At 36.6% G+C, this 72,089-nt stretch overlaps 1 pseudogene; it reads left to right on the forward strand.

Annotated features, from left to right (window-relative positions):
• Positions 1 to 24,960: 24,960 nt before the first annotated feature.
• LOC109678966 (elongation factor 1-alpha 1 pseudogene) lies at positions 24,961 to 55,622 on the forward strand (annotated as a pseudogene).
• The last annotated feature ends 16,467 nt before the right edge of the window (positions 55,623 to 72,089 follow it).

A 72,089-nucleotide genomic window follows, 5' to 3' on the forward strand; every position in this document is an offset into this window, starting at 1 on the left:
AGAAAATTTGCCTCCAACAGATCCTGCTCCTTTGGCTGACTATCTACCTTATCTTAACCTCCTCTAGGAACTTCTCAGACAGCAGGCAGACCAGATCCTGCCCCACTCCTCAGAGGGCCCTATAACAATTTCTGTTAAACCAGGGGATCTTGTTCTCCTCAAGGATCTTTGACTCTCTCCATTGGGACCTCAGTGGACCGGCCCTCATCTGGTCATCTTCACAATGCCCACCACTGTCAAGTTCAATGGGATCCCCTAGTGGCAGCACCTTTCAAGGATAAAACATTACCCACCAACTTCAGACTTTTCCATTACAGCAAAGGATGAGTACTCTTGCATACTGCTGGGCCCCACGTGGCTATGCCTCTCCTACAAACTCTCTCCCTCTTCCACTCCTGCATAAGCTCTTAGTCCTCATTTGGCTCTCAATCTGCTTTCCCTTTGCAGCCCAGAAATCCTCCTCCTGTGACCCATGCATGTGCATTGCATGGGCAGGACGTATTGTTACTAAGACTTTACTGTTCCACACTCACTATTCTTGTGCAGGCTCTGTTATTGGGTTATGCACTCACAATCACACCATCTATTGAGTGTGCTCTCATGATCAACCCCAGCCTCACCCACTGGCCAACTTTTAATCTCAAAACAGCATGGGACAATCTTACTGCAGATATAAACTGGCATGCCCCCTGAGCAAATCATCCAGCACTATGGTCCTGCCATCTGGGCAGAGGGTGGGTCTTGGGGCTACCGTACCCCTATATATATGCTCAACTGCATCATCAGGCAGCAGGCTGTTGTTGAAATTATTACTAATGAGACTGCAAGAGTCCTCAATTTGCTGGCAAAACAAGGTACTAAGATGCACAATCTTGTCTACCAAAAACTCTTGGCTTTAGACTATTTGCTAGCCTCTGAAGGAAGAGTTTGTGGAAAATTTAACCTGAGCAACTGCTGCCTGCAGATTGATGATGAAGGAAAAGCCATAGAGGAGATCACTGAGGGAATGACAAAGCTTGCCTATGTCCCTGTCCAGACTTGGAAAAGCTGGGATCTTAAGTGCTTGTTTGGAGAATGGTTTTCTGCCATAGATGGATTTAAAACACTGGTGGGGGCAGACAGCCTAATTCTGGGAGCATGCACAATATTTCCTTGCTTCCTTCCCTTGGTTATACGATCTATTAGGTCCATTATAGAGGCTACTATAGAAAGAAAAACAGCTGCACATGTAATGATGCTATGGAAATACAAACCCTTAAACAGGGAAAATGCTCTTTAACCCTAGATGCCTCCAGGATTATTCAGGAAACTCAGCAGACAGACTTAGCACTAGATGCTACCACGTTGTTGGTGTGTAAACAGGCTACTGATTTTTATAAATTGATTTTGTATCCTGCTACTTTGCTGAAGCTTTGTATGATATCTAGGAGTTTTTTGGTGGAGTTTTTCAGGTCTTTTAGGTACAAGATCATGTCGTATGTAAATAAGGATAGTTTGACTTCTTACTTTCCAGTTTATATTCCTTTCATTTCTTCTTCCTGTCTTATTTCATTGGCTAAGAATCCAAAATCTATGTTGAATAATAGTAGAGAGACTGGATTCCCATTGTCTCTTTCCTGACTTTAGAGGAAATAGATTGATTCAGTTTTTCCCCATTTAGTATGCTATTGACAATAGAATGATGTTTGTTTTTAGCTAATCCATTTCATTAAAAATGAGAATTTCTTTTCTCTTCTTCAAAATAATTAACTCTACATAGAAACTTTTTTCTTTCGCAGATCATATATTCTGCTAGTAACTAACAGTGAAAGTATAACATCTACTACAAATGTTTTATAATGAAAACTAATTTGTATTTATACTATTCTTATAGAGGTGTTATTTCCTTTATGAAATATCACCAAATATGACTTTATGCATGTATTATTTACTTAAGAATCAATTAAACACAAACCAGAAAGAAGCAGTAAGTTAAAAACTCTTTATGGAAAAATTTTATTTTGGAACCTTTTCAAGTCTCAAACACATGGTTAGGAATTCCAGACTCTAAGCTTTTAACCAGATGTAAAGTTAAAATAAAATAACTAAGAAAACAGCCCTAATAGACACAAAAACAAAATGAACCATACAAAGGCAGAGATGATCAAAATACTGATCTTACAAAAAAAAATCCAACTCATCCTCTAAGAATAATGAAATAGCTTTTGCTTTCACTATTTTGATTACATTATCTTTTATATTATATACTTATATTACGAAAAATAGAGCATTTGATTCACTATATTTCACAAGATCATACTTGTTTTTAAGGATATAGATACCTTCATATGTATGTATTTACATATAATTGATTTTGTCCTGATTACACTTTTCTCTCAGTTTTTGGATTTCATACTATCCAGAAATGACTCATATCTTTACTTTCTGTAATTTAACATATGAGAGTATCATATTTGTTTAATCGTGTGTATAGATGCAATTGTAAAAATCACTGTTTAAAAGAGTGAGCCTCTTAAATTATATTTAATTTTCAACTTATTTTTCTTCTTTTCTTTGTTTCATATGTTAATGAAAGCAGGTGTCCAGATAACAAAAGAAAAACCTTTTACCAGTTTATATAAATATGTGGAACTGATAAAAATAATAGCATGAAAAATGACATGCCAGTTGTATACACAGTCTCAATGGAGATTAAAATATCTGATATTGGAGGATGTTATTATTAACAGGAGTAGAGGAAGCTGCAAATGTGACACACACAGGTAATCCTAGCACTCACACTTGGGAGGCTGAGACAGGAGGACTGAGAGTTTCAGGCCAGCCTGGGCTACAGCAAGACTGTCTAGCTCAAAAAAACAAAAAGAAAAAGAAAAAAATGGGGTTGGGGAAGAGAAGGGAAAAGAAAAGGAAGAGGAGGGTTGAGCAACTTAAATGACAAAGAGATGGAGTTGGGAGGAGGTAGGAAGCAGGAAAAGGGTTTAGAATGACTCCTGGCTTCAGGTTATATGACTGATTAGTCACCTGTACCATGTACAAGATCACAGGTACAGGAGGGAATATAAAGTACAGAGAAGACATGGCTGCTGTTACACAAAAAACTGAGTAATTTCATGTCTCTTTGTGAGCACTCTATAATTTAAGAAAAAGGAATTATACTAGTGGTTTTCTAGAACTTACTCCCTACTATGTATGTGTACACACTCACATTCACACTTCACGAAATAATAGTGACAACAAAAACCTCAAAGAAACAAATAAGTAAAAACATAGTAACAAATTTCTAATGTGCTTTTAGAAAGACTAAATTTACTTCTGTCTCCAAGAAGGTATTTTCTATTTCAGAGAAGGTTGAGACTACCAAGAAGAAGGTGAAAATTAAAGTGCTAGTTTTAAAATTTATTTCCTCCCCTCAACCCCTAACATCCAACATCATTAAATTCCATGTTAAATTTATTAGCATTTATGGCTTCCATAAAATGTAGTCAGCATAAACATTTTATCTGACATATGCTAAGATTTAAAATGGCTTCTGAAATATATATGCCTACAATGTTCAAAACATGCCCATTTTTTCACAAGGAAAAACTTTCCCAGTAGAGCAAATGTTTTTATTTCTCTGCCTCCAGAGTCACTTAAAGTTAATTTAGAAAAAACAGAATTCTTCCTAATTAGCATTTTGATGGCTTCAGACTAAGCAATCCATAGCAACTTTGACATCGATAACTATAGGAATTCCTAATTAATGTAGAGACAGCTAAGACATTTGTTGCATCATCATAGTCTAGGATGAATTCATGAGTTACAGGGCTAGACTCCTGCTTTACTGGATTTTCAAAGTGCTACACCAGGATTTGGGGAAACTGCCATGAGCAGGAGATGTGATATCTGAACCAGGAGAAAGAAAGAAAATAATCCTTTCTGTTCTCATTCCAAGTTTCTCCTTTTTCTCTGGTTATTTTCATATATCTAGGATTTAGTATCTGAAACAAATAGGAGCTCAATAAAGACTGAATAGCAAGTGATTGGATTGAATTGATTTATTTGAAGACATGAAAAAACTGTAGTTCCATTTGACTATAGAACATGTGGAATTTTTGCTGCACACAGTTTGTACACTAAGGGCCAGTTAAATTCAGTGACACAGTGAGTGAGAGTAACCTGGTTTCGAATCTGAGCTCCAGACACTTGTGACAATTAGCAGACACCGAGCCTCACTTTTCTCATGAACATGAGATGAGGAAGAGGAAAGTTACTTTTCCATTGGCAGCATCCAGGTGTGAGTTCTTCTAGATCCTTGCTTGTAAAATCAATTCTTTTTGCTAAATCCTTGAAGAAATTAGAGGACTGATTAAAACATGGTTTAAAATTGTTAAAACATAATGACCATACTAGATGCTGCACAAACTGTCATTTTGAAAATGCAAAAGTTACTTTTGAATATCACCTTAGGGCTGATTGTCACTGAGCAGTTGTTCCTGACATCAGAAACCAAAACTTGGAAAACTACAGGAAAATTACTTGTCTTGACCGACTTATAATGTACACAAATTTATAAAATGAATGAGGTTAGGTAGATACAATGAATTCAAAATAAGATTGAGTTTTGAAAATGTATCAACAGATAGGATTGCTAAATAGGGCTAATCGTCAGAGAATATAAGAGATAAGGAAAAGGGCTGTACTGCTACTCTGCTGTGGAAAAGACAGGATTACACTTCCAGCCCATGATGGGAGGTGGACAAGGGTACTCGGGTATTTGAGAGGGATGATCTGAGCAAGGATTATGCAATACTTTCAGAAGAGGCCCATTATAGCTGAGCCCTATAGGCATCAAGATCAAACTTTAATCTAATTTGAAATTTACCTGGTCTCTACTGTAATTCTATTCTGTTTTCTTCTGGGCTTTAGGAAAATATCATTAAATGTTTTATACATTTCCATCAACAGATGATAATTATAAATTCTTATGGGATATAGTATGATATTTTGATACACTTATACATTGTGTATTGATCAACTTAAGATACTGTTTCATCCATCATCTCAAATATTTACTATTTCTTTGTGATGAAAACTCAAAATTAATCCTTCATAGGTAGAGTCAAAGAATTTTTGACAAAGGTGCCAAGGACATATATACGGACAAGGTCACTGTCTCCAGTAAAAGGTGCTGTGAAAGCAGTGTCTACGTGTAGAAGAATGAGACAAGACACTTAACTCTCACATATACAGTAATCAACTCAAAATGCCACATTGAAGAAAAACAAACCCACAAACCTGGCATTGAAAGGAAATTGTGATGACTGATGTCAAGTTGTGGCACATAGTACAGATCAAATCTTGTATATCTTATAGATTATGTTTTCATGCAAATTTTCCAAATTTCCCAAATTAGAATTGCCTATGATTTTCTCCTGGAATCCTTCTTAAAGTTTAGTTAGACATTTCTTTGTCAGGGACTATGACTGACAAATAATACTAAAACCATAGACAACTATTTCTTTATAATTCATATAATTACATAAATTATAACACTGTTTAAGAAAAGGCCTGTGTTTTAGTAGAGTTAATGGGATACATTCACAAATTTGAGTGTTTAGTTAAATACTGTCTGTTTAACCTGAGGCCTGCACCACATATTTAGAAATCCATCTTTTGCTCAGAAACTTCCAAAATTACATTTCTTTGTTGTTTGGGTGCTAAGGATGAACCCAGGGATATGTGCATGCTAGGCAAGCTCTCTACCACTGAGCTCTCTCTCCAGCCACTTCCCAAAGTTTTATCTCTACCCAAAAGTTATTCAAGTACTTTCAAAACATTTGAGTGGGGAAAGAAGGACCCAAAGTAACTTAGCCCATGTGGATTTAATCATGAGACTTATTGCTTCATTGACCAATGTGAAACCTTTTGTTAGTTACAAAAAATATTCTACATATATAAACACTAACAGTGACATTCTCTTTAGAGACAGAACCTCAGTAACATCCTAAGAAATACTGATACATGCCAAAATACCTGGGCCTCTACCTGATAGTCAATTGATAGTACAGAATTCTACCTTCCCTTCCTTGTGTTCATTGCATAAGTCTTATGTTGTCTGTTTTTAATTTTACTTCTGGAAAGCTGTCCTTAATGCAGTCATTATAAAACATAGTTACAAGTGAATTTTCATTTCCCAAAAGGCTGTGTTTGTCTCTATATACTTTTATTTGGCATTCTAGTAAAATTGAAATTGATATTGTCAACCACCCCCCTTCCTGTTGAGTTCCATGAAACAGTCTCTCTTGGTCATTTTATTTTCACTGGCTACCTTCCTTCTTCCTCCTTACTTTCCTGCCTAACCATATGAAGTTTCTCTGGGGAACATTCTGGCTTCTCTGTTTCTCTGACTTCAGCCCTTAAATGATGACATCATCCATACACATTGCAAACACAAACTTCTTAATGTCTTCCACAATTTTATGTCTACCATGAACCACTTAATCTGAGCTCTAGACTCATAAATCCAACCTCTTCCTCTGCATCTCGAATTGATTATCAAAGATATCTCCCATTTATAATGTCCAAATGGAGCCTTTGCTTCTCATTGCTAAACCCACATCTCAGTGGCTGTTACCTCTGCAACTGGATTCAGCAGGAACCAAGTATCTCCAGCCAGAGGTAGGGGAGTGTTCCTGGACTTTTTGCACTGTCTTACTCTGTACTTCACAGTCTTTCTGCAAAATCCATTATTATCACTATGTATATTAAATATCCTTTCTTTACTGCATTTTTACTGCCAGCTAGAAGAAGGGTGACACTTTCATGCTGAGATTAACACAAGAGGCTCCTCCTCACTCAGCTCACAGTGGGTCTTGGGGCCATTTTAAAACATGCTCTACACAGCAGTAACAGTGAGTGCCTCCATCTCAGATTTGCATGGCTAGGGGGAGCCCCCAGCTATGCTAAAGGCTTAAGATTACATGTGTTCTAGGATTTGCTTTAATCACTCAGAAGAGCAAGCTGCATGCCCAGACCATGTAAATGCTCCCCAGGTAATACTGAAGAGCGCAGGGAAGGAGATCTCATTAGATTCGTGCCTCCACACTTTCCCAGAGAGAGCAGACCTCAGACCTGGATGCTTCAGCAAGCCACATGTCAAATTTCACCACTAGCTTAGGACAGCAAGCAACACTACTGGTGTTGGAAAGCCATATTAAGCTGTAGCTGACAACATAAGGAGAATAAGTTTCAGTTGTTAAGTTGTTTTTTCCTTTGCTCCTGTCCCACCCACTGATGGGTACTTCAGCCAGGATGAGCAGAGAGTCATTTAAAGCAAACTCCCCGAGGAGCAGATACTTCGGGAGCAAGGGGAAAGGAGGCGAGGAGGGTGTTGACCTCACACATTTCAGGAGCAGCATGAAGAAGGGTGAGCTAGGACAACCATGTCAGCAAGTTAATGTCAATTTGAATAATGCAATAAAATAAAAAATGGTTCCCTTCAAAAAAAAAAGATTACATGTGTTCTTCATACCACATTGTCAAAGGGAAACAAAACAAAGGGAAACAACCTTCACTTGCATCTCTACCTTCATTGTCTCCAACCTTAAAACACAGACAGGTCCTTCAGATAGGCTCACACTTATTTGCTTCCAACCCATGGTTCCAGGAACCATTCTGTCTCTTCACAAATAGACTTAAATCTCAATGTCTGTTAGCTCTCAGTGTATAGAAGTTACTAGAATATGGTGTAAAAAATATTTTTAAAAGTGGGATGGGAAAGAAGAAAGGAAATACATTTTTTGAAAAAATATATCCACTTTGTCTCAGAGATACCAATAGAACAATTACTTATAATAACCACTTATCCTAAATAAATGACCAATGCTGAACATGGAATATTATTTAGGATGGTCATCTTATTAGTGTTTATATGTTAAAAAAGAAAACAAATATAGAAAACCTAAATCACCAATAAATAAATATCTCTAAGACAATTGTAATGTTTATCAGGGCATGATATCTAATACCTTATTGTCATCTGCTTAATTGGCTATTATAGCTTATGTTTCAACAAAATAGTCATTGGTTTATAATACAGTTGTGTTGCATATTAAAATTAATATACATCTAGTTTGTTAGATCTATTTTTTAATCTATGAAGTATACTCATTGGAGAAAAACTGATCATTCATTTAGAATCAGAGTTTCTAGGAAAACTCATAAGTAGAAGACTTCTTGACCATAGGCGTATAATACAATCTCATATAAGATGCTATTTTTTTCACTGTCTTGAACATAGAGGCCCCATGAGGCATATGCATGAAGGTTATCTCTAAGAGAGCATTGGAGGAATACTTAAGCCTCTCTTCCTACTTCCAGACTGACAAACTTGTGTCAGTATTTGGTAATACCTGAAAGAACAACTTAAGGGAGAGAAAATCTATTTTGGCTCACAGTTTCAGAGACTTTAGTTCAAAGTCCTTTGCTGCTTGTTTTGTGGCCATTGTGAAGAACATCATGGAAGTAGGAAAATGTGGAGAAGGAGGCTGTTCACCCCATGGCAGACAAAAAGAAGAGCATGAGGAAAGGAGACTAAGAACCAAGTACAACCTTCAAAGGCACTCCCCCAGTGCCCTACTTCCCCCAGCTAGATATAATCCACCTGCTAAAGTTTCTACCACCTCCCAAAATAATGTCATCAGTTGGAGACCAAGCATTCAACAGAAGAGCCTCTGGGGGATATTAAATATTTAAACTGTACCAACAATGTTGGTAAATATATGGATAAATGACCACTCTCATCATAGCTGATATAAATATAAATTACTATGACATTTTTGGAAAATAGTCTGAAAGTGCATGCATGTTAAAGCTTGACATTATTACCTGTGTATTGTTAATTCCACATTGGAAACATTCCATGGGAAAAGCAAATGTGGGTTCAGTGGCATTTGTGTTTGTGTTCATTGCAGCAATTTCAGTCATGTTGAAAACATTAGAAGTGTTATCATAAACAATAGCAGGTTCATAAACTATGTGGCAGAAACTGGGTAGGTAATAACCACTCTTGATTTCTCTCTCCCTAATCACTTACTTCTCTTCCCCAGCTTGCCTAGAAGATAAGGGCTGCCATCTAACTAAGTTGTAGCCAAATGAAGGGCTGATGTAGTGATGCACAGACTCGCCTCATAACATCTGCTGTCTTTCATCCTTGCCCATGACTTAGTCTGACAGCTGCATGGAAAAGATCCAGCAGAGAATGCTGTGTTCAAGAATGGAAAAGCCACAAAGTGGAGGATATAGATGTATAAATCAAATCCTGAACACATCATTCACAGGGATTAAATTTTCTGTGACAGCAAACAAGCTTTTATTTCTTTAAGGTACTAAAATTTAGGGTTTGTAGCAGTTGGTGTTATTTTTCCACAAATACACTTAGGAAAGACAAGGATATGGTTAATGTACATGTGTTGACATAGAAATATACTCACACTACTCTAGTATAAAGTGGCAATATCAAGTCTAAAAATATGCTCAATGCGACCCCATTAAAAGATATGTAGGTATGCACATGTATGTATAGACGCGCATTCATGTTTATGAGCAAATATACATGCAAATGTAAACAAATTATTTAACAGTGTTTCAAAAGATAGTTCTCACAAGTGGTAATTACTTTTAACTTGTCACTGTCCAAATGGAACTGCATAAGCAAATATTTAAGTAAACTTAAATCATATTTTTAAAAAGTAACTTTTAATGAGTGATTCACACATCCTAATATTTCTACACACTGATATTCTTAGTTTCCATATCCAGAAACACCATTGTCCTTTGCTTATGTCATTTGTGGTTTAGTGACTGACCTCTAAACTCCTGGGCTTTTATCCTTTTTTCTTTTTTTCTTACTATTGATGCATTGGGAATACACTGAGACATTTACATAAGTTCTTACAATATGTCATAGTTCAGTTCACCCCCTCCATCATTCTCCTTTATCCTCCTTTCCCCATTCCTCGAACAATTTCAACAGGTCTTATTTTTTCATTTTAATACATGAATACGCATTATTTCTACCATATTCACCTTCCTACACACTTTCCTTATATCCAACCCCTGCCCACTAGTACCAATCTCCAAACAGGACCTGTTTTATCTTCCTCCTCTCTGTTTTTGAAAAAAAAAAAAACATTATTTAACAACTCTGGACAACATTGTTTTTATGCTTATTTCATTTTATTTAGGGTATTTTCAGAATAACATTCAAGGAAACAATGACAATTTAAATGCACTTGCATATATTCTAGAGAAAAGAGATTTCTGGGTTCCAAAAAAAATGTGTGCTATTATAAATGATCAATAACTGGTACAAAAGATCCTAATCTTTTCAGCATGATCAGATCCAAAATATCAGAAGAAGCTCAACTTAAGGGCTGTCCCTGTGACCACACTGCTATTATCTCCTTTTGAATATTGACCAAAATACATTCAGATTTGTGAAGTAGGTACATAAAGTTTTGAATATTTTAACTCATGCTTTGGTCAATGAAATAATTTATGGATCAGTCTCTCACAACACAAAGGAATTAAGTCTTTGAAAGACTGGATTGTTTACAGATAGGTCCCAGGAATTACTCACTAACTATTGTCAAGTGAATGAATGAGTTCAAAATGATGACCTAGCTTGACAAAATAAACTTGTCATCTCTCCTGTTAATATATAAATAAATTACATATTTGTGAGAAACTTTGGAATTATGCATTCACTTTTATCTATCATATTTGTTCATTTACTCATTAATTCATTCATTTTGCAAATATTTTAAGTTTCTGAATGTGCCAAGCACAGATCTGGCCTCTGGGACTAGAGTAGTCAGTCACTAAGAGAGATGATATTTAAAAAGTGACATCACAACTGCAAGGCTCTATCTGGCATGGTATAATCAGTTATACTTTTATAAAACCTTGTTTGATGGCACCAGATTACAGAACAAAAATAATTTTCAAAATTGTGTAATCAAAACACAAAGAAATTTATAGACTAGACTTCCACCTCTGTTAGTCATGAAGCATTCTTGCTGCTTTGTATCTGAACAGTGATAAGCAGTTGAAAGAATACCCAACGGATTGCATTTTGTGGGATCCGTGTATAAAGTTTATCTGAATTTTTCATTTAATGTTTTAAAAATGAAAGAAAATTTCTCCTTTGCCTTCTGAAGGTTCACTGGAATAAATTGAAAACAGACAGATTAGGATAAAAGACACAAATGTATACATAAAGGAAGGGAAGTATTTGGTGTTTTTACCCACTGGCCCAGTGTGATTCAGGAGAAAATAGACCTCTTTTCCCTACAGAGAGAGGGAAATGGAAGATGTAAACAATTTTTAGGGGAATTTAATGGGCTTGAGAAACAAAAGTTGGTCTCACAGAACAGGCAATGGATTGTAAATTATTCTTTTTGGAATAGTGAATGGGACCAAAATGGAAGACAATGGTGTGTGGCAGAATAAGTTTCTTTGATTTACATAATCAGTATATCATAGCAAAATATTCTGAGTCAACAATTCCTGTGTGAAATTCCTTCAATGTGAAATAAAATATCTTCTGTCTTCTTTAAACTCAATTATTATTGTACTAAAAATGGAGAAAGTTTGTAAGTATGTGCATGTGAATTATTTCATTAATACTCTTGCTGGCAAGATTAAAAAAAAGGAAAGGAATTTTAATCATGGTAAACTGACAGAGTATTAAGTTTTAATATCACTTGTACTTCCAAAGGAAATTCATTGTAATTTATTTTTAATTAATATGCTATTGTGAGCAAGTATTGCCCCAAAGAATAAAGTGCATCCTTTCTCTCTTAAAGTTAATTAAATAATTCCAGCATTTCAAAAACTCCAATTTCCACATGGATTCTAAGAACCAGACACAGTTTTATAGTTTTTTACCTATAGAGTTATAAATGTCATTTTCCTAGCTTATTGTTTTAGTGCTTACCTTACTCAGTCTTTGCTTATTTAAATTCAATTTGAAATCACACACCAGACAAACTTCGGTTTCAATGTAGAATAAAGCAGGTAGCAAATATGACCTTTGAGATAAAAATGTGCCAGTGCATTTGGAAACACATGGATATACAGCACGTGTTAACTCACAAGTATTTTGTGTCAAGACTGTCATTTGCACTGTGCAAAATGAACACTTTTTGTAATGGAAACATGAGACCTGTTGAAACTATTCCAGGAATGGAGGGAGGGATAAAGGAGAATGACGGAGGGGATGAATTCAACTATGATATATTTGACGTACTGTAAGTACTTTTGTAAATGCCACAATGTACCCCCATCCAACACAATAAAACATAAAAACAAATTGATTTGAAAGATCATCTTTACCCTCTCACACACCAATTTGATGGTTAAAATATTATCCAAATAAATTTACACAGAACATAGTTATAAGCATATTTAGGACAATAAAATATCCATGGAAAGGTGAATTACACAAGTCTCCTCAGAGATGATATCTACTCTTATTTTGTCTCTTCCTTCAACTGCTGTCACATTGTGAATTTCAGGGTTGTAGGGTTGCAAGTTCTCTAAAATGACTTGCTCTGTATGTCTTTCAGTGACTCCCACATTACCATAGGTTAAATATTCTTAGTGGACCTCTTGGAAGACTGTTTGTTTGCTTCCATCAAATTCCTTAACTCCTCATTTACTGGTACATTCTCTGACCCCATGAAGACGCAAACAGAACACACACATTCTTCTTCAGGGATCATAAAATGTTGATTGATTACAAAACACTGATTCCTGGACTCTACCCCAGAGATGTGAGGCTGGAGGTCAGGATGGACTGGCTTTTCTCCCAGGGGCGACCGTTTGAGAATCATTCTTCCAAACAAAGGTCTAGTGGCTGCCATAGCAGAGGCATTTTTGTGTTGTAACAGCAATCGATAATAAGAATGTTCTACATATTAAAATTTGCATATTTCTCTTTAGTTTTATGTTTTCTGCTAGAACCTTCCCCCAAATAAGCAACAGAAGTTATAACCTCTACCAAAGTTCCACCCTCTACAGAAACTGTTGCATTTACAAAACTTAGTGGCTTTCCTTCTACGTGTTTTTTTTTAAAGAAGTGTCCTTGAAATAAAATTTATTTATTTAGAAATATTGACAATTTTTTCATGTGCTACATATGTGCAACAGAATTTTCTATTCTTTTGAGCAGTTTAAAAGCTAGTGTATTTGGGGTGGGTTTTTGCATATAAAAATAAGGTTATATAAATGATTTAATAGTGATGTTGGTCATTATGCCATTAGAATATAAATTGAGGAGGACAGGGCAAGATTTCACAAGGACTTTGAAGGCACAATTAAGCAGGTATAGGCAGCAAAACAGTGAAAAGCTACTCATAGGAGATGCATGATAATAATTTTAGCAATATCTGTTGTGCACTTATCAGAAGCTCTTCTGTGTGTTTTTTCTCATTTAGTCCTTAAGACAGCCTCTCCTAGAAGTATGATTATGACCATGATGGTTCAAATAAAGAACTCGGGTGGAGGGAGTGAGTCCCAGGGCACACAGCTGGCAAACTGAGCTAAGCAGGGAACAAGCCAGAATCACTGCAGAGGTCACAGCCCCCCTCCTACTACTGTGGGACCGTACCAATGGCTTCCATGAACCGGAAACGGCTGACAGGACATGCTGACATGCTGCATTTATTCTCATTGCATCCCCTTCAGCAAATCTGAAGCCAGATGTGTCCATTAATAGTCATTTGAGTTAATTGCCAGTTAAAAAAAGACCTGAAGGCTGAAAGCTGGAGTTGTAGTCTGAAAAAGAGATATATTTGGTGTAACCACTTTGTAAGTGACAAAGCCATTACAGTACAAGAGGTTCACTTGCATGGTAGGTATAGACTTAAAAAGGAAGGGGGCACCACATGAAAGAGGTAAGAAAATGAAGTCTCAGCAGAGAAGTTAGTTAAAATAATGATGATAGTAATAAACAGAACCCAAACAGAAATGAAGATAAATAAGTGAAACTGAGTAGAACTGCACAACAGAAGGGTTTGAAAGATGAAAGGACTATGGAAAAGGATTTTGTTCTTATGTGTGAAGCTCTAGGTGAGATCTTGAGTGTGACTGCAGAGACAGAGCTGTGATGATGGTACTGAAGTTGAAAACAGGTCCCTATGGTTACAGGAAATAAGTTACCTGAGGGAGCATCAAGAATTCCAAGTCTATGCCATGATGCAATTTAGAGTTCCCTGATTTCTCTTTGCTTGTCTTTTGCCAGGTGTCTGTGTCATTGGAACAGTGCAACAAAGAGGCTGATGATAGTGACATGGGAGCAGTTAAAGTTATTAATTATGGAATCTGTCACTTACTGGAAGAAACTGAAGTTAGGACAGGAAAAAGTACAATCGATTGAGGAGGGCAAAAACCCATCTGGCCCATTGTATGAGCAATTTCCTTCGACTTTCCTTACACTGCAAAATCTATAGAAAGTGTCTGGGGAAGCAAAGAATGGGAAAAGAAAAATCTATTTAATTTCCTAAAGTGGAAAGACTCCTCATTAAAAAGTAACAAAATGAAGGTTTTTATAAATTCAAACAGAAAATGATTCAGAATGAACTTTTTCTAACACTATTAGAATGATGTATTCTTTCAAAAGATAAATCGCCTATGGTTACTAGAGAATTATTTTGACTTCAGGCATTTGAGAACTCCTCGGTGAACATTGTCTTTCAAAGTTTGAGCATTTTCAAAGAAGTTGTCTGATTTCATTAGCAAAACCCAACGTATGCTCCAAAAGCCAATGATTTTTATCCTTCTCTATTACTGATTCTATTTGCTTGGTAAAAATGATGTAAAATTAATAGCTCATAACTTTCCCAAATGCAATGCTTGAAATTTATCAACTCTTCATTTCTAGTCCCTGGTGACTCAGCCTTAGTAAGGCTGATATGGCTTCATAAGTTTTAATGGACTGTGGCACTTATCTTTACAGTCCTGACATTAATTGCAATGGCAATTTTGCATAAATCTAACAAAAATATGAGTTTCTGAAACATGTTCAGTATTTTAATTAGTACCGTATAATGTAAATCGCTTATTTTACAGCAGGAAACTTACATTAAAAAGCATCTAATTGAAGAGCTCCTTTGGCCACACTCTGTTTCTCTCAAAAAACCATCAAGAGATGAAAAAGCCATTTGGAAGATTGTACTCAAAAAATTCAACCCTTTTGAACATATTTTATCATATAATGCTCATTTTTAAGCTTTCAGACAAGAATACACAAATCCAAACATCCACTTCCACACACATGCACAAAATCTGATTCTTTTAACCTGAAGGTCATTCTTTAAAGTGACAAAAGTTGAGAAAAGCTCATATAAATATTTATGTTTTGAATTTTTCTATGCAGCAAATTTGATATGCTCTATTGATTTGGATAATTTTCACAGTGATATTTTATACTTTTTTTAATTTTAATGTTACTGGGGGGCACTCAAAGAAAACAAAAGTGTAACTGGGAAAGCATGAGGCAGGTAAATTATCAATATGTGAGATAAAATTGTCTCTGTAAAATTTAGAATGGATGTTCTCTTTGTTATAGGCAATCAGTGCTTTCAGAGGATATTGGTCCTTGCGTTCCAAATGGAAGAATCCAAGCAGAGCATGTGGATGGAGGTAAGATAGCTTTATTGAGGGAAGGGGAGTCACCCATTCTGCGGGTGAGGAAAGGGAAGAAGAGGGGCCAGGATCTCTTGGTAGGTTGTTTTTATACCACCTCGAACTTGAAAGTGGAGAGACAATACGTCACATGGCTCCTCTCACCTGTGGGCTAGGGGGAGGAGCCCCTGAGCCAAGAGGGGGAACAGTTCCAGATTATCCTAACCTAGGCTGCCTCATCTTCATGTATGGAAAATAGGTGTTTCCTAAGTGTATGTCTTGGGTTAGATTCTCTGAGAATATCCCGCATGGAAGTGCTGAGAAATGGATTAGCTAGCTGGTGATCCCAGGCAGGAAATGTCCTCTGTAGAAGAGAGCCTTGGTGAGCCAACTGCCACTTTGAACCACCTGCAGCTCAGTTGCACTTGGGACTCTGGGAAACAGGTACAGTGGTTTTAGTGTGCCCCCTCCAAAATCTAGGCATTACAGCTTAATGAGAGGTGTCACCTTTAAGAGGTAATTAGCCATGAGGATTCTTCCCTGGTCAATGGGATTAAGACCCTGGTAAGAGGCTTCTTGCAGCTATGACTCTCACTCTTTCACTTGCTGCCTTGTGAAGACACCTACACAGAGCCATCTAGGAGGAACTGGCACTTACCAGATACTGGCACCTTGATCTTGGCATTTTCAGCCTCACAAGCTTATGAGAATTATAAATTTCTTTTCTCTAAAATTACAATGTCTCAGAAACTGTTAAAATAGGACAAATAGATTAGACCACATGTCTTAGGGAGATTTTTGTGAGTGAGGAGGAAATGAATTTCTAATCACCAGACATCTATCTTTCTTTAGTTGAGGGTCTTTTCCACAACCATATGTGGCACTTACAGTGCCTGAGTGCAGAACTAGCCCATTCCCCTTACCCAGAAAGAAGAGTCTTTTGTCATAGCTTTAAACATGTGCAGAGGGACCTGACCCTTGCACCTATAGCATCTGCCACCTCGCCCTTTGTACTTCTCAGATCTGTTTGTGACCCGTGCTAAGTCCACTCTCCCATCTATAAGTCTTCTAGTACAAGCCCCATTGTAATTCTAGGTTATGTCTTTTTGGACTTCTAGCATTCTAATACTTAATTGATACTTGGAAGCTCAATTCATAGTCCCTCAATTCTCACTGACTAGGCTCCACACCACAGCATTTCCCAGTGCTTTCTGAAGTGAGCATCTCAGGGCATTTGGGGAAAATAATTATCTGAATTATTCCATGGTATTCCATGATGGTTCTGCTCCCACATGCCTCCCTCTTTGGGCATTCTTCACTCCTTCCCCAGAGCTCCACTATAGCACGTACAGCACCTGCTGCTCCTTATTTACTGTCTTCTCCCCAAGCTGTAAGGCAGCACCTTGGCAGGGTGGTATAAGTACGGCCCAATTTCCTTGTTGAAAAGTTACATCATGTATTGTGTGAGAGTGTTCCATGTTACCAATTTCCCATTTCAAGTTTTGTATTTTGTCTCTACTCTTGCACCAGTGTAATCCAAATATGTTCCCAGAAACTCAGTTCCTGCTGGTAATGTCAGTTAGAATTTGTAGTGATTTTGGAAAATACTTATTTTCTCCTGAGTCATGTTGAGACTTAACCTTGATTATTAATCCAGATGAAATGAAGGGAAGATGGTATCCACTGAGGAGAGCTTCTATTTTCGATGAAAGCTTGCTTGGTCTACAAGTTACTTGAGTGGAGTTACTTACCACTAAACAGAGAAGAGAACACAACAGATAATGAAACTCAGTGGGCATAAAATGCCAAGGACATTCACAGTGATGTCTCCACCTCAGTGTCACATGGTAAACCTTCTCTATATATGATATTTAAAATAAGTGAAAGTTACAAAATATATGAAGGTGACTTCTTCCTTCAGTGTCTCCCTATGAAAATGGGAGAGGGTTTAAGTTTGTAGAGAGACACAATTAGTAACAACTACTTATTTAACCATTTCTATAATATCCAGGAACAACATTTTGGGTATGCTAAAACTTTTCAGAAATCAAAATCACAAAAGATCACATGATTGTACATCCTCTTCCACAAGACTCAGCTTCCTATAAATGCCTAACGCTGATTTCTTAAAATAAGAAAGATACCTAATATTGAAATTTTGAGACTATCTGGTTCTCAAGTTGAGTTTCTCAAACACAAATTAAGTAAGGATTCCCAAGATAAAATCTGATGTAAATTCCTCCACTATTAATGTTTCTGTCAAAATTTTAACTTATCCTAAGGGAGAAATATTTTTAATAAACTGCAAATTCAAGGATGATATGATATATTTTATTGCAAACAAATATAAGCTTAAAAACAGGGATCCTGACTTACAAAAATTACATATGCCATAAAAGCTACATCTCACATGCTTAAGGGTATCATTTAAATGTTTTTATAAAAGCATCATCTCTCACTTTTCTTGGCTAGAATTACATACTTGTTAGCATCAATCTGATAAGCTATTTGTTACTGCTTATACAAGATTTGGCCTGCCTGTGGATCTCAGTGGGAACAATCCTGCTGCTGCTGACAGGTGAAAGAGTGAAAATTCACACATTCATCATTCTTTGTGCTTTTCCTGACACCTGCAAGATGCCTGACAATTTCAATACTTGAAAACAATTACAGTGAGAAACTATGTGGGGAAATCCTAGGAGACTCAGAGTCTTGATATGATTCATTGCAAGAGATCACAGAGCAGTAGGGCAACTGGGGAGAAATTGGTATAAGTAAGGCTGTTACAGGCAGGACCAGCTCCAATCACAGTGTAAGCAATATACACAAGGCTATTAAGTTGGAGATGAAAAACATTCTCATACCTAAAAATTTAGGGTACCAACCAACAAATATAAAGAAAGATAAACGCCTATTGAAATAATTGGACTATCATTGCTCTATTCAGACACCAAACCAGCTTTCTTTTTTAGATGGACCAGTTTGCAACACTACAACAAAATTAAGTCTTCATATGCATAAGTATTAAACCCCCCTGAGCTCTGATTTTATCTACAGCAATGTGGGGTACATTAATAATTTAATGATTTATCAGAGTAGAAGACTGCAAATCCTAAAATTTCCAAACAAAAGAGCTTGCTTTTATATCCTTGACTTTCATGATACAAATGACTTTAAATGGTACCAGTGACTTTAATTTTCAATGCAGCTCCATATCACACAAAATATACACACACCTAAGTATTTATGGATTTTTAGATTATGCTTTTAGTTTTGAGTATCTATCAACATCTTTTAATGAAAATGTCTAAAACCCAACAAAAATGGATTAGCCTTTTGTGTGTGAAAATTTTTGGAATATCTGTGATTCAAGGGTCAAAGACATTATTTATGCAATGTCATGAAATAATCCATTAATAATTCAAAAGACTGAACACTATGTTTCATTTGTTTTTTTCCTACACAATCTCAACTACACTCAGTTCAAGAAGTGTTTGTTCTCTAGATATGAATGTGTATGCTCTAATCAAAGAAATAAAAAGTGCTCACATTGATTTAGAAGAACTAAACCAAACCACCAGAATTGTTCCTATTCTCAGTCTATAGAATATAAGTGCACAAAGACCTAGTTCATCTTGTTCTCTACTGGTGAAGCAGTGAGCAAGTAGGTAGCTCACCACAAAAAAGGAATTTCTTTTTAAACCACTCCTATTCCTCTACCCCATACTAGGAAATAGTCTACAATTATTCTATATTCTTAGATAACAAGAATGAAGAGAATTTTAGTTACAAAAATAACTTAAGCCAGAAAACAATCCAGAGGATGAAAAAACCCAAATCAAAATTAAGTTTAAACTGTGTGCTTAGGTGATTTGTAATTGTGTTTCTCTCCTATGGATTCTTCCTGGTAACCCCATCCCCTACCAAATGTCCTGTTAGCATCTGCTACTTTTCTATGCACTCTTCCATTGCAATAACTACATAGTGGTAAAGGTTCCTTTCAACTTTATCTTCATAGTCAGGACAGTGTGCCTCAACCTGTATTTAAATATTTTTTCCTAATTAAATATATGACATTCTTCTAAAAAATCAGGAAAATGTAGAAAACAAAGTAAAATTCATTTGAATTTTACCTTTGTGATAACCTAAAAAACTGACATGATCTCAAACAGTTTTTGATGGGCCAGTATATCTGTTGATAATTTACACATCTGACATTCTTTAAAAATAAACCTTATGAATACTGCTCGGTAAATAGTTCTTATTTGCCAATATGTTATGTGAAAATGTAAAAAATGATCCATTCCTGGATATTTGAGTGTTTGTGAGGCAGGCTAGCAGTAAGGATTTTGGTACTCTGGCACCATGAGGTTTTTCTCAGTGAGCCCAAGGACATCCTTTGCAGTTGTAAATTTCTTTTCAATTGTAAACCCTTGCAGTGGTAAGTTTTGCCAAAGAAAAGAAGCCTTGGGGGAATTCTGGCCTTGATTACTTCTCAGGTAAAAGTCCTCTGCTTAAAGTATGAAAATTGATCACACCTCATACGTGTTGTTTAAACACCTAAGAGTTAGCAGAAGTGCATGTTCATTGTGTCCTAGGTTGTATGACAAGACTTCGTCAATCAAATCTGTCAATCACTGTACCCCGTCCTGCAAAGCCACCCAGATTTTCCCGCCATTTGCCCTTTCAATTATAAAGGCCCTTAAAAACAAAACCTGGCTTCTATCTTACCTGGCCAGGGCCCATCCCTGCTTTCTCTTGTGTGCTTTCCCTTCACCTTCAGTAAACCTTACAATCATATTTACACGTTTTTGTGTCTTGCCTCAATTCTTCTCTCATGGGATGCAAGAGCCTAGGAGTCTTCTGACCAGAGTCTTCATGCAAGAGGTGCTCACACTATTTTGCTGAAAAGCACTGATTCCTTCTTGGGCCCATGAATTAACTAAAAACAGGAGAAACTTGACATCCCTGCTTCCATTTTGTATCTGCCTTTGTTCTAAGCCATTGTTTTTGCAGTCACTTTGCAATCACCTTGGATTCCAAGAAAGACAGATAACATCTTCATGACAAGGGACAAAAAATGCACCTAATGGTAGACCTTCCTTTGGATAGACCACCTGCCTGATTCTAGATAACAATTCTAGAATCTCTCTCAGAACAAGTACTGAGATGATGACCAGTAAGGCCACACCTGTGACTGAAATGTTTAACTATGTATACCATTTGTCCCCTACCCTTAAGTCTTTGTCTACTTAAAACTACAACTCAAGTCTGTACCCTGAAGATGGCTGAAGATGAGCTGAATCCTTACTCTGCCTCTTCCTACATCATGTCCGGGAGCTGTGTAATAAACCTTTTTATGTTTTCACTGGGACTTTTTATTTGCCAGGTTTAGGGGCAGGTGGCCAGACCTGACATATGGAATCTCAGGAGTTTGGGCTTTGGGTCCAAAACTCTGGTTTCAATCAGAGACCACCCATCCAAAAACATTTGGACATGTTATCTTCCCCACATCCAGTATACTGCTCTGGAAAGCACTGTGAGACTCTCCTCATTTGTGCATTTGTTGGAGTTGCTCCAGGGTGTTCAATTTAGGTTTCTGGGTCCTGGAGTGTGCACTCTTATGTTTTATGAAAAGTGGTGCTGAAAGTGATGCTGACTTGCTACAGTACCTAAGCATCCTCTGCTATTCCCATCCTTACTGTTGTAGGATGGCTTAGACAGAGAGACGGGGCACCAAAGCTTTTAGGAAGCAAGTTTATTAAGCAGGCCAGCAGCAACTCAGTGGATTCTCATCCAAAGGCTGAGCCCCAAAAGCAAAGGAGGCTTTCCTTATATACCATTTACTGTGGCTAACAGGGAGTCTCTTACCCAGTCATTGATTTTTGAGAGTCAACCTGAGGGACTGCATCTGCTGTCTCAGGGTGAGATCACCTGTTTCCTTAAGGTTCCCTCACAGGCCCTTGACTGAAGGGGGTAAGCACCTAAAAAGAATTTCAAAGGGGAAGAGACCCATACACTTGGTGGGGCTAGACCTAATCGTGAGCAAGGCTATGGGCAGTAACTGACCCATTGTAGGTAGGTCTCCTGGCATAGTTTTCCCAATTTTAGAGTCCTTTTCATACTTTCTACTTTTCCTGAACTCTGGGGGCAGTAGACAGTGTGCAGCTTCCAAGTTATTCCTACACACTTATGTACCAACTGTGCCACCTCAGACACAAGGCCAGCCCATTGTCTGATCCAATAGACACAGGTATTCTGACCAGAGGGATGATTTCCTTTAACAGGCACCTGGCCACGTCCCAGGCTTTCTCAGTCTGAGTAGGGAAGGCTTCCACTCATCCTGAGATGGTGCAGACAAACACCTGCAAATATTTGCATCCTCTGGCCTGTGGCATCCCAGTAAAGTCCACAATCAAGTTTTTAAAAGGGGTTCCTTGAACACTTTGCACTTGGGGTGGCGCTCTTGGACCTTGTCAGGGACTGTTTTTGGCACACAGACTGCATCTCTCACATACAGTCTTACTTATGCCAGAGAGCTTGGGGACATAAAAATGCTGGGCCAAAGTGGTCTGGAGAGCTGTCCACCCTGAGTGAGTTCTTTCATGGAATTGCTTGACAGACATGGGAGCCAACCACTCTGAAATTGCAATATGGCCATCAGAAAATTTCCACCACCTGCCTGGTAGGAAACTTCCTCCTTCAGTCTCAAACCAAGCCTGTTCTTGTGAAGTATACCATGGATCCCATTCAGGTAAAGGGCACTGGAACAAAGCAGCTGTCAGTGAGGCTGAGGATTTTCCTCCTGTGAAGGCTGCTTGCTTGGCTTCTCTATCAACTTTTCTGTTTCCCAGAACAGTTGTTGTCTCCCCCTTTCTGGTGTCTTCTGCAGTGCATGACTGCTACTTGCTTAGGGGCCCAGACAGCCTCTAGCAATTCCAGAATTTCTTGTCCATACTTAACACTCTTTCCTACCAAGTTAATGATCCCCCTTTCTTTATATAGGGCTCCATGGACACAAATGGTAGTAAAGGCATATTTAGAATCTGTATAGATGTTTACCAGCACTCCTGCAGCAAGCTGGAGCATCTGTGTGAGAGCAATGAGCTCAGCTTTTTGTGCAGAGGTCCCAACTGGCAGCAGACGTGCTTCAATGATAGTGTCAAGAGCCACTGCCACATATCCACCAAAAATGTGCACCACCCCAAAGCTGCTGTCATCTGTGAAATAGTGCATGTCCTGTCCAAATGACTGATTGGCTGATCAGTCAAGTCAGGCCACCTGGAGTACACCTCATCCATAACCTCTAAACAGTCAAGCTCCAAGGGCCCTGAATCAACTGGCAATAGGGTGACTGGGTTTAGAGTCTTAACAACCTATAGTTGGATATGAGGGTTTTTATATAACATGCTTTGATATCTGACCATTTGGGACTTTGTCAGCCAATAATTTCCTTTATATTCCATAAGAGTCACGTCAGAGTGGGGAACTTGGACTGTGAGTTCTTGTCTCAAAGTAAGTTTGTCTGCATTAGTCACCAAGACAGCAGTGGCTGCCAGGGCACACAGGCAGGGCAGCCAGCCCTGGGAAACTGCATCAAGTTGCTTTGATAAATAGACCACTGGGTGGTGCCAGGAATCTAGCAACTGGGTCAAGACTCCTACAGCTATCCCCAGTCTCTCGTGTACATATAGAAAGAAAGGAATCATTCATCACATCTGGCAAGCCAGAGCAGGGGTGTTTGTCAGTGCCCCCTTAATTTCTTAAAAGGCCTTTTTTGCTCTTCTCCCCACACCATGGGTTCCTGTTCTCCCTCCCCCCACACCCATGGCTTCATAAAGGGGTTTTGCCAAGAGACAGTAATTGGTGATCCAGATCTGGCAGAAACCTGCAGCCCCTACAAATTCTCTAATCTGTTGTTGGATCTTGGTGGCCAGAATGGAACAGACAGCCTGTTTCTTCTCAAGACCCAGTCTACATTGTCCTTGTGATAGGAGAAACAATATTTGACAATATCGTGGAAAATCTGAGCTTTCTTTCAGGAAACCTTATATCCTGCCTTCCACAAAAGGGAAAGGAGGTGAGCTCCTTCCATACAATTCTCCTGAGTTGGTCCAGCCAACAGAAGGTCATCTACATACTGGAGGAGTGTGCAGTCATGCTGGTTGGCTGAGAAAGCCTTTAGGTCAGACACCAAGGCAGTCCCAAAGATAGTGGGATAGTTTTTGAAGCATGTGGCAACTGAGTTCAAGTCAATTTTCCTTTTTCTCTAGTACTAGAACTTTCTCATTGGAAGACAAAGATGGGTTGACTCTGTAGTGCCAGGCAGATGCAAAAGAATGCATCCTATAATCCAGCCAGGTAAAGAACTTTGCCTCAGCTGGGAAAAAGCCTAAAAGCATGTACAAGTTTGGGACCAGAAGGTGAAAAGTAAAAGTTGCTGAGTTGACTGCATGGAGTCCTGAACTGGCATAAAGTCTTCAGTCCCTGGTTTTTGGACAGGCAGTAAGGGAGTGTTCTAGGGAGACTGAAAAAGCCAAAGGATCCCATGCTTTAGGAGTCTGTCATGAGGCTTTTGGATCCCAATTTGGGCCTTTTGAGAAATGTAGTATAGCATCTGGCTAACAGGAATGGCTCCCGGCTTTAAATTCTACCACCACTGGAGGTATGTTCTGAGCCAGTCTTGGGGGGAGGAGGGTTTTTTAGCCCATACTCCTGAGATCTTAAAGGGAAGCCCAGGCATCTCTTTCTTAGAGGCATAAAGTCACCATTCCTCCTCCTGTGCAACTGTGAGAGTTAGAATCTTGACATTAGGCCCTCTCAGCTTTAAGGTTACTGTGCCATCAAAGTATCTGTGTCCTTAGTTTGCACAAGTCTCTGCCCATCAAAGCCACAGGGCAATCAGGAAGGTAGAGCTGCCAAGGTTATAGGGCACTGCTCCTCAGTATTAAATAGAGTCAGAAGAAGCTGTCAGCAGTCCAGGTGGATGGTAGACTGCATTGGATCAATCAGAGCCTGAGGCTTTTCTGTGAAGGAGTGGATATGGTGCTTCCAATTTAGGAGGTCTGTGGTGGTAAAAGGCTGGTAGATGAATGTTCACCTTCCTCCTTGTTTCTGACCATGCTGGTCATAATATATTGGGTTCTGGACTTCTCTCAGGGGCATTTGTAGGGCAGTGGGTCCTTGGTGGAGGTTAGGCCCATATTGGGACTGTTCAAATGTTCCTGGTTGAACCTAGGGGCCGTTCTCGCAGGAAGCTGCAGAGTGAGGTCTGGTGGGCTTGGAGTGAGCATGAAGTTCATGGAGCCTGAGGAGGCTGGGGTTGTTGCAGTTTCAAGGACTGCTGGGTCTGGCCTTGTAGGAGTATTTGCTCCTGGGGCTTCCCCATCCAATGCTGCTTCCCCTTCCAAGGGTGGAGGTGAAGGGAAGGAAGGCAGTGGCAAAGGTGGGTACAGCGGCACATAAAGGAGCAGGTTCTCCTCTGCTCCTCCAACTGCTTTGTTATAGTTTTATTTGCTTGTTTGCTTTTGCTTTTTAATGGTGATGTTAAGGTTATTTTTTTCATAAAATATTACTTTTTTCCCTCTTGTTCTGGTCTGATCATACAGATATTCATTTGATGAGTCTCTAATTTCAATTTACACCTTAAAAAAAAAGCAACATATTTATAACACATATCAAAAATTCCAGCATCTTAAGTGGAATCTTCTATAGCTGATGCTGGCTCTGGATGGAAATGTCCAGTAATGCATGATAATCTTTGCCTCTAATATGCATAGCCTCCTTGCAGAATCGTTTATAGGGTATCTTTAAGACAGAGAATGAATTATCTGCTAAAGGATTTACAATTGGTCCTACACATACAGAAAGCCACTGAGACTCCAGAAGATTTGATTGCTTTTGATTTATAAGTCTCCTGAAGGCTCACTAGTGAGATTTTATTTCCTACTGTAGAGTGAGTGGGGTGCATTTACTCTTGGTTCTAAGGAGTAAAACCAGTTGTTTTCCAGTACCAACTAGAGTGAGAAAACTCTCTTAATAAACTCTCCATCATGGGCAGGCCTGAGATCTTTTCAGTAGCCCTGATTGAAACCAGAATTTTGGACCCAAGGCCCAAACTCCTGAGATTCCATATGCAGGTCTGGCCACCTGCCCCTAAACACCAAATAAAGAGGCATGGTGAAGGCAGAGAAGGGAGATTTATTATATGGTTCAGGACATGCTGTAGGAAGAGGCAAAGCAAGCACTCAGTTCATCTTTATCCATCTTCATAGGTTTAAATAGACGAAAGAACTAGTGGCAGGGACAAAGGTATGCCTAGCTGAACAGTCTCAGTCACAGGTGTAATCATGATTGGCAGAGCAGTCTTGGTCAGGCAGGTGGTCTGGTGGGTTCATGACTGGCTGAGCCCACAGTCTTAGTCAGACAGGTGGTCTGGTCCAATGTTAGAAGTTATCACATGGGAGAAGCAATCTGGTAACTGTTTGAGAGGATTCTTGGGAAAATTGTCCGTACTGGAAGGGTAGCAGCTCCAGGTGGCTCCAGTTTATTGGATTCCTTTCTGGAATCCAAGGTGATTACAAACCAACTGTAAAGAGAATGGCTTAGAACAAAGACAGATACAAAATGGAGGCAGGGATACCAAGTTTCTCCTGGCTTCTTCGTGGGCCCAAGTAGGGAGTCAGTGTTTTTCAGCAAAAGCAGTTTGAGCGCCTCTTACATGACCTGCAATGAACCAACATAAACTCTAGCCTTTAATCTGGACATTTCTCTCAGCTAAGGAGCCCCCTCCGTTCTAGCCTGGCTAGTTTAGTCACAATGGATTCCTATTGTTTTTGTTTACTTGTTTGTTTGGTTTATGCTTTTAAAAAGATTTACAAGTATTTCATTCACCAGTTTTAGTTGTTTTCAGTGAGATAATTGGTAGATAACTTGATTTACATGTTATTGGGAAGAGATTTCCTGGAAGCCTACTAAACATCGAAGAAATAAATAGCCAGAAGAACCACAGGCCTGTGATTAAAACGACTCTCTGAGTCCCATCAGTGTCAGGTCAGAGACCAGGAAGTTTTTAACACTGCCAGTAAGGAACTTTATATTCAGATATTTATAATTATGTATTTGTATTCAAAACTTTAAAAATGGCACATGAAGATGCAATAGAAGTGTTTGTATAAAAATTTCAAAAAGAAGGACAGGATTTGCCCTAATGTTCACACAGAAGTAGAAGTGTATTATGAAAGATTCATGATTTATACTCTCCCTTCAAAAGCTTGGGTATAATTTAAAAGATTTACCTCTCTTGGTATTTTAGTATATTACTTTTGGTTTTTAAATAGCTTTATTAAGATATAGTTGGTACACAAAACCATATTATTTAATGACAAAATGATGCCTATACACAAGAAACAATCAACGCGCTCAAGGTTGAAGTTTCCTCTTGCCTCTTAGCTGGATTGTTTTAGGCATGTGTGTAGTAAAAGCACTTAACACAAAACCTACCCTCGTAACAAATTTTTAAGTTCACAATATAGTGTAGGCACTCTGCTATAGAGAAGATCTTTTAAAATTAGACTATTTTTAATATGTAGTTCCCATATTAAAATATTTTAAAATTGTAGTTCCCATAGCATTTACAGCATGATACCTCTACCAGTATAACTGACTGATATTCATGTACGTGTTGGCATAAATGCATATATTGTTCCAAAAGAACAATATCCTGAATTTACTGAGTAAACTAAAGAGAAACTGAAATTATCCAGACTATTTTTCAAACCACCTGGGAAATAAACATGTGAGACGCAAATATTCAGAATAAAATAAATATGTATTTCTAACAAAGAGGATAAATAATTTTTATGCAGCTAAAAACCTCAAAGTATATGCCTCTCAACCAAAATATCCTGCCCAGCAATTTACCTAGTTATGTGTATAATATCTTGAGCTAGACTAGGAAAGGAACGACTTTGCAAAACAGCAGCTGATTAGCTATTCAAAAGCCATTGAAACTTTGTTTTCATCACCTGCTGACTCCTTGAAAGTGGATATGTCTTGCTCACAAGAAATGCTTGTCTTAGAATAATTACACAGTGTTGTCTTGGTCATGATAACCAAGAAATGTTATAACGAAGAAATGTTTCAGAGAACATATTTGTAAGCTCTGATTTTTGAAAAGTAATAGAACAATTGAGGCAACTTTAGGTAGAGAAAGTTTAATTTATGAAAAGGAAATTCAAGGATTTTTGTTGTTGTTTTTCTTATTAAGCAAAAGTGTTAGGTGTATTTAGCCATTTCACAATTTCAAACTCTTATTTTCCTCCTTATGTAAGTTTCTTCATGTCATAAATAACTAAACTCTGAATTAGCAATTTCCTTAACAGTTACAGTTAATAATATCAAGTTACTGGCTTATTCATTTATTTTATCCTACAATCATTTACATTATATCAAGTCTCACAACGAATCACACAAAAACCTAATAAATCACACAAAGTGTTATAGTTAAGCCATCCGGTACCATGTAGACATTTTAAGCAGAAATTTGCAAGGTATTAATATTTAACAATAATTAATATTCATTTTGTCTGTGAATACAATTGAAGAAAATATTAGGGCATTGTGAAACTTTAAGAGTTTTCAAAATACCATGTGAGCTTAAACGTATTAACTCACATTAATATTCGTGGTACCATAATGTAGACCTAAGTGCATTTTATATTATGATATTGATTTTTGTCTTCTTTAATATGTGAAAATTCATTTTCACTGAGTGCACATTCAGTGCTAGCCATTCTGCTGGATGTTAATAGGACTTAGAAAGTAGAGCTTTGTATTCAAGTAGCTCAGAGAAAAGGTAAAAGACTTTATTGTTTGTTTTTAACATAGGAGGTAGAAGGTCCTTATGACATTAATTTTCATTGTAAATTTCCAACAGAGGGTCAGTGATCTTATTATCATGCTTCTTTTATTATAGAGATCTTATTTTCTTAAGCATAAAAGGACTACAGTTTGAGAAACAAAATATCTTATATTTTAGTAAGTTTCCTCCTATAAGCCTAGAAATTTATTTATTTATTTTTGTTGTGCTGGGATAAAACTCTATTTTTGATGGTTAGCATCCAATGAAACCTGCAACATGTCAATAATTACTCCCCAAGAAATAAATATTTCAGATATTACCAGGTTCTTTTTTCTGTTAGGGTTCATCTACATAGATTTTTGTAAGCTTCTGAAATCCAGATTTCAAGTTTTTTCCTTCCTGTTCCCTAACCTTAATCTTGGCACAGCCACTTTAGTCTAGGTCTTTCCTCATCCAGACATTCATTAATTCACCTTTCTACCACACCCTTAACTGTTACGTCCCTCACACCACCCTTTCTTACTTACTCAACTTGCATTAGTAGCCATCATTCCAAGAACTCAGCTCCACCGCATCTGATCATCGACAGCTCAATCCTGAGGAAAGTCTCCAACTCAGCGGGGCAGCTGAAATTTACTGAAGATGAATGAAAAACCCTGCTCTGCTAACAAGTTTCATTCAAGATGATTCAAGACTCAAATTTTCAAATGCATATGCAAGGGTCCACTACCCTCTGCTGTATTACCTGAGGCAATACATTCTGCAATTTCTTGAGTTCCCTGAGCATCTTTTATAACATTTTTAATCCAAAAATAGGGAAGATAAAATAAAATTAGGGATGATACTGCTCCATAATAGAGGGCTTGCCTAGCATAAACAATGACTTGGGTTACATCCCAAGCCCTGCAAAAGTAAGCAAAGAGGTAGACAGATATATGGTAGATACATAAATAGACAGACAGATAGGTGGATGACAGATAGATAAATAGATGGACAGATAGATAGATGATAGATTTGCTACAAAGATTTGTTGTGAAAGTTACATTACACAATCAATGAAAAGCATTTGTAAGTATGCTGTAGTTATTATTAATCATGAATAAATAGATCTGAACAGACCTACAAGAAGTAAGGTGGTTGAATTCATAAGGAAAAAAAAAACAAACTTGCATCAAAGAAAAGCCTGTATAAAGAGAGCTTCACTGATGAATTTTACCCAACATTTAAATAATAATTAATACCAGTTCTTCTCAAACACTTTCAAAAAATAGAAATGGAGGGAATGTTTTTAAACTATTTTATAAGACCAGTATAACCCCAATAGCAAAGCCAGACAAGGATACTACAAGATAAGATTGTAGGTTTCCTTCATTGCCTCCCTATTCTCCTTTTCCTTTTCTACTGATATTTCCAATATTGTATACTTTGCATTTTAAAATAAAAAACAAATATTCAATAAAGTACTATATTTGCAAATATTTTATGTTTTTGCATTTGGCATAAATATCCTTACTATTCATTTCCTTGGTGATTTTGCTTTAATCTGAGAAGGATTTTCTGGTTCTACAAAGATTTGATTTACTTTTCTAGTTCATGTGATCTATTCACAACTGAACTTAAGCTTCTCTACGGAGAGTTGTTTGGCTTATTTTCTGGGACATTAGTAAAGGGAATAATTAGGATTGTGGTTCTGTCACCACAATTCTGTTTGAATTTATAACATGTTATCCCTTTTATCATAGCTTTTCCCTCTTCTCCTGTATGTAATTTTCCTTTGGGAGCAGTGTTTAGGGTGTACTTTTCCAAATTAGTGGAGTACCAAGAAAATAAACTTCTGATATTTAGTAGGGGCTCTATCCCTAGACATTGGATTAAATACTCTAAGGGTAAATATTACGAGTATCCTCTTGAGCAGAACTATTTTTTTATTCCAGCACAACTTCTGACAATAATTATTATGTATCTTCATATTTGATATTGTTCTTATGTTCATCTTCACAAATGAGGTTATTGAGAATAAAAGAAATCCCATGTAATATAGTATGACACTGAAGTAGACAAAGTTGTGGCTTATATTCAGGATTTGATGTCAAACATCCCAGAATACCCCTTAAACACTTTCTCAATGTCACCATCTTATATTCAGTTACATTTCTATCAACAGTCTGTGTTCCCAAGAAGCACGCTTTGTGGCACATAACCATGTATCAAAAGCAAACATTGTATTAGTTTTGTTTTTCTTTTTTCTCTGTATATTAATTGTACAAAAGGATTTCAGTTTGATATCTCTATAATGCATACAATTTACTTTGATCAAATTCACCTTTCTGTATTCCTCTTTCTAATCCTCCCTCCTGTCTTTTAAAAAAATTTAGTGGCTTCCTTATTCTATTTTCATACATGTATATGAAGAACTTCAATCATAGTCACCTTCATTGTCATCCCATTTCATCCTCTATTTTCATCCTCTATTTTCATCCTCCCCTCTTCTGCTGGTTCTCACCCCACACACAGTCCCCATGTTTTATTCTCCTGTCAGTCATTTTTTAAATAAGGTCTAGACTCTACATATGAAAGAAAACAAGCAATATTTGTCTTTCTCCAGTCTGACTTATTTCCCTTAACAAAATAATTGCATTGACTTTCAACAAGCTGGGCTCAGATCTGAATGATTCCGATAATTTAAAAACTGTAATTTTTTTATTATGAAGCATACGTTGGTTTGATTCAGAAAGTTACTTGAATCACTAAAGCATATCCCAGGCTTGAATTTATGGAGGACTTCTTCCAGCTAAGAGTCAACCATTTCTTAAACATTTTTCTTTTTCTTAATGATGGTTTCAGTATCATTTCAAAACAATTCTGGTTCACAGGAGGATGAAGAAAAACAGTGATCACCCTGCGTGAGAATGCTGGGCAGCTGCTAGAATTTCTCTAAGTCACTCCCTAAACATCTCCATCCTCTGCTCAGTAACTTTTGATTGAAATCATTTTCTTGGGAGAAATATGAATTAATATGGTCTTTGCTCTTCACAAGTAATGAAAGCCACAGTTTTAGGTCCACATAAGCTTATGAAACATGTACTTAACTACCAGGCTGGGTGTGAAACAAAGATGATGTCATCCACAGGGTTCCTCAGACCCCACTTCCTGTTACAGTGTCCTTTTTCCCACTGATTCTGAACCCTGAATGCTTCTAACTGCATGGAAACTCCCAGGTCTGGGTCCACTTCCCTGATGGTCACATTTAATCCACTGAACCACTGACATTTTTTCTCCACTTATTTTCTTTGTGGGTTTTAGAATTTGTAATGAATCAACTAATTTGATAAATCATGTAAAAAGACCTGGTGTGGTTTTGTCCATTCATACTGTCCTCTAAGTTTTTCAGAAATATCTTGGAGGGCCTAAGGAATATTTTATAAGGTATATCATCATATCAATGTAAGACAATTGATTTGAATATACTCTTCAAGAAAACATATGTTATATTAAGTTGGTCTTTATGTCTTTTAATAAGTTTAACATTTTTAAACAAAGTATATTCAGTGAAAATGGAAAGCTCATGATATTAAGATTAGAAGATTTCTGAAGATGTTATTATGGTTGCCTACCTTGATCTCTTCCTCCAACTCAAGTCAGCCATTTTTACTGCCATGGATCCAAATGGAAAGCTCTCCAAGCTCTAGAGATGTTTGAAGCATAGCTGTAAAGATTGACTTTCACCTGGTAACTAGAATCCTGACATTTGTTGCTCCTTGCATCAGGAACTTACAGACACACTTCCTGACTTGTGAGCCAAGAAAGAAGGCCTGGTGAGGCTAGGTCAGTTCAGACTATTCAGTGAGTTCTAAATGCAGTTCAAAAATTATCTTAGAGTCAGAAGGAAGGTTTCCCTTCATTAATTGTTCAACGAATATTAATCTAATTATAACCAAGTTGCAGTCATTTGAAAATATACTCTGGTTTTTTTTGACTGTGTGCTGTGTGTGTGTGTGTGTGTGTGCATGTGATTCCATCTGTAAAGTGATGTATGTTTGTACTAGCTGATGTCAAGAACCTTTGCACTCATTTGATGCATTTGTTCTCTCTGAATATCTGATCACCACCTCCACAGTGTGATATGGTGCATAAACTCAAATTAACAAATAGTTTCACCAACATTCTGCCATACTATGCATCAATAGTCTTCTAATATTTCATTAGTTGGTGGGAAAGAAATATGAAGACAGTTAGCATATATGGTTTAGAGAAATTATTTTAAGGTAGTATTCCAATATCAAACTATTTAAGTCACTTTAGTCTAATCTACAATATTGTCATCTAAAAAGAGGGCTAATATTATCTATTCAAAGCCTTCATGGGGGTAAATGAAACAAGAGAATATGCATGATAAAATGTTTGCAGAATTACAGAGCTGAACAAATGTTAATTCAGTATTTATTCATTCATTCAGGTGAATGCTTTGCTTTCATTTCTCTCCGGGGCAATGAGTTGGATGATACATTAAGAAAGCTGCTGAAGACCAGGAGAATGTACTTACTGGCAGGAAAAAAGAACTCATATATGACATGTGATTATTGTGTTATTGCATGAAAGACTGCCAAGTTAACAATTTTGTCTCTGAAAAATAATTACATAGTAAATAAATAGGTCCAAAGCCAGTGAATTAGTTTAAGGCCAAAGTGAAAGTGTATGGAAATTAGCTATTACACATCAGTTTAACCAGGTGCTAACCTGACTAGATTAAGAAATACTCAGACAGCTGGTGAAGTATTATTTCTATAAGCACCTATGAGGTGTTCCTGGAAGAGACTGGCATTTCAATCAGTGGACTGAACAGGGCAGATCCATTCTTGAGGTGAGTGGGCACCATCCAACTGGTTGAGGCTCTCTTTCTTCTAGAATCAGGACACCCTTCTTCCCCTGCCCATGGACATTATAACTGCAGGTTCTCTAGGATTTATACTAGCAACTTCGTTGGTTCTGAGACTGAGACCTCAGGATTGAATTGGGTCATGTTACAGGCTTCCCTATTTCTCCAGTTTGTAGACAGACTATTGAAGAACTTCTCTACTATATAATTGCATGAGCCAATTCCCCTAATAACTCATCTCTCATCTGTGTGTGTATATATGTATGTATGCTACATATATGTGTATTTATCTACCTCTGCCTACTATCTATAATCTATCTATCTGTCTGTTCATCTATCATCTGCTTTATCTCTTATTTATCTGTCCATCCTATTAGTTCTATCTCTCTGGAGAACCTTGATTAGTACACATATTAAAATTGCATATAAGTATCAGAAAATTATTTGAACACATAAAGCAAAAATGTTGCACTAGAGAGAAAAACATTTTTGGAAAATGTCAAGTTTTATATTAAAAAATAGAGAATGTACATTAATTCACTTTTATGATGAAAGATCTCTACCTCCATAATCCAATTGCATTGCTCTAACACAAAACCTGAAATCATAGGAACAGATAAAATTCCGAAAGTGAAAAAGATGATTGAAATGATAAGCTTATGTAAGCATAAAGCCCTCAAATCTCAACCCCATCAAAAAATTATAAAATTAAATAGGAAAACATCTGCATAAAGACAGTCAACATAAAAATCAGAATTCTTTAGTCAGAAAGATTTTTTTGAATGGCAAAGAAGAATGATAAGGAAATTACAGATTTTCTTAAGTCAGTTCTGAGATCCTGTGATAAGACAATAGTATTGCTTAAAACTGCACTTTCTAGTCATTTAACATTGGTCATTTGTCATATTATCTTTTACTTTTATAATCAGTTTCCCCACTTGGAATGTAAAGATAACACTTCTACCTCTTCACAGGACTGTTTATGATGATTAAATGAATTACTATATAAGAAATATTCAGAACAAACCCCAGTATATAGAAAGTGTCTTTTTTTAAGAGAAGAAAGAATGTCTTAATTTCAAATTAACCATATTTACAGCGAGCAAAAATCAGAAAGATGAACTATTTGGTGTCTCGAGTACCAAACGTCATGAATGTGAACAGTCAGCTCTCTACATCCATGGGTTCCTCTTTCCTAGATTCAGTCAACTGCAGATTAAAGCTACTTGAAAAAAATGAATTTGTACTGAACATGTACAGACTTTTTTCTTGTCATTATTCCAAATGTAATAGGGTTTAACAACTATTTAGCATTTACATTGAATTAGGAGTATAAGTCATGTGACAGTGCTTTTAAGTAGATCAGAGAATGGGGATAGATTACATGCAAATACAATGCCATTTTGACCTAAGGCATCTTTGGATTTTGGTGTCCATGGGATCCTAAACCAATCCTCCACATACACTGAGAAATGCACATGGTATTTCGATGACAAAATTATTAGGGAATAGTTATGAAAAGTAAATCAACAGAAGATTTAAACAGTCATGATGTATATCTCTAGTTTTAAGAATATCATCTAAAAGTGACCTACTAAGGCTTTCATTGGTGTCAATCAGAAGCAAGATACTGGTGTTAGAATGAGAATGGGTCATTACATCAGTGTGGTGAATAAAGCAGACAGTTCTGTCTTCCTCATAACAGCAATGTTGTCTCCACACCTGCAATGAGTCTTACAAGTTCAATGTCTATTATCATAATTCTACCTCAAGAATTCAGCCTTAGTTGTTTTAATGGATGAAATAGTTTATATTCCATTCAAACCTCTGAGAATGAAGGGCCCTTCTATGATAACCAGAACATACATTTTCGTACCAACATTTGTAGTTCCAATGTAAGGTAATTGTCATGGATTACAAAAAAAGAGAAATATTGTATAAGACAGTTCTTAGGTATAAATATACAATTATTATCAGGAATTTATGTAGCCCAAGAAATATCTAAAATAAAGAGTTTTGAAGATATTGCTGAGGAAAGGAAGATTTCATGAGAAATCCTATTCCCAGGTTCAGATATAATAATTTCTCTAAGTTTACATACTTAAGGTTGTATTAAATTTAACAACTTTAAAACTACATTACCTATTTCATTGGTCATTTTAGTAATAAAATGTATGGAGTGCTGGATTTACAGATAGCAAGCATCTGTTTAATTTGATTTCCCTTTAAAAATTCTGTTTTAGGTGATGAATGCTTTGAGAGCCTTCTCATGGCCAAAATGCTATCTTTTCAAAGATCTTCACTCTAAAAAAATTTCTTTAACTCACATTCATAGAACTCCATTGGAATTATCTGTATAAAGCTCACGACTGTCTCGTGTTTCCCATACATTCATTCAAGAATTTTCTATTGTATGCTCATTTGTGTCTACTGTCTTAGGTTGTGGTCATCCATCATGGACCAAAATATGACAATGTTCCCTGCCCTTCCGAGCAACACTTACTGCATTTTCACCTATAAGTATGAATGGACTTATTATTTCTTACACTTAGAATTTAAGCTCTAAGAGGGTAGGCAAGCATGTCACGATCACCAATTTATTTCTGGCCCCTAGAAAAATTCTTAGGATGCATTAGGCATTCATTGAATATTTTTCTACAAAATGAAATGATTGCATTCTCAAGAGCTCACAGTTAATTTATTCATCGTACAATTCATAAAATCATGGAGCTCCTCCTACAAACCTCTATCTTTTAGGCATATGGTAATTCCTAGAAATGCAAGTAAATCCAAAGGGAAGGTGAAAATTTTTACCCCCCAAATGGAGGAAGTTGTGTAAACAATTGAAGCATTATATTAAATGAAAATAATTGTGCAGAGGGCACATTTGGGGAGATCGAGAAAGACTACCCAGAAGTGAAGACATTGTATATAAAAATATAAGTACACAGAAAAAGAAGATTGCTATAGCAGAAGTGGATGGTGGTTCAGGGGCCAATGGAAAATTTATTACTTATGGGTGTCTGCAGACTTTGCCTTCTTAAAAAGCCACAGGAAACAGAACTTTTGAGAATAGAGGATAATTCTACTTTCAATACAAGAAGACGAAGGATGCAACCTTAGTAGCTATGCTACAACTAACTGTCATCTCTGAACCAAAATGGAGCAAGAGGCTTAAGCTACAGCACTGATTTTCCTAAGAGGAAATTGCATAAGGCTTCCTAAGAGGAAATTGTGTAAGGCTGTCAAATTCCCTATGATCAAGCAATGCAATGAGAACAAAGTCAAGTCCTGGAATATGTTAGGTCCTTTCTGTGTAGTCACTGCTCAACTTCAGAGTCTGCCAGGTGTTAGAACCCCAAGAGCAATACTTCTTTCCTCTGCAATCTAAGCAGACATATTAAAGGGTGAGGATGAGCCAGTCATTGCCAGAAAGAAGGTGCTCGTCCAAGAATGACCCTGCAATCCCAGCTACTCTCCCAGAAATCAGAAGGATCATGGTTCAAGGCCAGCCTGGGCAGAAAGTTAGCTAGACCCCTAACTCAACCAACAAGCCAGGCATGGTGTCATGTGCCTATAATCCAGGGCAGCTCAAACCTGAAAGGAAGAGCTGCTGAAACTCAAAAAGCACATTAGATTTTATGACAAGGTCTTCAGCAGGGGAAGGGAGCAGATGTGATGCAGACTTGCAGGCTCCCTCAGGTTTTCCCCAGCCCATTCCTCCACTCAGAATTTGGCAAAGACTTAGCCTCCTTCAAAGACGAAAGAAAGGAACAGGTGGGAAAAAAGTATGCATACATGCAACCAGAAATGGAGGGACCATTCCTGAAAAATGGCTCCTCAGAATTTCAAAAAATCTGACACTATATAAAATAAAAACAGGGTTAGAGGGAGAATATAAGGTTGTGAGAGTGCATGATACAGCAATCTAAGGAGAGGGAAAAAAGTGGGAAAGCCCAGGAATGACATTGAAAGGCAGAATGAAAACATTGCAATAATGAAAGTCCTATTGGGAGCAACAAAATGGAAAGAATATAGTAAATCTGGCATATGGTAAGTGGGTTTGAAAAATCCACACAGACACAAAGGAGAAATAGAAATTTCGAAGAATAATTAGAGAGAAGAATATATATATGTATATATATATATATATATATATATATATGACAAGGGAGCTCCATAGGACATATTATTAGAATATATTAATTATTATTACAATATATATGTATTTCATATACAAAATACAGAGGAAGGAGAGGAGAAAACAAGGAGAGGGAGATGAAGAGAAAGAAAGAGAGAGAGAGAGATCATTTAGGGCTTTAAATTGGGGATGGAAACAAAATACTTGCTTCTGGAGGTATTTTAAACGTAGAGCTAAAAGCATTTCATGAACAACTGAATATTTTGGGCAGATGAGAGGGACACAGTAACAAGCTGCATAGTGATAACATTCATCATTGGAGGAGTAAGATATGGATGAGGAAATTGTGGAATCATTAGAGTTCAGATAAAGATATCTAGGTAGAAGTTAGATATCTAAAAAGATCCTGAAAATTGAGGTCAGGAGAAATCTAAGACACAAAAGTAAAGAGGGAATGATTTGACTCCTTAAGCTATCATCCATACGGTGATGGTGGTTCAATCTGTTCCCACTTTATTTCATCAGCTTTCTCTTGACTTGGTTAGGACGTTATTGGTACTACGCCTCCAACTACACAGCTGAGAGTTCAGGACCTGTGATATTTGTTAGGGCACAAGGATTTGGAAAGTCTTGACTAACCAGGCAGGGAAAGGACAAGGCATTTTTTAAAAGAATTAGTGATTTATAAAGAAAAGCAAAACTTTCTTAACTTTTCTTTTATAAAACAAAGTTTATTTTTACTTGGAATACTCAGGTATGTGTCCTCAAATATTCTACCAACTAATTGACACTTTATTTCCAAGCCTGTCCTCAAACTTAAGACAATGTTGGAGAATTAATCTTTGGTCAACAAAAAGAATTGTATGACAGTTAACTGAATGCCATTCTTAGTCATTGAACCTGAAGGTCTGATTTGAATTATGTTCATAGTTGTGATCAATCTTCCTTTCTCTGGTGTGAACCTCTCCCTGCTGTGATACCCTGGTCAGAGGATTGATGATCTACGGAAACACGCATATGTGGCTACACGTCAACAAAAATATTTATTATTTCACCCTGAGGATGAGTATAACTAAAGCCAGAAAATGTAAATATCAAAGACAGTCTGGTCACTCTTCATGACTGTTAGATTTTAATCAACTGCTTATGTATTTTGGTATTTATAAGGCATTGGCAAAGAGTTATAACAGGAATGGTGCAGGGAAAAGGAGTTGGCAGTTGTGTTAATTTTGACAAGCTTTCTGCAAAAGAACAAACAAATGTGAGTCTATTTTTTGTTGATTTTAGCAAGGGCAAAGAGATAAGGTAGCGATGACACTGCCTGCATGCATTTGTTAGAATTCCCACTGTATTTGCTACCTTCTGTCCCTTTATTTCATTCTGATAACACCACATGGACTTGACTTTGACAACACCATTTTCCCATACTTTCTCTCATGGTTTTCAGATTTGTTGATTTGTGATATAGAAATAGACATTTAGTGACAATTTTAATCCTTAGCCAAATTAATTGGTTCAGAGATAAATAGTATCCAACTTGGTCCCACGAACTAGAATCAAAATATATTCAAATGTGGCCGAACTTGAACTCCCAATTGAGTTTGACAATACATTTTTCAAACTAAAAATTTCCTTAGAATGGAATGGGCTTGCTTAGAATATTCAGGTGTATGTCCCCAAATGTTTGGTCAACTAATTGTCACCTTACTTCATAGGGGGACAAAATTACTGTCTTCATATTCAAAATATATTTGTTAAGTTTGAGGTATATCATTTATTAAGTATCAAAATGCTTGCAGATGAAGAGAAATAAATTGCAGACATATTTCCAGAAACAGTGGGGAGAAAAAGGAAAATTTAATACTCAATTCAAGCTTTTCCACACTCTACATGCTCACATACATATTTGCCTTTGACCCACCTCTACCACACACAGACTCACACTCGGGCCCAATGCACATTGTTTTCCCAAAACCTTTACAGAATCAATTCTCTGAACAATGAGGTAAGAGGAGTATAATAAAATTACCATTGGTTAAACAACCAGAAATGATCCCATTTAGATAATGACAAAAAATTTTCAAAACTGTATTTCCTATGTTTTCAACCTAAGTTAGATTGCTGTTTTAGAAAATGGAATTTCCCTGATCTTTCTTCATGTTTGAGATTTCTTAGTTTACTTGAAAGGTACTGTGTTTAAACAGAGTCCCCTGGGACTCCTAACCTCTTAACTTCTTAGCATCTATGCACTCATCAGCAAGACTTTCCTGATAGGCACAAAACAAGAAAATCTGTAGGGTGCTTCTTTTTCAGCTCCTGGCTTCTCCTCAGAGGATGCTGATCTGATTTCAAGTAGAGTACAGTTTGTTAAAGGGTGTGCTGTAAATAGGGGAGTAAGTCCCCCTTGTGGAGCCTTTAAGGATCACCAGAGCCAAAGGAAATTACAGGAAGAGAGGCTATAATGGAGATATTATGTTCTGAAGGTCTCACAAAGGGAGCAGAGCAAGGATGGCTATTAAATACCTTTACTGAGGGCCATGATAGGGCATACTCTACATGTTCTCCTGGTAATTTAAATGTAACTGAGTCAACATGGAATGAAGGAGTAAAATGGTGAAGTTATCATGAAGCTAATTGCTTGAACATATATATTGGAGTCAGACACCCAGGACAAGGGTATCTGATGAGGGTTCAAAACAAGCAGTGTGGGTTCTGGCACTCAGGGAGACCATTGAGAAACAAGTAATTGCCCTACAAAGGCCAGGGGACTAATGACTAACTCTTTTTTTGTCTTTCTGTCTACCTCTGTGTCTCTCTCTCTTCCTTTTTTAAAAATTTTTATTCCTTCTTCCCTCCTCTTCCTCCCTTCATTTCTTTGTTAAATTATGCACTAGAATAGCCCTCAGTGTGTATCTCCACCAACCATGGCAGCAGGTCTGGGACTTCACCCGTTAGGCACACCAGCCAAAAATTGGTGTGAGAATTTCCACTCCCCATTGCTGCTTGCCTACAAATGTCTTTTTGAATAGTAAAAGGACGATTGCTATAGTTCCATTAAGTGCTCACTTTCCTGGTTTCTCCGGCCATTACACTCCACAAAACTCTACTAACTGAAAGTGTCTAATGATGATAGGTTAATATTTGAAATATAAAGAGCAGACTTGTAAGAACAAAATTCATTTACTTCTCAATCTTGAGTGAAATTAGCCTCAAATAAAGTTTTAATTGCAGACAGATGTCCCAGAAAATACTATCCTACCCTGTACAAAATTCACTGCTCAGGTCTAAAAAAATCTAACACAGAAGGAAGGAGGCACTTATTATTACTGCCATCAGCTAGAGAATTTTAAATAAGACACATGAAGCCCTCAGTCAAGGCAGGAATCACAGATTTCATAAATGTCATTTCAGTGAACACAGGATACTCATCAAAGTGTGATATTTATCTCAAGCTCCAGAAGAATGCACTAAAAGCTATCTGAATTGTGTTCTTGATACTTATTTATGAGTTTATATTCATCAGTATCAATGTTTGACAGTATTTTCACAGATTAAATTAATTCCCCAAAGGGATTAAAGGGGAAAAAATCATGTAGGGTTTACCTCAGAAAGATTCAAAATTTAAAAAGCAGTTGTAAAGTTATGAAGTATTTGGTATGAAAATGGTGTTAAACAACTTAGCATGAAATTGACTTATGAGGTCTTTTTGGTGTTGGTAACTGTGAATTTCTTCATAAAGTCACCTTCTTAAAGCATCAGTTAAGTCTTTTTTCTATTCCCTATACCCTTTACTCTGAGATAACGAGAGATGAACACTCAACCGCCAGCCTCACAGTTTAACAATATTTTATCCAAGCAATTTTGTTTATCCAGTTATAATTGACCATTTCACACTTCAATATGTTTCATCTGGAGTGGAGAGTGTTCAACAATAAAACACAGTAAACAGTCCTGCAGGAAATGTTTTTTGAATGAAATCTACTGACAGGGTGAACATTGTATGTGAGTTAATGCAGAGTTTCTCACTCAAACACTGGTAAAGTCCATAGCACTCCTATGGGATCACTTGATTATTAACACATTTTTCTACTCCTATATTGCCAGACTAAAGAAATCAGCATTACTATTTCTTCTGCATTATTTTCCCATTCCTACTACACCATTAAAAAAAAAAAGTAAGTTGACAGGTAAATAGAAGAATTTAAAGTTGAGTCTGTATCCCTGGGAAGAGACCTGAATTTGTAGCCACTGACAGCATTTATCTAAGTCCAAGTCCAGGGAAAGCATCTGCAGACTGTACTTTAAAGTAGTCCACTATGAGCTTTCCAAGTTCTGGACTTACAGTTGGAAAAGACTGTGCTAGTTTGGGGAGGGAAACCAAGATGGCGGCCTTAGCTACAAAAGAGAAGGCCCTTGGGGGAAATGTAAAGGAAATAAAGAAGGAAATCAGAGGCTATCTCAGTTTAAACCTCCCTACCTTCTTCTCCCAAAAAAGAATTGCCCACAAGGTAAAAAGTTATATTTTCAATGAGATAATTACGATACAGACAAAAGATTAAAAAGTTGTTTCAAAACAGGAAATGTGAAGGAAATGAAGGTTTGTTCACCTACTAATAGGAAAAAAGAACTCCAAAGAAACTGTCTGAAACTATTAAGAGGTAGAATTTTTAAAGAGTTTGGGGGATGCAGACTCCCTGAGGACAAACAGCAGAAGTTCTAGAACAGAAACTACAACATTTCCAGGCATTCAACTTCTCAGTAAAACAGGATGTTGGGTGACAAGAGGATGAACAAAATGGCCCTTCTGCTGCTTCCTTGAGATACACAGAGGAGATTATTCCTCAATTACTTCACTCTAATGGGACCCGATGGAGTTTTCCAGCTCCTGTGAATGGAGCCTGGGGAAAATGTTAGCAGAACAAGGGATCCCAGATAGTTCAGAAAAACAAATTACACAGCAAGGTATAGAGCTTAGCAATAAAACTCTGCCACCACACATTGCATTTTAGTTTTCACCTCCTCTCACTGTATTCCTGACAATAATCACTATTGGAATTCACAACTATAAGCTCCTATACATTTAGTTAAAGTATGAAATTTCACTTTAATTAATGTATCCCCATAAATGTAGATTGTTTTCCCCATTTTAAGCTTTGCATAAATGGAGAATATTGTATGGAGTATCAAGTAAATTTTTTTCTTTTGACAATTATTCATACTTATTAGAGGTATAGCTCTAAGTCATTCATTTTCCCTACTCAGGATTCTCCTTTTATAAATATACTACAACTTATTCACCATGTTCCTCCTGAGTCAACCTAGGCTGCTAATAATTCCTCTTATTGCAAACAATGCAGTTATGAATGTAGTGGAGTCTATCTTGTGGCACACTGTAGAAAACATGCTGTCACGCATCTTTTGTACCCTTCTATGTCCACTTTCAAGTAAAGCTCATGCTAATGGCAGAAGAAAGGAAACTTGAATGATTTCTATTTCTCCATGCTTTTTCTATTGCTTACAGTCACTGGCATTCTTTGCATCATTAGCAAACTTGGTATTAGTTACATCTATGTTTCTTGTGATCCTGATTTGATTTGATATCTTGTGTTGCTTTCTGGGAAAGTTTTCAAAGCACACAAAGATAGGGCATAAATAAGAACTGCACACACAATAATTTGAAAGCACAAAACAATGCTTTGCACATAAGTAGAATCGAATTATTTTTGGTCTGGGTGTGATGGTGGATGCCTCTATGCCCAGCTACTTAGGTAGGCAGAGGTGGGAAGACGATGGTCCAATGCCAATCCCACACAAAAGTGTGAGACCCTCTCTGTAAAACAAACGAAAGCAAAGAGGGTTGAGGGTGTAGCTCTAGTGGTAGAATGCTTACTGGGCAAATGTGAGTTCCTAAGTTCAAACCCTAGTACCATCAAAAAAGAAAAAACAAAAATATATTTGTATCAATTTGCTGTAAAGCTACAGTTCCTCACATCATCCCACATCACTCTATTATTCCTTCAGTAATACTTCAGTCTACCATACATGAAATCAGTTCAGAGAGAAGAGACTCAGTCCGTCCTAAAAGCACACCATGGATAGAGGTTTGCTTCTGTTCATATGAGAGGTCCTCTAAAGGCAGTGACTCTTCTTCCCTGATGCCTGTTTATGTGTTGATAAAAAGCAATAATAGAAGGTCTTTTAGATTGTGCAACGTGCTCTACAAACCTTAAATGCAGGGTTTAAGAAATTTTAGAGAATTATTTATTCCTTAGACAACATAGGATACTTATTTCAAGAGATTCAGTCCAGACAGAAGTCCTTCTAAATCCTAAGGGAGAAAGTAGTTATAAGCTTCCCATTATAGCAGGCTTACTTTTATTTCCTCTGAAAAGTTGGAGGGCATTCTTTAACAAGGCTGCAATTGGAATTAAAATTAGAATTGGTTAAATAAACAAGTATTAAGTATGGCTTTGGGAAGTTATCCCTATCATTTAGGACAATAATTTTAAATCATTGTGTCAATATGCACACTGACTGTCACACCCACGGACACACACAAATTTAGCAGTGGACACGATGGTCACTTGTAAAACATCACCATATAGTTCTTCATGAGTTTTACTATTTCCTTTTGCATGACTTAAGATTCACTTTTCATCTCTCCGAGTGGTAAAAAGTAAGTACTGTTTCTTGTTTCCTTCGGTGTCAGCTAGCTCTCTGAAATGCTCTACCCACGATACATATTAATCAGTATGTACTCAAGTCTGTGCATCTCTGCACACTATAGCTTCCTACTCGCCACCTTTTCCTGATATTTTATCTAGGAGACAGTCTCATTTGTAATAAGCACCTATTGAGCACGTATCTTGTGCAGATACTGTGTATGTGACAGGAACACATTTATCCATGGGTTGTACTATTCATGCTGTACTTATGACCAAAGTTAATTTTTTGATCCATTAAGAAAGCTAAAGTTTTCTCCTGAGATCATCAAATGCTTCACAAATATAACTAAATGAAGACATTACAGGACTCTAAGTTTTGTACCCTTAAATATTGTAGGATTGAGGTGTTTATTACTAAGAATATACTTCATTGTACTGAATGCCAAGAGATAATGATTATAGTGGTATGTTATTTCAGGTAAATTTTAGTCTTGGCACTACCTTGTTAGAAACATACAGATTTAAATTTAAAGAGCAGTTTCTTTACACAGAAATAAATTGTCATGGTTCAATGACTATCAATAATAAGAATCAACATTTCTGTTTGAAGTTGAAAACACCTTCATGTTGTGCCAACTTTTATTGCTTGCTCTCTCTGTCTCTACTTTATTGAATATCGAAACAGTGAAGCAATTTTGCAATTGACATAATAAAGGATGAGTGGAAAAATATTTTAAAGTATACAATTTGAGCATTTAGTCTCATTTAAGAAGAATTATGCAGAAATATTTTCTGTATGTGCTTATGGGAGCAAATTTTAATTTCAGAGTTGGGTGTGTTGGACATTTAGCACATTGAATTTGCATCGGATTTCTTTATGGATTTTATGCCTATCCATTTCCCTCCATCTCTGAGGACTTGAAATTAATCTGCTCCCTTTATCTGGGCACTTAGTGCTGAGGTTGAGTGCTTTAATCTCTGTCCCTGGGAGCACAACCAAATTCATCTCCATTGAAATCGTGACTCCTCTGTGACTCGGCTTTGCATCTGGGTTTCCATCTGTAGGACATTTCACTGAGTTTTCTTATTCCTTTCTGGGAAGCTGTTTGAAGAGTGAAAAAACAAAAAGAGTAGACCCAGAAGAGGCTCATCCACTACAATAATAAGGTGGAACCTCAAGATTGCACTGGCTCCCATTGTTAGGTGAATAAAGAAATGAGTTATAAGAAATCAAAACTCAACCAGGTTAAAGCATTTTTTAAATTCTTATATGTCAAGAACTGTCTCATTAAGGATCTAAAAAGAAAGCTCTTCTTTCTTCCTCAAAACTTTGATATTAAAGTAGCACAGCCTTCTAAATTCTTCTGAATCAATTCAATGACCTTTTATGTTACTTAAGAGAACAATATGGCATATGTTTCTACTACTGTGATTTATGACATAATTTATTTTTAAATAATGATAAGGCAGAAATTGCAATATTGTTGATGCTATTGTTTCTAATTTAAACCCTGAGAGAGATGCTGGATTCAGTGTTATGTTCACAAAAATGCCTACGTGTTACATTTGATATAATATGCAGTAATATGATGCCAAAATAATCCATCAATTATGGAAAATAAGTCAATTTGTTTGTGTTATAAATTTTAAAACAAAAAGCTAGGCAGGTCATTCTCTATTTTTCCCCTGGATAATAACTTCTGTGGGTATTTTCATTCATTTACTCATTGCAAAAGTAAACATCACTAAAATTTAATCTACCTAGCTATGGTTCTTTCTATATCAACACTTTTTCTTATTAGTTTAGGAGCACTGAAGATAATTCTTCTGTGTTAATCTCTACACATGTCAAAAATAGACAGAGGAAATTGACAAAGGTAGAGAGACTGAGTCTCCCATGAGCAAATGAGGAATAGGAAGCATCGGCAAATTATAGTCTCTCTCTTTCCCCTTACTACTTCTTCTTCTTCTCCTTCTTTTCTTCCTCCTCCTTTTCCTTTACCTCCTCTCCTACTTCTCCACTTCTCACTCTGTGAGTATAGCATTTTATATTGTATATTCATAATATTTTATAGGCTATTCTGAGAAGACAGTGGATGAGAAACCAATAAACAGCTTATTAAAAGAAACTCATTTAAGAAACGAGGCAGAGAGATGTTTCAGGCTAGAAGGGTAAAAGTCAGCTCAAGAGATTTGCTAAATTATTAGCACTGGGATTTGGTGAAGACTTGCACACAAGAAAGTTATATCTTGTTATAAAAAGCATGAGTCCTAACTTCTCTATTATGAAGAGATTGCTATTAGTCAGAAGACCTTATTAGAACAATGGGCATAAATCAGGTGAGCCTGAGGAGATATGGCAGTCTTGGCTCTGCACGAAACTGAGCTAACTTCTCCTCCAGAATTCTTAAAACATTATAAAGAGGACTCCTCTGGGGTCTGGCCCAATTAATTGTAGATTACAAATATTTTTAGGTTGGACCTCTAATTATAGGAGTGTATCTCCTGGGACAAGAATAATGGCACGGCATGGGAAAACACACGTGGCGGAGGAGACAAGACCCTTCCTAGCAGCCCCAACTCTCCCTAACAACGTGGCATGGCATCGTCTCTAAGAAATTACAGACTTCAAATATGCATTCAGGAAAAGTGACATAAAATTATCTCCAGGAATCTTCCTCCTGTACCTTTGCAAGAAAACATGCTTCAGAACTATCTGTTTGGCTTCTGGATTTAAGCCCAGAGAAAAAGGATGCAAAACCATTCACCCTGGTTTGTGCAAAAAAAAAAAAAGTCTGATTTTGTGCCTACTAGTGTGTACATCTGAAGGAGCTCCAGTTGCTTCAAGATATATCCAACAATGGAGTGGAAGAAAGGAAGATTTGCTGCTCCGCACTGGGCATCTTGGTGACATACTCTGTAAATGACCAATTTGCTGAGCTCCATTATAAAAGGCGTGGATTCAATAGCACAGAGTAGATTTCCTTTCCAACTAGAATGTGAAGATTTCTTTGTATCCTTATATATTTTTCAGAGAACTCAGCAGTTTAAGAAAAGGTCAATAAACATAGGATTTCCTTTAAGTTTTATGAAAACTCATTGTTTCTCATCTCTTTTTCTCAGTTACAATAGAGAGAATCAAGCCTATTGAGATTCAGTTTAATATCAACATCTTTAAAATGTAAAGAAACGATCCATCAAAATAATTATGCCAAATGTCAAGGCTTTAAAAAGTACTTAATTTTAAAATTGCCTTGCAGCTTCTCAGATGTGAATTCTCAGTTCCATTAGCAGAGGAAGAAGTAACATAATAAGAAGGAATAATTTCCTCAGGCAGAACTATTGACTGATTTTTTTTGAGATTGATTCCTTGGATAAGAAATAGGTCAACTTTGTAGCTTTTTGGCTAATAATTTGATTTCATGAAAGTGCTAGTAAACAGGCAGATGTAGAGTCATCAGGGTTCTACCCAGAACTAGAGCATTCAGGTGGATATTGCTCCTATGGCTTGCTTGGGAAGAGTAGAAGACAGTTTTGTCTTTTGGGGGGTAATTTAGCAGCATCCTCACAATGCTAAATTGTGCAATGTCAAGTGCACTTGACATTGAAAAAATTCTCCATAAATTAATGATAAATTCTGTGAAATTCATATTACTATTGATTATGAGCTCCAAGATGCATGTTCATACAACAGAACTCAACTATTTTAGTGTTTGTCCATCGCCTTTTGTAACTTAGAAATCCACTTTAAGAAACTGAGCTCAGCAGTTTGGCTTCTGACTTTTCACTGGAAATTCTATGTCATGCATCTCGGCAATCCTTGCTTATCTTTTGATGGGTGACAGGTCTTCTGGAGTTTTCCTTGCAAAATCAGATCCCTTTCTTTGAGTGAGCTATGATGTGTAGGAGCAATGGCCCTGTTTGCCAATACAACACTGTACTCTACAAATAAAGAGAGCGAAGACTGTTGTCAAGTTTCTAGCAACTTCAAAAACATGAAAATTGTTGATTTTTTAAAAAGTGATAGAGACCAAGTTTTCAAACTTCACAATAAATTAGCCATTTAAAATGAGTAAGCAATGAAGAACAGCTCTGCTTCAGCCTGCAGGTAAGGGTCACAGCACAATGTGTCTTTCTGATGAATCAGTAGAAACCAGCAAACAGAAGAGAAAGGCTTCCTACAGTTGCTTGTTGGCACTATTCCTCTGTGTCAAAAACTATACTCATTAATCAGCTGAGTACAGAGCAAGACATTCCACATTTGTATTATGCTGCTTCAGGCATACTAAATCAGCTCTGGCCAGAAAGACGTGATTTCAGCTGAAGTCCACAGTCTCAGAAAACAGCACCTAGATAGATAGGGAGTAGCTGATGGTTTGAAAATGGTTCAGAAAGGAAACGGAAGTAGAACATGGAAAACAAAAGTTGCAGGGTTGGAGTGGTTCAACTCAGAGCCTTGCATTTGCTAGGCAGGCACTCTACCACTTGAGCCACGGCCCCATTTCAGCTCTGTGCTCTTCTATAGGTAAAAGAGAAGAGTGGGGAGAAGACAGAGAACTATGATATTAAAATAAGGAAATGAAAAAAATTGGTGGGTAAAGAGAATTAAATTATACTTATTTCATTCTTTTGAGGTACCTAGCAAATGTTAGACATTGGGCTGGGTGTGAGGGGTGCCCATATGTACTTTGTTTTATCCCTAACATCATCACTATCAAGAAAAGAAAGAGAATGTATCATATTTAAGATTCCACAAGCATTTTTGCTTGGATGATGAATCAGCATTGGGTAGTAAGAAGAACAAAATAAGCAGTTCAAATTAGAACATATACTTGACATTTAAGCAGCCTTGTGGTTATAGATGAGATGAAGTCGATTGACCTGGAAACACATTAAAGTTGGAAGTACATTCAAGTTATGCCATGAGAATGACACTAAATTGGTAACAGCCTGGTGGATTCTGTAGTGACAGCCCTATCAATATTCAAAGACTACTCAGTCTGTCACACTGACCATATGGCAATTCAAATGAGGCTGTAGGGAAGCCAGGGCAGCACATGTTTCCAATGAAGTGTCTTATTCCAGAATTTAGTGCCTAATGCTCTTTGCTTCATGGAACAGCCCTGATTCTGTGCAGCAGGAACCAATGCCAATAATCCAAAATCATAAGCAAAATATTTCATCTTCCTGCCACCACTCCAAAGCTCTTGGATGGTTGGTCTACCATGAAGATATGTGATTCAGTGGTACAGAAGGACCTAACAAATGTACACTTCACAACCAACTCAAAAGATTCCTTTCACAGATGGCTAAGCACTACAGGAATATGAATTGTCTTAAGGCTAAACCAGCTCCTTCCCAGCATGCTCAAATGAGCTGCTTCAATCCTGCACCTCAGTCCTTCTCTCTGCCAATGCAGATGGCAGAATCCAGACTTAAATCACTCGCAAATTAGGTGCTACATCACTACACCAAGGTCAGGCATCCAGAAGGACAAGCTCACAGCCTTGAGAAAGTTGCTTTGAAAGAGACAGGTAAATCCTTACTACAAGGGAACAAAAACTATGGCCCCACCATCTGAACTGTGCTGAAATTTAGGGAACAACATTTAAGAGTCCCTGAAATATTTTAACACAGGCATGTATTTTTAAAAAAACACTAAAAAATTGGGCCAGGAATGGTGGAAAATATCTGAAATCCCAGCTACTCAGGAGACAGAGGTAGGAGAATGGTGTTCCAACACCAGCTCAAGACCATATCTGAAAAACAAACTAAAAGCAAAATGACTGGGGATGCTGCTCAGTGGTAGGGTATGTAAGGTCCCGAGTTCGATGCCCCCCACCAACAAAAAAATAACAACTAGACAAGTGCTATCTATCCCAAAGCATCATTATGCTAAAAAAAAAACCACCTGTCTTCTTTGTTAAAATTATTAAGTGGATTATTTTCCCCAATTTTCATCCTGTGGTAGAACTTAAAAGCCTCATAGTAAATGAGCTCCAAACTAAACTACAGATTTTATTATGCAGAGTAAAAATAGAATAAGCCATATTTAGAAGGTCACATGCTTTCCCTAATATGTGGGATCTAGACATATATATGTATGTATGTATATATATATATATATAATTTTAGTGGTAGAGACAGAACAAGTCAAAGAATTCTTTTCTCAGATGGTCAAATACCACAGGGGTGTGATTTCTCTCTAATTCTCTCTCTCTCTCTCTCTGTATATATATATATATATATATATATATATATATATATATATATATATATATATATATGTGTGTGTGTGTGTGTGTATGTATATTTATGTATATTGTTACATGTATATACATGTTGCATGCATCCATATATAGTATATATGCAACACATATTCCATAAATACACACATATATATGTATATACATATAGCTATAAATGAAACGTGATTATAATTGTGGGACAGAGGGGAAGGAGAAGAGTGAAAGAGTAATGGGGAGTGAGCAATATGGAAATATATTTGTCTAGGTAGGAAGATGGAATAAGGAAATTCACTGAATGTTGTTAAAAATAGGATGGAGAGCAGATAGGGAAAAGCACTCAGTAGAGGGTTTAAGCTGATCAGAGTCTAACATATGCATTGTGGAATAACATGGTGACATCCCTTTGTGCGATTAATGTACACTAATTTTGAAGTTTATATGTACTGAACAAGTCATAATGAGCGTTTCAGGCAGCAAATATGAAAGCATCATCTAAACTGAAAGACAAAACTTGACATGATGGAAGCTCTGTATACTTTTCATGTTTGTTCTGCTTGATTTTAGGGTTGGGTAGACCTGTTGTAAGGCAGCGAGTATGAATGAGGGTATGACTACTAGAAGCCATTCTGTTTAATAATAATGTAACTCAAGGAAAATTGGTGATTCTACAATCATGAGCTGGAGAAAATAGTGGGGAAGAGTAAAGAAGTAACTATGAATGAAAATCTAAGTATTGTTTCTCTTTGCTAAACTGTTGGTAATCACTTATGCACAAAAATCAATTCCCATGTCCATTTCCTTCTAATCAGCTAATAAAAGATATGAGAAGTGAATGGATGCAATTAACTTCCTCTAGGTGATACAATGCAGAAGTCCATTTATTCTTTGGACTTAGGTTATTTGTACCATATAAAACAACACTCATGACTACTAAGTGAGCATAAAAACACATCTTTGTATCATGCTACTGATGATGCATATTAAAACTAGGTACAGACATAATCCTCATAATTTTAACTGGAAAACAAAATATGTTTTTGAAAGATCCCCCTGTGTTTTTGGCAATTTTTCACATTTTTAGAATTTCTGCTTTTCACAGGGAGATCTACAGAGTTATCATTCCTGGGTAAACCAGCCAGGTACTTTGTGAAGTGATGGAACACAGGTATTTTTGGTTTTGGTCTTTGATACTTATGAGAAATACAATGTCCAATAGTCATCAGTTGTGATGACTGTTTCCATCTCAGTGCCTTAATTTAAAAAAACACTTTGTATATAGCCTTCAGGACAAAGAATGGTCATCTGGGTTTTTAGAACGATATTTATGTGGGATCTAAAACAATCAAACTCAGAAGCAGAGAGTAGAATCATAGAGGCTAGGTGTAAAGAGAATTCGGAGATATTGGCCAGAGGATACAATGTTTCATTAGACAGGGATATGAATTAAATATTTGAGGTGCTGGATATATTAGGTAGTGTGATCCAATCATTCCACATTGTGTGTCTATAATATATATGCATATATACATTGTTATTCAAAGTGATACTATATATAAATATATATAGTACGTATATATACATACAAGTATGTATGTATATATATATATAAGTATGTATGTATATATATATATATATATATATATATATATATATATGTGTACAAGTATATATGGTTATAATTTGTCAGAATTCAATAAAAAACTTTTTTAAATGAAAGAATAGTAATCTGATTTCCTCTTTTGTAATTTTAGCAGAATTGCACCTCATCTTCCTTCTTGACAATACTCCCAATCCCAAGGATGCAAGTTTTCTTGGATGCAGGTCTCCTTGGACTCCACTCCCTTTTTATGAACTCTGAAATCTCTTGATAATGCTATCATTCATTTAGAAAGTACATGAGTATTTATTGGCTATACACTATATGCAGGTCAACACTGTGAATGAGAAAGAGAAAAGTCAAGTTCTCCCTGAGTTGATATTCTAATTGGAGAAACAGAATTTAAGGAAACGTAACTTATGACAGTGATGAGTGCCAAAAGAAAAACAAAGCAGATAAATTGATAAGCAGTTATGGGCCAGGATGGAGGGAATAGCACACTTTATATGGTGTTCTTGTGTTTCCTCATAGACCACTATGAGGAAACGATATGTAAAGAGTGGTTCAATGAAAGAATAAACTAGAAGATTATCTGATAGATAATGCATGTAATGGGAACAGCCACTTCCCAGGCCCTGGAGCAGGCAAATATGCAAGGAAACAAGAAAACACTTAGGACTGAGCAGGAGCTGCGATGAGCTTAAGATATTTGGGAATGAGCAAGACCATTTCACATAGGATTTCTAAACTAGGTAAACAGATTGCAAGGATTTTTTTTTGTAAGTATGTTAGCAAACCATTGGAGAAAGTTTTAAAAGTAAGCATGTGGTAAGACTGACATTTTTGAAAGATCTCACTGCTGTGTGTTAAACAGTGTAGAAGGGAAGAACAGAAGGATGAGTACAAATTAGAATTTTAGTAGTTGGTTATGATGGTAGATTAATCTAGAATTCTGGCAATGGATGAAGTAATGCAATGCAACTGAACATTGGACCCACAAATTTGCTGCTAAATTTAACATTGGGTGTTAGGCAGGAAATAGCACCTACCTTGAGTACCTAGGTAGCTAACAGTGCCATTTAATGAAATAAAGATGACTGCAAGAATCAAGATGAAGGGGTAAACAGAATTCTGATTTTGATATGCTGAGTGGTAGATACTTATTAGACATACAAGTAGAAATTTTGTGCAGGAAGTATTCTGGGGTCCAGAACTTTTGATAATGATCAGTCAAGTCCAGCATGGAGACCAGATCACAGCTCCCTATTTAACTCACCTGACCCTTGTCTTTCACAATAACCAAGTGAAGCATGTTTTCTTTCATTGCAGTGTTTGGCGATCAGCAAGAGGCCCTCAGAGTGGCTACCCCTGTAGCCTGTTCATTGTTCAGTATGTCAGGAACTTCATGTGGGGAAATTAATCAGTGACAAGAAAAGCCTGAGAAAATAACTACCTTTTTACTTGAGATTTGCATAACTGGAAATGCATCTCATAAATAGACAACTAGGATCCAGTGTGCATCTTCTTGTCCACCCTCTGTGAGAATGTGCCCACCAGCTCGGTCACACCCATCAGCCACCTATATGAACCACTCCTTAAACGCTTCCCAGCAAGGTGGACATTGTGACAAGAGTTTTCCGTCTTCTCAACCAGCCTCTCTTGGAGTGAAGTCCACATCCTTTCCTCATCACTTTGTCTCTGGAAGTAACTGGCCTGTTGTGCTATGAGCAGCTGTATTTGGGTCTGGTGAAAATGTCGGAAAGGCCAATACAGTAGTCATTAGCCATATATGGTTTATTAAGCAATTCTAAAGTGATTCAGTGTGACTGGGGAACTTAATTTTTTTGTTACTGTTCAATTTTAATTAATTGAAATCTAATTACATATATGTGGCGAGTGCCTACTGGATAGCTAGAGGACAAGAAGAGACAGCAAAGAAAGTTAGGAGACTCCAGAAGGTAGGAGAAAAAAAAATCACATATTTGTGACACACATAGAAGCCTGTTGGTATGGATAAGTAGAGGAATGTGGAAAAAACTGAAGTATGAGGGAGCAAGTATGAAACAAAATCAGTAAATAACATGGCACGTCACCCCACCCCACTTTGATTTATTGGCAATTTATTGGCAATTTTCCTTGCTGTGGTTCCAGATGCCCACAGTTAACCATGGTCAGAAAATATTAAAAGAAAATTTCAGAAATAAATAATTCATCCGCTTTAAATTGCACACTGTTTTTCACACAATGTGTTTGGCCCAGAAGACAGGTATTGGAAAAACCACTGCTAAAACAAAGCCACAGTGAGACAAGACTCATCTCATTTTTGTCATTGGACACGTAGATTCAAGCCAGGTCACCACCACTGGTCATCAGATCCACAGATATGGTGGGACTGGGAAAAGAATCATCGAAGACTAAGGAGTATGCTACAGTGAGAAAGGGTTCTTTTACATATGCCTGGATCTTGGACAAAACAAAGACTGAATGTGAGAATGCCGCCACCATTGCTGTACCCCCCAACCCCAGAGAAATTTGAGATCAGAAAATACTATATGACTATCATTGACGCTCCAGGACACAGAAACATCTAAAACATGGTTGTAAGCACATTTCCATCTGACTATGCGGTGATTGCTGCTAGTGGTGTTGGCGAATTTGAAGCTGGGATCTCTAGGAACAGGCAAGCCTGTGAACATGTTCTTCTGGCTCACACTCTGGGTGTGTAACAACTAATTGTGGGTGTTAACAAAATAAACTTCACTGAGCCAAAAACAATATGAGGAAATCATTAGGGAAGTCAGTACCTACATTAAGAAAATTGGCTAGAATCCCTATACAGTACCATATGTTCCAATTTCTGGTTGGAATAGTGACAGCATGCTGGAGCCAAATGTGACATGCCTTGGTTCAAGGGATGGAAAGTCCCCATAAAGATGGCAGTGCAGTGCCAGTGGAATCATTTTAAGCTTTGGATTGCATCCTTCCAACAATTCACCCAACTGACAAACTCCTTACCACTTTCCCTCCAGGATGTCTACAAAATTGTTGGTATGTTCCAGTGGACCAAGTGGAGACTAGGGTTCTGAAAGCCAGCATGGTGATCACCTTTGCTCCAGCCAACGTTACAATGGAAGTATTGAAATGCACTCTGAAGTCTGAAGGAAGCTATTTCTGGAACAATGCATCAATGTCAAGGATGTTTATTGGGCAACATTCCTGGTGACAGCCAAAATTGCTGGTGACCCATCTGGAAGCAGCTGGCTTCACTAATCAGGTGATTATACTGTCCCATCCCTTCAAATCAGTGCTGCCAATGCCTCTGTCCTGTATAATCACTCAACTCACGTGGCTTGCAAGTTTGCTGAGCTGAAAGAAAACACTGATCACAGTTCTGGTAAGGAAGGTGGCCCTAAATTTGTGAAACCTGGTCATGTTGCTGTCATTGATAAGGTTCTCAGAAAGTCTATGTGTGTTGAGTTTCTATCTTTCTCTGTGCTGATCGCTTTTCATGATGTGAGACAGTCACTGTGGGTGTCATCACAGCAGGTACCAAGAAGGCTGTAAGAATGGCAGGGTCAACAGGTCTGCCCTCAAAGTTCAGAAGGCTATGGCCCAAAAGACCAAAAATCGTATGTTCTCCCTCATATGTGGACATTAGATCAAGGGCAAACACAACAAGGGGATTGGACTTTGAGCACATGATAAAGTGAGAAGTGTGAGGATAGGTAAGACACCTAAAAAATTAGCTAGCATTTGCTGCCCTTAACACAGAGAAACTAAAGCAGATACCTTAAAAGCAACTGAGGCCAATAGGAAAAGGGGACCAGGAACTAGAGAAAAGGTTAGATAAAAAAGAATTAACCTAGAAGGTAACACACATGCATAGGAAATTAATGTGAGTCAATGCCCTGTATAGCTATCCTTATCTCAACCAACAAAAACCTTGTTCCTTCCTATTATTGCTTATACTCTCTCTACAACAAAATTAGAGATAAGGGCAAAATAGTTTCTGCTGGGTATTGAGGGGGGTGGGGGGGAAAGGGAGGGGGCGGAGTGGGTGGTAAGGGAGGGGGTGGGGGCAGGGGGGAGAAAAGACCCAAGCCTTGTGTGCACATATGAATAATAAAAGAAAAAAAAAGTTCAGAAGGCTAAAGGCATGTTTTTCCTAACCACTGGCATCCCAATCTTAACCAGTGGTGGAAGAACAATTTCAGAATTCTAAGTCTCAATTGGCCACATAAGTATAATAGTAAAAGACCAGTTGATAAACATGCACTTTAAAACTTTCAGGAAAACATAGAGATTTAGACCATTTTTTCAGGGGTGTGGCTATTTTTAATTATTAGTGACTAAAATTAGCACTTTTAATGGAAACAGGCACCAAAAATATGTCACGGAATTCTGAGACACATTGAAACAATGAAAAACTTAAAATTGCATGCTATTTTAAGTAGCTTGATGAAATCTTTCACCCTCCCATTCTGTCCCGCCTGGGAAGCAAATTATCCATCTGTCCAGCACGCCTCTGTTGTGTTTGCTATCCACCTGCCATTCTTTCAGTTATGTGAGTTATCAGAGCAAATGCTGTGATTACTTGAACACGAACACTCTGATACTGCCACAGTGAGGCTGACAATTCAGATATGACAAATGAAAAAAGTTGTAAAGCACTTCCTTAAGGAGAAAAGCTGCAAGTTCTCAATTTCATAAGGAAAGAAAAAGAGCATGTGCTGGAGTTGCTGAGTTCTCTGATAAGAACAAATCTTCTATCCAGGAAATTATGAAGGGAAAAATTCATGCCAGTTTGATTCTTGAACCTCAAACTGTAGAAGTTAAAATGGAAAAGGTGTTAAGTCTATATATTTACATAGAGGAAAAGCTATAGTGTGTACAGGGCTCAATATTATCCTCAGTTTCAGGTATCCACGAAAGGTGTTGGAGCACATTCCCCAAGAATAAGGAGCTGCACTATATGTACGGGCTGAGGGAAATGACTCACTACTGAAGAAAACAATAACAAAAATAACTAGTCCAATGGTGGAGAAATGAACACATTCTCCTCTTATTTGTTTTGAGTTCTTCAGTGAAATAATCTCTCTAACTGGGGTTTGGAGGGTCGGTTTTGGTACCCAATAATCTTTGTACCCCTAACTCCATCTGAGCATCTACTTGGCAGAGAACCAATGTTCCACAGCTAGTACCAGGAGGGACCCAAGAAAGCAGATGGTATGATGGGATTACCTAGGAACCCATCCTCTGGTAGAGGTTTACTAACCCCAGGCCTCCAACTCTTTTGAAATTGATGTTCACAATGTGATAATACTTTTCATGATGTATTTTTTGTCTTCATATTGTATGACCTTAGCATAATGTGAAAGATGACTGCTTTCTCCTTGAAATAGTCTAGAGTTTTTATCTTAGAGTTGACTTCTTTCCCTGTTCTTCCTGATTCTTCCTTGGCCTTGTTTTCCTCTTGTTTCAATCTACATCTGTCCTACTCTTCAAGGATTGGTCCAAAGTCATTGTTTCAGTTTGGTCTCCAACTTCTGACAATATCATACCAATGTCTATCCAGCAAGAAGATGGAGGCTTTTAAAAATGGGAATAAGACCATTGTGCTTCCCAGATTAGAGCTTGCAGTAAACTGGAACACATGTCCAGTTTATAAGGTCCAGCTTGACCTCATGTCAACTCTCATTAATCCTCATAGTGTTCCACTCTCCTCTAACCACTCCAGGTTGTTTTCTGTTCCTTGCATTTGCCATGGTGGTTCTTGTCCACTTGAGGGTTTTTCCCCCTGTATTTACGTGCCTACATTATATCTCTTCCCAAATTACACATCAACTCACCCTTTGGTTATTGCTCTAGTTTGAATGTTAAATAACTCTCAAAGGCCCATGTGTTAAAAGTTTAGGCCCCAGTGTGGCTTGATTGGGAAGTGGTGTAAACTTTAACAGGTGGGGCCTAGCAGGAGGTTTTCGGTTTTGGGGGATGTGCCTTCAGAAGTGATTGTGGGACTCAGTCTCTTCTTCTAGTCTTTATCATATCCCAGCCATTAGGTGACTAGCTTTGCCCCACCAGGTGCTTCCTGCTATGATGTGCTATCTTGCTACCGTCCCAAACAATGAGGCCCATGGGCCAAGGAGCACAGACAAACAGAAGTCCTCTCTCTTTTTCAGTGGGTTGTCTCAGGTATTTGTTAAAATAACTAACAACACAGTTAACCAGTTTACTACTTCCTTCACATGCAACCATTTCATTTAAACAGGTTGCTCTTACTATCCTTTGAGATCTAATTTATTTCCTCAATTGCCTTTTTCATAATTTGTCATTATTTTATTTATTGATTTGATCATTTATTTGTTTTGTTGGAAAATATTCCAACAAAAGACAAATATGTGAAATTCATGAAGTCAAAATGTATTTCCTATTAAAATCCCTTGTCTACCAAACAATAATAGCTTTAATTTAAAAAAAAAGGCAAAATTCATGATTAAGTTGACAATCACCTTGTTCTCTAGTCTATAATATTTTAAACTGGCATATCAATACCTTGTTAAGAAGATAAGACTAAATATATATACAAAAGTCCTCTACAGTCTCTGATGCAGTCATATTTAAATACGGTCAGTACATTTTTTAAGATTATAATTGTCACAAATTTGCAGATAATATCTCCTTATAGCAAATTCAATAAGAAGCTGAAAAAATTTAGAACATATATACACATATTGATACATATACATGTAATAACTGCATTAAAAGACACCCCAGTAGCTGGGTGTGGTGGCTCACACTTATAAACTCAGGCAGAAGGATTATATGTTCAAGTCCAGCTTGGCCAAAGTTAGTGAGACTCTACTTCCAAAGAAAATACAAAAAAAAAAAATGGCAGAATGCATGGCTCAAGAGGTAAAGCACTTGCTTAGCAGGTGTAAGGCCCTGAGTTCAATCCCAAGTACCTCAAATAAAAACTACAGTTAAAGACATCCCAGTATCTATTTCCTAATTAGATTCATTCAGGCTAGATTCAAGGAAAGTTGCCAATTGCCAGGAGTAAAACTTTAAATCCTAAGTAAAGTCAGGTCCAACTCTTTTCCTTTAAAGTTTTAGAAATCCCACTTTGCAAAAGTGAGGACACTAACTTTTCAAGGCTTTCCCTTGCACTTTCTGCTTTCCTTTTCTTCCACACAAGAGTTGGCTGGTCTCTAGATCTTATCATTCCTGAATCCCAGAGCTTTCTCTCACTGGATAGTACATCTGAGTGACAACACCTCTACGTAGCTATACAGTAACGCATCTGCAAGCACCATGATGACTGTGGTCATTAAATAACTCTCTGCTTCTCAGTCTCAGCCAATGGCATGATCAGGCATTTTCTAATAAATCAAATCAGCTAGAGAACCAAATGATAGCTGATCAATTGATACAAAACTGATGTTCGGTCTTCAGCTAACCACACAGCAACTGCACAAGTTAATGTTTGTGTTCTGCAACAGCAAACTTGAGTCTAATAAAGAAAAATTGTTTCCCTTGACCAGTAAATATTTCAGTGGCAACGCTGTAGCATGGAAACAGGTTTCCCTTTCCAGCTTTGTGATGGAGCTCTGCTCCCAGGATAATCATTTTTTGTCACTGAGGAAACACCCCATGCAGCCTGAATAGGGCTGAGCTGAACTGATTCCAGCTGAATTTACTTCCATTGAACCATTTAGAATACCTCCAAATTATCTCTTTCCTCCATACACCTTCTCCCAAAGGATTCTGAACAAAAAAAGAGTCGGTAGCATGACAAGAACAAAAATGCTGCATTGAGAAGTGTTTTGTCTCTTGCTGAAAATTTTTCTGTAGCAACATGTGCTGAAACATGCCATTAATAAGAAAAAGGCAACAACTTTGGCTTTTCATCTATATCTAGTTATTTAGATCTATTACATTTTTATCTGGCAAACATCTGCATTTCCTGGTAAAAATGGAAAAATCCATTTCTTAATTTTAGTGGTCTTGCCAGTCTGTGGTATTAAAGACTATTTCCTTGACAACATATAAAAGGTAATATTCAACTTCAGGTGCTTTTCCCATAATTAAAGCCAATTCCAATGTACACTGTATTTAAGCATGGTTAACCAAAATAAATTCAAATACAATATATTTGATATATTGTAAGAACTTCTGTAAATCCCACAGTGTACCCCCACCCAGCACAACAATTACAAAATTAAAAACAAAGGGAAAGGGCATATTAGGTATTCAAAGTATAAAATGAGTTTGTTACATGTATTATGGAAGTTATTTTTGGTAAATAAAGAACTCTGGTATAATTCAGTTATGCTTTGATCAATGTTACTCCACTTATAGTTGATTTAAAGTAAAATAAACTAACTTTCCTACTTCTAACATGGCCTGAAATGCTAAGCATGAAATCACGCTTTTTTGCCAAATAGATAATAATGCTAAAATACTCGGACTACATGAAGCTAGTTAATATTTTTCATATAACAAAAAGAATTAGATCAAGACAAATTTGTAGTGATTTCAGAATTGTTAAGAAAGAGGATGCTTTGCTCAATGAAGCAGGAAAGAAAACCAAGTGAAGAATTACATCTGTTCACAGTGGACCAGAAGGTGGATTCTACAGCCGACATCACTAAGAATGTCTGAATTCTTGAGGGGGTGGATACTGATGTACTTCCTGAGGGAATTCTGGAGAGACCATTGGTTTTGTATGATCTCCGAGCAGCCACATTTAATTTTAGAAATTAATGACTTATCTCTTGAGAATATCTAAGAATACATTCCAAACTCTCCTTTATTTCTTTAAATTGGCTAATACCTCATTATTTATTGTACTATTTTTTATCTGTCTTATTTAGTAAGTCTAGATTTTGTCTGTCTTTCTTGAGACAGTAATGCGTGTGCTATTTTAATTTTATTTTGTTGCCTGGGTCAGGTCTTGAGTAAAAAAGATGGCAATCTGTTTAGATCTGGAGAATAAAAAAATACAAATATATAGTCATATATTTTTCATATATATATGTCATATTTATATGTACATACATGTATATATTTGTACACATAAATAGTAGATATTACCTCTACATGTATAATACATGTTATTCCTCTCTACGTATGTGTCTGTGTGCATACACACATACGTGTTACATTTTACCACTTGAACAGGGGACAGCAGTAACAGGTGCGAGCAGGTGTTTTTAAAGTAATCTGTTTTAGTTAGGTTCTTTCTTAATCATATGAATCCTCATCCCAATCTACTTAATGAATAAGAGTGAGGCTTTACTTTGACTTTATAATTTCTAAATATTTTTGTGTAGACAGAATACCTTGAACTAAGTGTATTCCTCTATTGATTATTTAAATATGTATGCTTAACTTTCAATTTAAAATATCAAGCTATGTATCTATTGAATATTGTTAGCTTGTCTTTCTGTCACCATAATGCAAATTCCCCTGTTTGAAAATGCTGTCCTCTGTCGTGGGATACTCTCTTAATCTATAGTTTATATGCATTGGTATCTTCCTCCTCTTTAGGTAGCATAAAAATAACTTTTAGGATTATCAGTTCTTAATTAGTGAAGTCAAATTTATGGAATTAGTCATTTCAGCATGTTTGTGAGCTCACATATCTGAACTCAAATGGTAAAGAACAGCAGCCTCCTAATTTATCAACATAACATTGTGAATTTCAATTTATTGGGATTAACATGCACAAGTTATTGCTCTTGGTTCTCTTGGTTACCACTGTGCATGGATCAAGCTTGGAGAGGAGCTGGCTTCCCAGGAATGTTAAGCTTCTTCAGCAAATCCACACCTGGCAGCAGTGACTGGCATCCATTGAGGAGATGGAAAACCTGAGGTTCACAATAACATTTTATTTTTAATTTAAAACTTTATTTTATCATCTTTACATTTACTTACATGTGTATACAGTATTTGCTCCCTCCTCCCTTTGGACTTTTTCCTTTGAAAAAGTTCTGTTTAGTTCAGTTGCCCACTTCTTTATTGGTTCATGAATTTTGAGGAGTTGAGTCTTTTGAGCTCCCTGTATATTCTGGTTATCAGTCCCTAACTTCATTTTATCTTAAAATGGACTATCTTTAATAGAACACAAAACTGAATGCTATCTTTGGAAAGGTTCTTTTAAATATTTTCAAACTGAATGTTCACAAAGAATAAGGATGAGTTACAATCCTTTAATAATGGAAGCAACTTCATAAAAACTCATTAGCTTAGACTTCAAGATGTATGTCTTAGGTCACGTAATCAATTATTGGACAGCTGAGTTGTCACTATGACAATCAAGGTCATGGAATTTTTGAGCTGACAAAAGTTACTTTTTAAACTACTTTTCTCATGTATCTTTCTCACATTGACCAAGGTTCATCTCACACTACTTCCAATTCAACACATACTTAACAAGTTTCTTAACGTATGTAAAATTTCTCGACTTTATATTATGCTAATATTTTAATACTTCAGCATGATTTTGAAGTTTTCATGGTCTCCCATTGTTTTAAAATAAATCCTTGAGGTAAAAAATAAATCAATGCAAAAAAGAATGGAGATAACTTGTAAATGAGCTAAAGCAAGGAAATACCAAGACCAGGAAAGTAAATGTCTTGGATTATGTCAATATTTGTATGAATAATAATGTTTGGAAACTCTTTGCAAATAATAGTGTTTGGAATAAATAATAGAATAATAGCGTTTGGAAACTGTCTTAAAGTCAGAAGACCACAGTACACAGCCTGAATTTCAATAATAGTAAAAATTCAGTGGAACTCAAATGTAGTAAAACCCTAATTTTTTTCTCATGTTAAATTTCATCTTTGATTCTCCTTGGAAGATAGTGGAATGAATTATTCACCCTCCCATATGTCAAAGTTGTGGCTTAATGTCAGAGAGGAAAGAGAAAACAAACTTTGGAGTCCTGACTTGTTCCCTGGCAGCAACTCTAGGCAGCAGGTTTGTGACCCTGCCTTTTGGATAACTCCTCACTTGTCTCCATGAGGGTCACAGACACGATTGAACAAGATATTTCTGCAATGTTTGTAATGTCTCCCAGTCACTGAATCCCTTGACTCTTTTGTGTAAAATATGTCTATCCACCTTTAAGTAGTCACCATGTAGAAAATACCACTTTTATTTTAAAACAATATGTATCAGTAGAGAGTTATTCATTTGATAAAGAGTTGTTCTCTAAGTCAGAGACGACACCACACTTTTCCAGTGAATTTCCCTCAGTGTCATGCTGTTTCTATAAATAACTTATTGTTCATCTCTCAAAATTTATCTTAATAATTTTAAGTTTTGTGATACTGGACTTTACCTTGAACATATTTGTATGTACAGAAAGTCTTTGATTTATGATGGTTGGTTTTATAACTTTTCAATTTTATGGTGCTATGAAAATGATACTCTTTCAGTAACAATCATACTTCAAATTCTGATCTTTCTCTTGGCAAGAAATCTGTGCTACAAAAACAGATGTGAAAACCAGTGGAACACAATAAAGGACCCGGATATGAATCCACACAGCTATGCCCACCTTATTTTTGACAAAGGCACCAAAAAACATGGAGAAAAGAGAGCCTCTTCAACAAATGTTGCTGGGAAAAGTGGTTATTTGCCTGCAGAAAACTGAAACTGGATCCGTGCCTGTCACCCTGTACTAGTATCAACTCAAAGTGAATTAAGGACCTTAACATCAGGCACAAATCTCTGAAGATAGTACAGAAAGAGAAGGGAATACTCTGGAAACAATAGGTATAGGCAAGGACCTCCTCAATAGAACCCCAGCAGTCCAGAAACCAAGAGAAAGGATGGACAAATGAGACTACATGAAATTAAAAAGCTTCTGCACAACAAAAGAAATGGTCTCTAAACTGAAGGGACCACCCACAGAGTGGGAGAAAATATTTGCTAGCTATACATCAAAGGACTGATGACCAGAATTTGAGAGGGCTCAAAAAAAACTAAAGTCCCCAAAAATCAATGAACAAATAAAGAAGTAAGCAGCTGAAGAAAGATGCCCAAATGGCCAAAAAAACACATGAAAAAATGCTCACTATCCCTGGCCATAAGGAAATGCAAATAAAAACACACTAAGATTCACCTCACCCCTGTTAGAATGGCTATCATCAAAAACACCACCAACAACAAATGTTGGTGAGAATGTGAGGAAAAAGGAACCTTCATATACTGCTGGTAGAATATAACCTAGTACAACCACTTTGGAAAATAATATGGAGGCTCCTTAAAAAACTAAACACAGAGCTGCCATATGATCCAGCAATCCTACTCCTAGGAATATACCCTAAGGAATGTGACTCAAAGTTATTACAAAAGCACCTGCACACTCATGTTTATTGCAGCACTATTCACAATAGCCAAGCTATGGAAACAGCCAAGATGCCCCACAACCAATGAATGGATTAAGAAAATGTGGTATTTATACATGATGGAATTTTACTCAGCCACAAAGAAGAATGAAATTTTGTCATTTGCAAGTAAATGAATGGAACTAGAGAACACCATCTTAAGCGAAGCTAGCCAGACTCAGAAGGCCAAAAATCGCATGTTCTCCCTTATTTGCTGATTATAGATTTAAAACAAATGCAGTAATATTATTGCACATGGGTCACACTCTAAGGGGAGAACACACACGGGAAAAATAGGGAAAGGAAAGGAAACCTAAAACTGAATGTGGTGGATGTACTTCCTATTGAGGAGTGAATAAAGTAATCTTAAATTGGCAAACGCCACTATGGGAAGGGGATCAGGAAGTAGCAAAGAAGTCTGGTAGAGATGAACCAATGTGGGTTGTAATACACAAGTGCATGGAAGCCATGCTAGGAATCTCTCTGCATAGCAATCTTTATCTCAAACTAGCAAAAATGCTATGTCTTTCTTATTGTCTCTTATGTTTTCTCTTCAACAAAATCAGAAAGGATGAGGACAGAACAGGTTCTGCCCAGAATGGTGGGGAGTGAGGATGGAGGTGGTGAATTAAAAAAAAATATCTGTGCTAGATAACCTGTCGTAATATTGGGAAGTAGTGAGAAGCCCTAGCTTCTAAGCTAGGATATCTGACAGGTTAGATGTATCACACATACATTTGTTTTATAATATTTTCAACTCATGATGGGTTTATCAGGAGACAACTCTATTCTAAGTCATGGAGCATCTGTATTTAGAATTGCTGCACTTTGGCTTAGACTTGTACTATGTATGGGTGAAACTTGAACACAGAAATGATGTTCATCCCATTGCAATCCATAACTTAGGGTATTAAAATATATTTAACTATTTGAAATTATTTCATCAAATTATGGAATCAATACAAAACTCAGTAGAGCATAACCGTGATTATTTCAAAGAATTTTTTATGTTATTTGGATAAACTTGGAGGAATCTTTAAGTTTGTGCCTAGTAAAACAGCATGGGATGGACTGGATTAGAGCATTGGTATTAAAGCTTAGTAAAACAGTTTTGGCATTAGAGTGCTAGAAATGCATAAATAGCTAGTTGATGAGAAATAACTGCAAGCTTCTATTATTGACATATTTGGGGTTATTTGTTTTGTTGTTGCTGGGGTTTGAACTCAGGCTGGCAGGCTTGCTAGACAGGTGCTGTTCCACTTAAGCCGCTACGCCAGCTTGAAAGCTTCTATAGAGGCAGTGTTAGACACTGGGTGAGAGCTGTGTTCTGGCTGAATATATCTCTGTTTTGCTTGTCAAAAAATGATTAATATTTACAGTGAGAATTTATGTTATCAACAACTTAAGATAAAAAAGCTTCTTGGAACATTTTTCTTTTAAGTTGAAGCTCTCACAAGCAATTAGAATTAGGCTAGAAGTTGCATTACAAATAGAATACAGATAAATTCTTTAATCATGTATTTTAATATATTATATATTTCTTTGCTGTGATGAATTCATAACAAGAAAAAAGATGAATGTCAAGACTAACAAAGATAGAAAGGAATAATTAGTCCATTATAACTCTACATTGTGTTGAAGAATAATGGTTAATCCTTTACACATATATTTAGCTTACTTTTTGCTAACTAAAAACTTACAAGATATATACTGTTTAGATGCATAGCACTTTCACCCTATACTGTGTATAAATAAATCAGTTTTTATAAATCTACGTAGGCAGGACACATGGGCTTGATGTTAGGGATTTATTATGTCAAAGCTACATTGCACTTTGCATCTGCCAGCAGCATTACTTTCTCCAGATTTTAAGAACATTTCACAGTATAATAGTAAATTCCAAGTATTAATTCCCCAATTTAAACATAATTTCATATAAAATGAAAATCACTTCTTTTTAGATTCATTTTATGTTCTAAACTAACAAACAGGATGAATTCTTATAAAGTTTAAATTTTTTATTCTCACTATAAAATAAAAATAGATGAATTCCACTTGTATGTGTCTGGACATTTGAATTATTGGTAAATATGTTGGATCCATTCATTTAACAAATATGTATTAAGAAAATGTCAAAATTATATAATCTTCATCATAAGTATGCAAACATGTCAGATTATTACTGTAATATAAGAACACAAAACGACCAAGACTGAAGTAAGTCCACCACCCCAGGCTTATAGATTTCAGGCCCATTCCACATCTCTGAACACAACCTCAGAAATTGCGTCAAATAAAATGTGAAATATAGAAAATTATTAAATAGAATATGAAAAGGCAGGGTTATAATTTAACAGCAAGCATTTATTTTATCTCTATATTACTGTTAGGTCTCAAATCAAGTGTTTACTTGCACATAAATAAATGCAAGCCTCAGTGTGATAGCTCCTTATTTTAGATTTCCAAAGAGTGCATTTTCTCCATTATCAAAAGTTCTTATCACACACTGTGTTATTTATATGAATTGTTTGCTAGAACAACCAAGCTTACACATATAGATTTGTACTTTTTACCATTTCATAACTCAAAAACATTCTTTTGTTTTCTTGGGTATTCAAATGCCTTTTGTAGCCTACTCCAGTCTTCAAAAGAAAAATATCACGTTGGAAAACACAGCACAATGGAATAAAATTAAGTGACATAACCAGTTTATCCCACAAAACAAAGCTCCATTTCACCATCTGACCATTTTTTGGCCCATTTCCAGTGGAGATAAAGGGAGAGAGGTGACCTTCTATGAAGAAGGATAGGAGCTAATGAAAGATTGCTCAAATTCCTAATATCCATCTATTAAAGTTTCATGTATAAGAAAAATGTTATACAAAACTCTCATAAACTGTGCCATTCCAGATGGCTGAGTTTATAATTAATCATCATTTAAAATTATTTAATTTGGGGATGGGAGAACTTTGCAATATGTAAAGAAAATTTCCAGCCTTTTACTGGCATTTTTCGTGTTTGCTTGGCAGTCTTTTTGCTGCAGAATGTACATAGCTGTTGGCACTGTTGCAGATCTTAAATTCACTGACAGCTTTTAACTGTTCTGTTAATTTTGAGGGACATTGATGTAGGAAACTGCACTACTAGAGGTGAACTCAGACAAGTCACTGCTGCTTGATTACATTTTCACCAGATGAAGATATTTTACAATTATTTGAAACATGTAGTTTTTGGGTGGTCCACATTGATAACCAGAGTACTGTTTAATGGTCAAGGTGAAGTGATCCTTCCTGTCCTGGTCCCCTCTGCCTGAGTTTTTATTCCAGCTTACCGAGGACTAGCTACCTTAGAACTCCTCTTTTGGATGCTCTGTCAGAGTTGAGGTTTCCATCATATGCTCTGCTTCCTGTGTTCTCTGGATCTTTTGAAGAGGCACATGTGCCATTTGTATAACAAACTAGAGATTCAGAATATTTTGATCATTTATTTCCTTTGTCTGAGAAGGATCCAATGAAAACTTTCTGCTAAGTATAATGTAAGGTGTTCCTCAAAGTTTATTTCATAGCAGAAAATTTTGAGATAATTTTAAGATCATTCCTCATTTTTTCCTCCTTTGTCATAAGGAAACTCAACTCCACAGTGGCTTTGCTCATACACTGTATTAATGTTTGGAGCTCCTATTCTGGAGACTGGTCTCTTTGTCAGTGGGACTCCCAGCTAATATCAAGTGATTCCCATTTAGAAAAGAAGTGACTTCCCATTGTATTAACTCAGATGGCAAAGAAAAAAAAACCTATGCATTACTGAAATAATGAAAAATTCTTGTTAGCATAGCATATTTTAAAAATTTTAAATGTATTGTGCATCAAGGTTGGTCCAGCCCAATGAGAACAGCTGATGGTAGAAGTGTCGATGTCACAAGGATTGCAGTTATTGCATGTTTCATTAGTGTGGACGCATATCACAGCACTTGTACTTTGGGCTTTTACTGATGTCTTAGGGTGAAAAGCAAGCTATGGCCCATTTGAACCAATAAAGTATCTCGTTGCTTGTGATTTAGAGACAAAATTGTGTAGAAACTTTGAGATTGGAGGAAAGTGACTGCAACATCCTCTTCTCATATGTCATGACTTTGGAGCTTTTATTTGACTGGCTGTCATTTTAGACCATTAAGTGAATTTAAGTGATTTAGAGATTATTGCAACCAAGCAAGTTTTCTGGATTGTGTGAACAAAATTTTAAAATTTAACAAACAGATCACTTTAAATGACTTTGTAAAACTTATTGATACTGACTACATCAGAGTCTAAATTTCCATCACCTTTTGGGGATTTGTTAATATCTTAACTAGAACTGAGAGACAGAGATAACATCACTCATTTAAATTCATTAGCTGTCTACATCTATTTAAATAATTTCTTTACCAGTAATATCCAGAACCACTCACTCATGATACAAAAATGACTTAATTAAAATTAATCTGTTTTCTTACACTAACAGATGTAAATTAGAAACAAAGACATTGTAACAAAATCTAAGTGGTGACCATATCTGAATGTCTCTCAAGCTTAGAGACCTCAACTTGCCAAAAGTTAGACATTGTCATGCTCAAAAACAAGGCTTATCTGATGCCACTCATTTAATGTGGCCACCTGCCACTGTCATTTACTGTAATCTGTAAGCAAGGTTCATATCTAAAATTGAAGAATAGGACTTAAAACATATATACACATATGTACATATATATATATATCTTTTAAATATTTAAATATATTAAGTTGATTTAGACTAGGATCCTAGATGAATTTAAACATATGAATCTTATTTGAAGCAAATGAATTTTAGAATATTCAAAGAAAAAAAAGCAAAAGAAATTGTGAAGTACTGAAGTAGGGGTTGTAATAACTTTATTACACCTTACTTGTTTTGGGTTGCTTATGGAAACCTCAACATATATACAGATCCTAACTAGCATTAATGTAAAAAATTGAGTAGTATTGTTTTGTATAAAAGGGTATAGTTTGCCTTTTCCTAAAAATTTGCTTCTATTTTGTTATACTGAACAAAAGAGCATATGTAATCCCCTCACATCCACTAATACAATCATGTTCTCTCTCTCTCTATGTATATATATATACAGAGAGAAAGATACACATATATATGAGATCATATATGTATTTATGCATGTATTTATCTTATAGGTCTAGCTTCCATGTTCCATGTTCCAAGAAAATGTGACCTTTATCTTTTGAGCCTGGTTTACATCATTTAAGATGATGTTCTCCAGTTCCATCCATTTACCTGCAGACAATATAATTTCATTCTTCTTATGGCTGAATAATACTCCATTGTATATGTATAGCACATTTTTTAATCTATTCATCAGTTGTGGGACATCTGGGCTGTTTCCAAAACATGGCTATTGTGAATAATGCTGCAATAAACTTGGATGTGCAAGTGGCTAGGAAAGGACTATAGGAGGCGGGAGAGGGAAGAGAATGTTAGAATGAGAAATATTGAAGCATTGCATCTGTGAATAAAGATAATACAATGCAATGCACTGTACACTGTTGAATGATAGGGGAGCAGGGTGATAGAGAAGAGTAAGTAATGGGGGGTTAATCTGATTAAAGCATGATACATACATCTCTGAAAAACCAAGACAAACCCCCTTGAACTATTAATATACACTTAAAAAATGAAGGACAGGAAGAAAAACAGGTCCTGTCTGGGATGGGTAACAGTGAGAGGGGGGAAAGCATAAGGAAAGGTTGAAGGAGGTCAAATATGGTAAATATATTTTGTATTGAAAATATATTTTGAAAATAGAATGATGAAACCTGCTGAAATTATTATAAGAAGGTGGATGAGAAAGAACAATGGAGGAGGTAAATCTAATGAAGACTCACTGTCAATACGTATGTAAATGTCACAATGCTTCTTCCCTGTACAACTATTATATGCTAATAAAAATTTTACAAGGAGCATATGTATATGTTATCAAAATGTGTGCATATTCTGCATGGAAAATAATATCTTGCAATAGAAGAGTAACCTTTACAATTAATCACACTGAATCATCAAATGAAATCTTTCACTAAATTTAATGTAGTTCAGTGTGCTTAGTCACATGATAGAGAGATTTCCTATTCCTTTTATAAGACTCTCTCACCCCAAACTAACCTTGGGTCCTAATAATACATTGTAAGGAAAAGAAATCTGAAGTATCTCCCTGCCCTAAAGAATGGGAAGAGGAGACCATGTGTGCACCCCTAAGGCAAAATACATAGGTTAAGAAATTAGGAAAGTGAGGATCTCATGAGAAAACTATTGACAATAGTAAAGTGAGAAATACTGAAATGATAAAATAATGTTTATTGAGGATTTGGGGCATAGAGGTTTAATGTAAAAAAAGAATGTCACATTTCTTTTACATTTTTATTAGTGCATGTTAGTTATACACGGGAGTTCTTTCTTGAAAAGTTAAGCAGCCTTACCATAAAATCCAACAATTTTACCCAGTTGGTTTTGAAACACAAAAGCATGCATGTGAATTTTATAACAGTTTTATTCCAAATTGTCAAAATTTGGAAATAACCCTTCAATAAGTGAGAACTCATTTCAATATTAAAACACATTCCACTTAAATTGTAACCTGTACTCTCCTTCTCTAGATGTGTGTCTGTCTATCTATCTATCTATCTATCTATCTATCTATCTATCTATCTGTCACCTATCTATTTACCTATATAGTGTACACATATATACATGTACTCACATATGTGTTTAAAATTCCTTACTGTGTATGGTTATCACTTTGAATACATATTCCTTACTATATTTAGTAAGTAATACATTTAGGCTAAAATGAAAACAATTGGTACAAAATCCACAGATTTTCAAAAAGAGGAGGCATCAGGTTTTGAAAGAAAAACATCAATATAAAAAATAAGTAGCAACAGCTGATTTTTAATGGTTCTGGGATTCATTGCAATTAAAAAATTCAAAAGGAAACTGGGTTCAAAAATGGAAAATACGTTCCACACTTTTAATTCTGTTCCATATTCCTCAGTCTTCTGAAGAGGAGTGTTGCCACAGAGTCCTTAACTGACCAGAAGTTTCTGTTTACATAGGATGAACCTCTTTGCATTCAGGCAAGAAAATTTTCTAGGGAAAGAATCATTACATGAAAAGTGTAGGAATTACAAAATTCCCATATGCACAAAAAGAGCCAAAAATAATTTAAATTCCCTCCAGTTACAGCAAGAAAGTGTACTGAATACAGGGGAGATTCAATAGAGATATCAGAACGGCCATGCCTTAGAAAATGCAGTAACTAAGCCTTAGATTAGGGTAATTGTAGACTCAGCACAAAACAGTTCAAAAAAGTGGAAATAACTACAAACAACAATTTGCTTAAGAATAATAAATACACAAGGAATACAACAAAATTTGGTACTTGGCAAAATGAAATTTGCAATTTTTTTTGTTTGAATCAAAAACTACTGGAATCTCTCTGTATAGCTATCCTTAACTCAACTAGCAAAAACGCTTTGTCTTCCTTATTATGCTTATGTCTTTTCTTCAACAAAATCAGTGATAAGGGCAGAACGGGACCTGCCTGGAACTGAGG

The sequence above is a fragment of the Castor canadensis genome, chromosome 15 (assembly GCF_047511655.1).
Source record: "Castor canadensis chromosome 15, mCasCan1.hap1v2, whole genome shotgun sequence".
Lineage (NCBI taxonomy): Eukaryota > Metazoa > Chordata > Mammalia > Rodentia > Castoridae > Castor > Castor canadensis.